General features: G+C 36.0%; 6 protein-coding genes across 10 annotated transcripts; 3 read left to right on the top strand and 3 right to left on the bottom strand.

The window, feature by feature from the left end:
• Positions 1–20,112: 20,112 nt before the first annotated feature.
• LOC140880752 (exocyst complex component EXO70B1) lies at positions 20,113–23,541 on the bottom strand. Of its 4 annotated transcripts, none has more exons than XM_073285471.1 (2): positions 21,409–23,541; positions 20,113–20,289 (listed from the first exon to the last, which is right to left on the bottom strand). In XM_073285471.1, the coding sequence occupies exon 1, from the start codon at positions 23,299–23,301 to the stop codon at positions 21,430–21,432; it is 1,872 nt and encodes a 623-aa protein (XP_073141572.1). In that variant the 5' UTR covers positions 23,302–23,541; the 3' UTR covers positions 20,113–20,289; positions 21,409–21,429. The 4 variants fall into 4 exon arrangements, with proteins under 4 accessions (XP_073141572.1, XP_073141571.1, XP_073141574.1 ...); XM_073285470.1 differs by lacking the exon at positions 20,113–20,289 and adding an exon at positions 20,303–20,808 and having other exon boundaries at positions 21,419–23,541; XM_073285473.1 differs by lacking the exon at positions 20,113–20,289 and adding an exon at positions 20,303–20,755 and having other exon boundaries at positions 21,419–23,541.
• Positions 23,542–24,864: 1,323 nt separating this feature from the next.
• Positions 24,865–31,094, bottom strand: LOC140881259 (sorting nexin 2B-like). Its single transcript, XM_073286426.1, has 5 exons — positions 30,007–31,094; positions 29,608–29,817; positions 28,899–29,159; positions 26,757–26,843; positions 24,865–25,243 (listed from the first exon to the last, which is right to left on the bottom strand). The coding sequence occupies exons 1-5, from the start codon at positions 30,982–30,984 to the stop codon at positions 25,163–25,165; spliced, it is 1,617 nt and encodes a 538-aa protein (XP_073142527.1). The 5' UTR covers positions 30,985–31,094; the 3' UTR covers positions 24,865–25,162.
• A 2,580-nt stretch (positions 31,095–33,674) lies between these two features.
• Positions 33,675–45,576, top strand: LOC140882274 (N-terminal acetyltransferase B complex auxiliary subunit NAA25). Of its 2 annotated transcripts, XM_073288183.1 has the most exons (19): positions 33,675–33,998; positions 34,081–34,240; positions 34,333–34,451; positions 34,557–34,631; positions 35,776–35,869; positions 35,973–36,091; positions 36,425–36,495; positions 37,019–37,151; positions 37,239–37,414; positions 37,899–38,101; positions 38,817–38,947; positions 40,080–40,156; positions 40,789–40,863; positions 41,031–41,223; positions 41,670–41,789; positions 42,006–42,144; positions 42,423–42,463; positions 43,860–44,123; positions 44,647–45,576. In XM_073288183.1, exons 1-19 carry the CDS (start codon positions 33,852–33,854, stop codon positions 45,337–45,339), a joined length of 3,030 nt encoding a protein of 1,009 aa, XP_073144284.1. In that variant the 5' UTR covers positions 33,675–33,851; the 3' UTR covers positions 45,340–45,576. The 2 variants fall into 2 exon arrangements, with proteins under 2 accessions (XP_073144284.1, XP_073144285.1); XM_073288184.1 differs by lacking the exon at positions 33,675–33,998 and having other exon boundaries at positions 34,226–34,240; positions 34,561–34,631.
• A 2,699-nt stretch (positions 45,577–48,275) lies between these two features.
• Positions 48,276–50,756, top strand: LOC140882187 (laccase-3). Its single transcript, XM_073288008.1, has 6 exons — positions 48,276–48,414; positions 48,613–48,764; positions 48,844–49,088; positions 49,208–49,336; positions 49,446–50,405; positions 50,494–50,756. The coding sequence occupies exons 1-6, from the start codon at positions 48,295–48,297 to the stop codon at positions 50,622–50,624; spliced, it is 1,737 nt and encodes a 578-aa protein (XP_073144109.1). The 5' UTR covers positions 48,276–48,294; the 3' UTR covers positions 50,625–50,756.
• A 3,978-nt stretch (positions 50,757–54,734) lies between these two features.
• LOC140883554 (uncharacterized) lies at positions 54,735–57,326 on the top strand. The gene is made up of 3 exons (XM_073290073.1): positions 54,735–55,463; positions 55,541–56,624; positions 56,856–57,326. Exons 1-3 carry the CDS (start codon positions 55,066–55,068, stop codon positions 57,156–57,158), a joined length of 1,785 nt encoding a protein of 594 aa, XP_073146174.1. The 5' UTR covers positions 54,735–55,065; the 3' UTR covers positions 57,159–57,326.
• Positions 57,327–57,718: 392 nt separating this feature from the next.
• Positions 57,719–61,293, bottom strand: LOC140884318 (uncharacterized protein At5g39865). The gene is made up of 2 exons (XM_073291038.1): positions 60,208–61,293; positions 57,719–57,864 (listed from the first exon to the last, which is right to left on the bottom strand). The coding sequence occupies exons 1-2, from the start codon at positions 60,909–60,911 to the stop codon at positions 57,861–57,863; spliced, it is 708 nt and encodes a 235-aa protein (XP_073147139.1). The 5' UTR covers positions 60,912–61,293; the 3' UTR covers positions 57,719–57,860.
• Between the last annotated feature and the right edge of the window lie 10,796 nt (positions 61,294–72,089).

Below are 72,089 nucleotides of genomic sequence, written 5' to 3'. Positions count from 1 at the left end.
TCCCGGATGATGTGGTATTTTCTCAGTACGTGTTTGGATCTTTGATGAGACCTTGGTTCCTTTGCCTGAGCAACGGCACCCGTGTTGTCACAGTACACCGGGACTGGACCAACAACTTCAGGAATAACGCCCAACTCTTGGACGAAATTCCTCATCCAAACGGCCTCTTTAGCAGCAGCTGATGCCGCAATGTATTCTGCCTCAGTGGTGGAATCCGCTGTGGTGTCCTGCTTGGAACTCTTCCAAGAGACAGCACCGCCATTGAGCATGAACACAAATCCAGAGGTTGACTTCGAGTCATCCACGTCACTTTGGAAGCTAGAGTCGGTATAGCCTTCCAATTTCAGTTCTCTTCCTCCATATACCATGAACATATTCTTAGTCCTTTGTAAGTACTTAAGAATGTCCTTCACGGCTTTCCAATGCATTTGACCGGGATTGGCTTGATATCTGCTCGTGACACTCAGAGCAAATGCTACATCCGGTCTGGTAGATATCATCCCATACATGATACTACCTATGGCTGACGCATATGGTACATGTGTCATTTTCTCTATCTCGTCATCAGTCTTGGGACACATGGACTTGGATAGAGAAACTCCATGACACATAGGTAGATGTCCTCTCTTGGACCCATCCATTGAAAACCTTTTCAATATGGTTTCGATGTAAGTTGATTGAGTGAGTCCTATCATTCTCTTAGATCTATCTCTATAGATCTGTATCCCTAGAATATAGGATGCCTCACCCAAATCCTTCATCGAGAATCTACCTAATAACCATATCTTTGTTGACTGCAACATCCCTACATCATTCCCAATGAGTAGGATGTCATCAACATAAAGTACTAAGAATGTCACAGCATCCTTAATTACTTTCTTGTACACGCATGGTTCCTCCGGGTTCTTGATGAAACCAAAATCCTTTATTGTTTCATCAAATTTCTGGTTCCAACTTCTTGATGCTTGTTTGAGACCATAGATTGATCTCTGAAGCTTGCATACCTTATGCTCGCTTCCCATGGATGTGTATCCCTCAGGCTGCGTCATATAGATCTTTTCCTTAATGTTTCCATTAAGAAATGCAGTCTTCACATCCATTTGCCATATCTCATAGTCATACCAAGCAGCTATGACAATAAGGATTCTTATGGACTTGAACATTGTGACTGGTGAAAAAGTTTCATCATAGTCAACTCCTTGTCTTTGAGTATAACCTTTCGCCACCAATCGTGCCTTGTAGGTCAGTACCTTACCATCAGGCCCAAGCTTTCTCTTGTAGATCCATTTACACCCTATTGGAACAATTCCATCGGGAGGATCTACTAAAGACCAAACTTGGTTTGTATGCATCGAATCTATTTCCGACTGCATAGCTTCAAGCCATAAATTTGAATCCGCATCAGAAATTGCTTCCTTGAAGTTTCTTGGATCACATCCAACGTCGGGTTCACCTTGATCCCCTTCAAGAAGAAGACCATATCGAATAGGAGGTCTAGAAGTCCTCTCAGATCTTTTAGGTATAGGATTGTCCATCAATGGTTCCTGAGGTGTAGGATCATTATTTTGTATCTTGGGTTCTTCTCGAATTTCTTCGAGTTCCATCATCTCGCCTTTCTTATCCAATAAGAACTCCTTCTCCAAGAAGGTGGCATTCCTTGAAACAAACACCTTTGTTTCAGCAGGATGATAGAAATAATATCCGATTGAATTCTTTGGATACCCCACAAAATAACATAAGGTGGATCGACTATCCAACTTATCTCCCACTGTCTGCTTCACGTAAGCAGGACATCCCTAAATCCTCAAGTACGAATACTTAGGAGCTTTGCCATTCCATAACTCGTATGGTGTTTTATCCACTGCTTTGGTGTGGACGTTGTTCAACAACAATACCGCCGTTTCAAGCGCATAGCCCCAAAATGAAGGTGGAAGCTCAGTGAAGCTCATCATGGATCGAACCATGTCCAACAAAGTTCGATTACGACGCTCCGATACACCATTCAGCTGAGGTGTCATAGGAGGAGTCCACTGAGAGAGAATCCCATTCTCTTTCAGATAGTCCAAAAACTCGGTACTTAAGTATTCTCCACCTCGATCCGATCGAAGTGCTTTAATACTTTTACCTAGCTTGTTTTCTACTTCAGCCTTAAATTCTTTGAATTTTTCAAATGCTTCAGACTTATATTTCATTAAATATAAATACTCATACCTAGAATAATCATCAGTAAAGGTAATGAAGTAGGTGTGGCCAAATTGAGTACCAATTCTAAATGGACCACAAACATCTGTATGGATCAAATCCAACAGATTTTGACTACGCTCAGGTTTTCCCTTGAATGGAGATTTAGTCATTTTTCCTTTCAGGCAGGATTCACAAGTAGGTAGAGAGTTAATATCAGACATATCAAACATGCCCTCTCCCACTAGCTTGTTCATCCTCCTTGAGGAAATATGACCTAGCCTAGCATGCCAAAGGTTTGTCGGATTTTGACTATCGATTTTCCTTTTGTTCGTTGTTACCGGTTTATCAACATAATTTATTGGAACGTCTTTTAATTTTAAGTTATACAGATCGTTTTCAAGTTGTTTATTTCCAATCAAACATTCATTCTTGTAAATATTGCAAATCACATTCACAAAATTGCAAGAAAAACCATCTCTATCAAGCATAGAAACAGAAATAATGTTTTTAATCAAATCTGAAACAAATAAAACATCTCTCAAAAGTAACTTAAAATCGTTCTGCAAAATTAAATAAACATCTCCCACAGATTTGGCTTCAACTCTAGAACCATTTCCGAGTCTCAGCTGGGTCTCACCCATTCTAAGCTTGCGACTTCTTGTCATCACCTGCAAATCATTGCAAATGTGAGATCCACATCCGGTATCCAATACCCAAGAAGTAGTATTAAGTAAAACATTTATTTCAATATAAAACATACCCTTCGCAGTTTGCAACTGCTTTAGATATTCCTTGCAGTTACGTTTCCAATGACCGGGTTTCTTGCAGTGATGACAAACATCCTTGGACTTTTCCATGTTTGAAGCCTTTGTCTTGTTCTTCTTCTCGGGTCCGGTTTTCTTGGATGGGGCAGAACGTTTCTTACCCTTTGTACTTGGCCCCTTCTTAGCAGAAGAAGAGGAGCCCACCAAGAGAGCCGGTTTATCCTTCTTTAAAGTGGCTTCATATGTTACAAGCATATTGACCATCTCTTCAAGGAAGGCCTCTATCTTGTTCATATTGAAATTCACCACAAAACCGTCAAACGATGAAGGAAGAGAGAGAAGTAATAAGTCCACGTTGAGTTCATGCTCTAATACCAAATCAAGCGTTACCAACTTCTGAATGAGCCAAATCACTCGTACCCCATGATCACGGACCGAAGTCCCTTCACGCATGCGACACGTCATTAACTCTTTTACAGTAGCGAACCTTTCAGCTCTCGATTGAGCCCCAAAAAGTTCCTTGAGTTGTACGTGAATGTCAGCAGCATTCACGGTATCCTCAAATCGCCTCTGGAGTTCATCAGACATCGAAGCTTGCATATAGCATTTGGCCTTGATATCATGGTCCCACCATATATCAAGTTTGGCCAACTCTTTCGGACTTATATCAGCTGGTGCTTTCTTCGGAGGAGATTTTTCTAACACGTAGAGCATCTTCTCCGAGGTCAAGACAATCTTCAACTTACGGAACCATTCCGTATATTTTGCGCCAGTCAGTTTATTTTGTTCGAGAATAGAGAATAGTGAATTGCGCGAATTCATCTTAATGAAATACTGAAAAGAAACAGACAATAATCAGTGACTGTTTAATTAATTTACTAAGATATAAAATAGGCGAAATTTATTTTATGAATCTCACTCCCACTATTTTAACGATTTCACTACCCTCTAGTGAAAACGGAAAACTGTTTTCCTTAGTGGGAACATGGAGTCCAATTGACAAACTATGGTCCCGAATAATATCAGCCAACCATAATTTTCAAAAGGTAGAGCCCAGTTGCTTCCAAAGCAACCTCCACGTTTTTACCTCATGTCCAATAAGGGCCCAATAATATGACGCCGTTTATTGTGACATGTCAAGATGACCCATCAATATTAAGTTGTGATGGACGGTCGCCATGTGGATCCCCCAATAATATGAGCCGATCCCATGGGAGTTCCACCCAACTTACAACATGTGTCGATCCAATGTACAGCTTTCCGACGATTGGGCCCCCCCAATAATATGAGCCGGACCGTATCCGCGGGTAGCATCTCATACATTGATCGTTGATGGAAGGTAGGAACATTTAAACAATATTTAAATTTCCTTTATTTATCTTGATATCAATTTTAAATCATATTTAAAATGAGGGATTTTAATTTTGAAAATTTGTCTCATCATTTAAAATTTGTATGCTTGCGGGATTCATACAATTTAGTCTAAAACATGCATACAACGATAATATCATATATTATATAGGATGATCGATTCCATTTCTAATCGACCCGTGGTTGCCAATCACGAGTCTAAGTCCAATCCTAGGTAATATGCAGGTATGCAATGCAATCCTATTATATTGAGCTTCCAATTTACATTTCTTCAGTCTTTATTGTCTGCTGGGCCCACCTCCGTCTTCAAATCTTCATCTCCCACTAAGTCTAATGTATTTACAATAAATAACTATGACAAGTAGGAGATACATTTTAAGAGGTGGGAACGGGCCATAAACCAGGCCCACTTTTATTACATATGACAATTCATATTTGGCCATAAACCAGGCCCATTAGTAAATCCAACAATAATAAAAACAAATGTAAATTCCCTAACATACACATACAAAATTGGTCATGGCAATCGATCATCCTTATCCAATAATATTTAATTCAAAATTAATTTATTGGATAACATGCAATGGCAATTAAATTTAAAAAGGATAAAATCATATTCCATATATAAAATCTTATTTTACATACAAAATCATATTTTATCTTTTTATCAAATAAAATCATATTTTACATATAAAATCCAATTTTATACATAAAATCATATTTTACTCAATATATCCATAAGATCATATCTTATCATCAATTGTACCAAAAATAATTAATTTCATAAAATCTGATTTAACGGATAAAATCTATAAATTTTCCAAAAATTCAAATTTATCCAAAAATCAATTTTAAAATTTTCGGACTCGAACAATTCGATCCGACGCCTCGTGGACCAATCAAAAAATAATTTTCGATCGAACCAAAAATAGAATTTTAACATATTAAAATTTTAATTAAAAAATTAAAAAATAAATTTTCCCGGGCCGCCCGGGACGATCCGCGCCCCAAAAGGGGCTCGGGCCGGGCAGCCCGTCGCTGCCCCTTGGGCAGCGACCATCGCTGCCCCGGGCAGTGTTCCAATCGCTGCCCGTGTTTTGCCCGTCAAAAATTTTAAATTTTTATTTTGTTTCAAAAACCGAGGCTTAAAAATTTTTGTACAATTGATTAATTTAATCGCTTGATCTGAGCAACCTGGCTCTGATACCACTGTTGGAGAACGGTGATCAGATCAATCAGAATTGATACCCGGTGCAGCGGAGGTTTAAAAAATATTTTTTTTTATATGGAACGATTCCATATCATGGGTATCAAAACTTTACGATTAAATTGTGCGTGTAAAAATTAAATAACAATTAAATTTTTACCTTGAATCTCGAAACGAGATTATGGACACCAACAGATTACTCTGCTCTTGTTGTATATCCCAGGAACTGATGGACGAACAATTCTTCAATCAGGTCCATGAACAGAAGTTTAATCCCTCTGATAGATTGCACTAGAAAATCTATCAGAAGTTTCTACAAAGAGAATTAACGAATTTGATCCGTTAAACCAGACTGCAAATTCAAAATTCACAGGCTGGAATTTTAGAACAGAGAGAGGGGGGCGGCGGCCACTATGATGAAAACAGCTAGGGTTTTCAAAATTATGTGACCTCTGTTATGTAATTTTTGTACTGCAATAACTTATTTATAATGTGGGCTGCTAACAGCTTAGGACCCATTAGTCATAAGTTCAAGCCTGACAAGCAAAGCCCGCATGTTCAGAAATTAATGTAAAATTCATCGTGACTCAGATTGATAAACCAATTTCACCAATGTGCACAGAAACCATTTCTGCATCTTTCAAAGTCAAGATAAATTTTCTGAATCCGAATTCAGTGGTTTCCAAAAATGTCCATCACTATGTCATTTTAGGAAATCTTACTCCCTCTACTCTTAAATAAGAAGTCCCACTTCTTTATTCACTAAATTTAACTCTTTAAATTTAATTATCTCAACGGGGATTAAAAAACCATTACTTGTGTGACCCTCAATGGTTCAGGGATACAGCTAGCCGTGGGCTCACAACTCCTTGTGACTCGGAACAACAATTTCCGACTTGCCCATCGAATCATGGTAAGAGCGCCTAGCAACATCGCCCCATGATTCCCTAGGTATCACTGATAGTGCCTGCAAGAACCAATAGATTTTGGTTAGCGTACAGTACGGTCCCTTCATCCATATATCCCGATCAAATCAACAACCATTGGTAAATCGAGAGTCGTTCGAGATTCGATAACTATACGATGCATCTTGAAGATCAAATAGTGACATCGCATGTGCTACTAAGAAACCATTTCTTAAAACACATCATGTACTCTGGCCAGAGATTCGTCACACTAATATCTCCTCAGATTGCATAGGATATCCACACTAGCAAGTATGTGGTGAATCCTTGACAACAAAGCATCGACTCCTATATGTGTCGTAACTGTACCCAATCCCGACACCTGATGACCCCAATAGAGTCGGTAAACGAGTCAAAGTACAGTACTAGCATATAGAGTCTCAATGATGTTTCAAGTAGTAAGGACTAATGGTGTACAACCAAAACCACGGACTTTATCCACTCGATAAGTGATAACCATTTGGAAAGTCCGAATAGGGTAGTTCGATCATTCATCATATGAATATCCATTTGCATGCTTCGAACATCTCTATGTTCCCTACCAATGAAACGTGGTACTCTGCATCGCAAATGCTAGTCTCAAACTCGAGCGATCCTTATCCTTATTAACGGACGGCTCAATCGACTAAGAACTGTTTAGAATATACAGTGACTATAAGATGTGTTTCATGATAGTCATCCCCATGTGCTACCACATCTTACATACACTATATTATATTCAAGGTCTTCATCTAAACATCTTATAGTATGTCACAATATAATAATATGATAAAAGATAAAGTAAACGCCTTTATAAAAGTGTAAATTATATTAAACAAAAGATTGTTTATACACAGAGTCATAAAAGCCCTTAGCCACAAGTTGGCTCAACGGGCACCCACTCTTTCATTTATTCACTCAGGCGGAGTTGAATATGCGACAGAGACGCTAGATGGATCTTCTGAAGGATTATGATTGTGAAATCAAATATCATCCAGGTTCTGTTAATCTTACTGCTGATGCCTTGAGTCGGCAGGTGAGACTTTCTGCACTTCAGACTAGTGAAGTATCTCATATGATTCAAGAGTGTTGTTCATTGAGTTTTACGCTCAAGCACAAGAAAAGGAGAAATGGGGTTCGATTGTATACTATTTTGTCTGAGCCAACATTGTATTCTTGGATCAGAGATGCTCAGATATCTGATGTTAAGACTCAGCGTTTGGCACGTTTAGCCAATGGAGTTAATACATCTGGATTTTATTTTCAGACAGATGATTTATTGTGCTTATCTAATCGAGTGGTTGTACCTAATGTTGCGGAGCTCAGGAACGATATTCTATCTCAAGCTCACAGGAGTCGATTATCAGTTCATCCTGGAAGCATGAAAATGTATAAGGATTTGCGAACTAGATTCTAGTGGAAAGGGATGAAGAGGAGTGTGTATCAATTTGTTTCGAGATGTTTGGTTTGTCAACATGTCAAGGCTGAACATCGACGACCAGGTGGATTATTGCAGAATCTTGAGATTCCCGAATGGAAGTAGGAACACGTGACTATGGATTTTGTCACCCACTTGCCTATGACTGCACGTCAGTGTGATGCTATCTGGGTCTTTGTTGACCGTTTGACGAAATCAGCACATTTCATTCCTTATAACCGGGAGTATTCTTATGATCGCATGACACGCTTATACATCCAGGAGATAGTGCGATTGCATGGGATTCCAGTGAGCATAGTTAGTGATAGAGACCCGCGATTTACCTCATATTTTTGGGGTAGTTTTCAGCAGGCGTTGGGTACCACTCTGAGTTTGAGCACTGCATATCATCCGAAGACCGATGGGCAGTCAGAGCGCACTATTCGTACGTTGGAGGATATGCTAAGTTCTTCTATTATGGGTTTTGGCTTATCTTGGCAGGATCAGTTACATTTGATCGAATTTGCCTACAATAACAGCTATCATCTTAGTATTGATATGACACCTTTCGAGGCATTGTACGGTCGACGGTGCCGTACTCCGTTATTCTGGGATGAAGTCGGGGAACGACAAGTCGAGGGTCCTGAATTAGTGCAACAGATTGTAGACAAGGTAGATTTGATCAAGCATAGGATCAAAGTTGCTCAAGATAGACAAGCCAGTTATGCTAATATTCATCGCAGGCCACTTCAGTTTGAGCCTGGTGAATATGTATTTCTATGAGTATCACCTTTCAGGAAGGTGATGAGATTTGGCGTGAAATTCAAGTTGTCTCCTCGTTTTATTGGACCTTTCCAAATGCTGGAAAAGATCGGAGATGTTGCATATCGTTTGGCTTTACCGCCAAATCTTTCCAGTATACATAATGTTTTTCATGTGTCGTTACTTCAACAGTATATAGCTGATGAATCTCATGTGATTCAGTCTACTGATATTCAGCTAGAACCAGATCTGTCTTTTGTTGAACGACCACTCCGTATCCTAGACAGGAAGGAGAAAGTTCTGCGTAACAAGACTATACCACTTGTGATGGTATAGTGGCAACGCCGAGGCGTTAAAGAAGCAACTTGGGAAACCGAGAGTTATATGCGGGCTGAATATCCTGAGTTGTTTGTTTTATACTTTTGATGACCGTGTAAGATGTAATTACAGTTGTTGTAATAAAACATGGTTTTCTGTTTCATATTGTTATCTTAATTTGTCTTTAGATTTTATTTCGCGGACGAAATATCTAAAGGTGGGGAGAATGTAGTAACCCGGACTTCATTTTAAGATAATGATATGTTAAACATGATTAAGGGTTGGTAATTAACCAATTCCATGGCTTAATCAGACTTCAAAATTACCAGATGGATCGCTACATATAAAGGTAGTAGCCAAGTTTCACTTTCCGTTCTATGATATGTCATATAATTTTAAAAGTGGCAAAACATGATTAAGGAGTCCTTATTTGGTAAAAATAAGTGGAAAATCAGCTCCGGAACGTCCGAAAATGTTAGGAAGGGTTCCGGGGGTCTCGGACAGTTCGGAGGCATCGAAATGAGTTCGGACCATCCGAACTCAAAGACCAAGTTCGGACCATCCGAACCTGGGTTCGGAGGATCCGAACCCAGCACTTAGGAGGCTCCGAACTCCCCCAGACAGCAATGCTAGATGACTAATCCGCGATTTTCGACAAGTATCGGGCATGCAGGTTCGGAGGGCCCGAACCCCAATTCGGAGGCTCCGAACTCCGACATATTTTGCCTATAAATAGGGCCATTAGGACGAGAAATTAGATATAAATCAAGTATTCCGAGTGTTCAGTTATATATTGTGAGTTATACACTTGAGGGCCCTATCGGTTATAATAGAGGTTCTGAAATAACCAAGAAATAGTTATAGTCATCCGGGACTAGCGACTCCAAAGGGCTATCTACGGACGAAGGTATGGTCCAGGAATCTATTTAAGTTTTGAAAGTACTTATTAGCTTAGTTAAGGCTTATAGAATTTATGTAGTGATAAGGTGAACTTTTGAATATAGGCTTGGAACCTAGGATCCTACTATACTTGAACTAGCCTAGAGGTACGTACACATTGACTGAGATTGCCAACGAGTATACATGTTTATATGTTGCATTTATTTGGCATTATTATATGGCATGATGTATGATTTATCATTTTTTATACTCATATGTCATGTGCATATACATGTTGAGCATATACCTTGTTATACCTGACTATAGAGCCGCTCAGCTCTATACTCGATAGTCTGTCACTGAGAGTACCGCGACGGCGGGGGCATTTATGTCTGTCTACTCTAGTGTACTAGACGAGTGTGGTTGCACCCAGAGGTTGATCCGTGCGGTGGCAGCACTCATGTGGCGCCGGTACTGAGCATGACTTTTCAGATGACCCTTTACCAATCGCCATGTTGCATGCATCATATTTATATGTGTACTCATGTTTATGTACTGGGCGTTAGCGCTCACGTCCTAGTTGTTATCTTGGACACCCTATTCCATGGGCAGGTCGCAGGATGGACGGAGCTGGTGGTTCAAGGCAGGATTAGGGAGCAGGCCTTGAGGAGTTAATTATACAGCAGGATTCAATATAGCTGTATAATGTTTACTTTTAAGTATTTCAATATGGTTGCATCACTACTGATGAATAAGCTTGACACTTTTATACTAAGCTGATATGTAATTTATGGTTATGTTTTCGCACGTTTTACTCTGTTAAGTTATTTTGTTGTATTAAGTTTAATGCATGCTATTAGTTGCCAGTTAGTAGGTGATACCATGCAGGGTCACTACATCTAACCTCAATACGAAAACACTGGGTAAAACATATAAATATGATGCATGCAAATGATAGGGTATCCATATCTGGGATAACTGTATATATAACTGCTCAGTAATGGCGCCTAGGACATGAGTGGTACAACCCGGGGAGCAAACTCTGTCGACACTGCTCATTCCTATAGGACGTGGACCATGTCCCCCAGATGCTAACTACCCATGACCCGTCAGTCACTGGGCACTAGACATCAGCCGTCCAGACATGGCTGAGCGGCCCTACATGGCTCATCTCAAAAGATGGACAGGCACAATATGATATGCACATGCTGCATAATAATATGACACACAAATGCAACATATAAGCATGCAAAACCCGCTGGCTATCTCAGTCTGTACTTACGTACCTTACTACAGGCAGTCCTAGCAGTCCCACTCTAGGTTTCAAGCCTATCATCAACTCTATAATGCAAATACCCATGCATCATTATTTAAGTTCTAAAAGCCTTAATTAATCTATTACATACTCCTAAATATTTTAAGAAGATCATAGCTATACCTGCGTCCATCGTCAGCCCGCTGATGACAATTGCCTCAAAACTTAGGCACATCTTCGCCTCGACGTCGGGATCTCTATGCTACTTCCGGATTCCCAATAGGATGCCTAGAACTCCCTAGATCTGAGTTAGAAGTCTAGGAATTAAGAGAGGAAAAGGAGAGGTGCGAGTTGAAAATGAAATTTCGGACCTCTATTTATAGGCGAAGTTCGGGCCGTCCGAACTCGACTTCGGATCCTCCGAACTGGTTCGGATCCCCTGTTCCTGACTTCGGAGCCTCCGTTCCTGTTCGAAGCCTCCGATCCTGACTTCAGATCCTCCGAAGTCCCATCAATGATGTCATCCATGACGCATTATCTTCGGAGCCTCCGATCCGAGCTCGGATCCTCCGAACCCGTTCGGATCCTCCGATCTTTGGTTCGGATCCTCCGATCCATCCGAACCCTCGGAACCTTCCCGACCATTTCGATTGTCCTGAATCCATTTCTGGACTCCGTTAACCCATTTGGAATTTCATTAATCATGTTTTACTTAATCTAAACATGATTACACGATTAATTATTCATTAATCGTTAATTCTGTATACGGGTCACTACAATGATTCTTCCCACAGTGATCAAACTTGTCCTTCTTTCCGAAACGGACAACACCAGCAGAGCCAGAGGAAGAAGAAGTAGATCCAGGCTTCTTGAAAGATTGGGCATGGGGACCCAAAGAACTAGCAGGTCTCGACTGAGAGAAAGACCTGTTCCGTCGAATGCTGCCCTTCGCTTGGTGACAACGGCTCACCAAACCCTCGTAGGACACATCGTCACCAACCGCCACACGGTCATGGATCTCAGGGTTAAGGCCCTGAAGGAACAGATTATACTTCATCTCGGAGCTGTCGGAAATCTCCGGGATATAGGCTAACAGATCAAAGAACTTCTGCTGGTACTCATCAATAGACAAAGCTCCCTGCCGCAAGCTCAGAAGCTCACCTGCCTTCGTCTGTCGGAGTGCAGGAGGAAAATATAGCTTGTGGAAAGCTGTGCGGAATTCGGCCCAGGTGGCCACTCCTCTCGCCGCAACAAAAGGTGCAGAAGTAAACCTCCACCACCTGCGCGCACGTCCATCTAGAAGATAACCCAGTGTCTCCATCTTCTGGTCCTCGGTGCAGTGAAACGTCCGAAAAGTCATCTCCATGCGGTTTAACCAGTTCTCCGCCTCTTCCGGAGACTCGCCTCCGCCCAAGGGCTTAGGCCACATCTGCAAGAATCGACGTACACTGAAACGGTCCTCATCTCGATGACGATGGCGGCGTTCCCAACGAGGCTCCCGGTCGGCATCACCCCAACACCCACCAATACTGCCATGAGAACTCTGGTCATCACGATCTGCCATCTAAAAAATTAACCTAACGGTTATCTTATGTAGAATCTAAATCCCAAGAATACTTTGCATGCTCTGATACCATAAATGTAGTGACCCTTACTCGGATCACCTACTAAACAGAACTTAGGCATGCAATTAACTTAATCAAAATAGTAATCAGAATTAAGCTGCGGAAACCATAGAAATTATACAATCTCAAGTTAAAGAATCTGTAAATACCCAAATATAATACAACCAAATCGAATAGTTGTATCAATCCAATAACAACAGAATAAAACCTAGGCGAAGCCCCAGCTGTCCAACCACTGCCTAGCCCCTCTTGGATCCACCCGCCTCGTCTAATCGCAAACCTGTCCCATGGAATAGCATGTCCAGAAACACAGAGTACGAGACGTGAGCATAAAACGCTCAGTACGAGAGTATGAGTATACATGCAAGCAAAGTGAACTCCCTATAACTCGAGGTCAAGGATCAAATACAAAGACAGACCGGGACCTGGTATGTAGCACGCTGTGCCATTGCTTCAGGAGGTGGCTCCCATACCATAATACCAGTGGATTTACCGAACCCAAAGCCATGGAAGTCCATCCACTAACAGGATAGGGTACAACCCTACTAATAGACATCTCGAAGGAGATAGCTCAGTATGAAAATGAATGCAGCATAAATCAATGACATATAAACCATGCAGTTTCATAATACATGCATAATCAGTCAGGATATCTCGAACAGTACTTTCGTACCTCAAATCAGTGCAAGCTCTACCAACTCTAGGTCCACGCCTATAGTCTGCTCTACACTGCCAAATAATACTACTATCATTAAAGTGCTCTAAAAACCTTAACTAAGCTATTGCATACTCCTAAATATTTTTAGGAAGCAAAAGCTATACCTTCGTCTGTCGTTAGCCATTTGATGTCGATACCTCCAGAACTTGGGCACAACTCCGCTGCGACTACCGAACGCCTCGCCGACCCCCGGATCAAGCCTAGGAAGACTAGAACTAAGCAAATAAAACTAGAATGGAGAGGAAAATCTCTGAATTGGCAAATCAGAATGAAGCCTCGGCCTTCTATTTATATACCACGATCGGAACCTCCGATCCTCGATCGGAACTTCCGTTCCTCGATCGGAACGTCCGATCCTGCCATCAGAGCTTCCGAAGATCCTCATCTGCCACGTGTCAAACTATCACTGATTGACTTCGGATAGGGGTGATCGGAGCTTTCGATCCTGCCACACGTCATGCCTGACATAATACCATCGGAGCTTCCGATCCTGCATCGAAGCTTCCGATCTCGATCGGAACGTCCGATCCTGCATCGGAGCTTCCGATCCGTCCGGTACCCAATCTATTTAATTAGCATTGATTAATCCCTTAATCATTGACTTTGGTTACGGGCTACTACAAAACATACGAGTGATTAATTAAATGGTATAGCTTTCATTTCATGGTAATTATTTAATTGAAAAATCTTTAAAATATTTGATTTGTTAATTAAATATTTCTGACCATATTTTCTTCTTTAAATATTATTTGTATCAAATACACAAAATATTAATTTCTTATTATGATACTCTTTAATTAAATTAAAAGATCATATATTTATGAATTAAAAAAAAAACCAATTTCTTTCCTTTTTTGATGTGGTCGAAAAACCATTTAGCATGTCTCAAATAAAAAAGCTATTTTTTAATGGAAATGAAAAAATAATAATTTAGCAAAAAAGAAAAAGAAATGACATTTGAATCCGGATTCAGCTGGACGTGTCAGAGCTCTGCCATGGTGGCAGCGCTTCCGCTGAATCCGGGACATTTTGTCCCGGATTGTCATATTTTTTAAAGGTTTTAAAAATTGGCATATTTTTATAATTTCTTTTTCTTTTTATATTACTTTAATAAAAAGCCCCTCCCGAGTGGCTATAATTTCAATTTAAACATCTTCTGTGGAGCTTATAAAATAGTGAAATGAACCTTTTCCTTTAAAAAATAAATAGATAAATAACTATATTATTTTTATATTTCAATTTTTCATCTTATCACACGAGTCAAGAAAACTAATTCTTTAGAGTTTTTTTTTGATTGATTGATCTTATAATAAAAAACATTTTGCATTCATATATGAATTCAAGATCTTCCCCTAAAGAAAAAAAAAAAACTAACTCGTAATTGTCGGATGCACTTCTATGCACATGAAATCATGATCATACTTTCTCAAAAAAAAAAAAAAAAAATCATGAACATACTTGTGAATTAAGTTTTTTTAGGAAAAATATAAATTTAGCTACCAACGGATGAATAGAAATTTGACGAAGAGAACCAGATAAAATTTACATATTTTCCATTGATTACGCATAATCAGTTATAACAAAGCAATCTTAATAATATACATATATTTTTTCGTTACGGGATATGAGATTATTGTAATTGGTCTCGAACTCAACGTCTCGACTGAGATTTTAGTGTCAGATGATTTATAAGTCGTCGGCTACTAATGTAATTTATTCGTATATATTGTACTTGTGTGCTGTTTTTGTTAATATATTAATTTTGAAATTTAAATGGATTGAACTTTTATTTACAAATCTTGAAGTAATTTTGAATCTTATGTAAAAATAGGGATGTAAATGAACCGAACTGTTCGCGAGCTATTCGGATCTCGGCTCGTGAAAAAGCTCGTTCGGGCTCGTTCGTTAAGCTTATTGAGCCGAGCCCGAGCTTAATTTTGAGCTCGAAAATTTTAACGAGCCGAGCCCGAGCTTAAGGATGTTCGGCTCGTTAGCTCGCGAACATGTTCGTTAATAGGTTCGGAAGCTCGAGCTCGAGCTCGAGCTCGGCTCGTTTAGGTGGCTCGTTAGCTCAGGCTTGGGCTCGGCTCGTTTAATGGCTCGTTAGCTCGGCTCTTTTAATGGTTTGTTAGCTCGGCTCGTTTAGTGGCTCATCAGATCGGGCTCGAGCTCGGCTCGTTTAGTGGCTTGCGAGCTCGGGCTTGGATTTGGGATTGGATCGTTTAGTGGCTCGTCAGCTTGAGCTCAGGTTCTGGATCGGGCTCGACTCATTTTCTTGTGAAAATATAGTAATTTATATAGTTTCTCGAACTCGGCTGGTTTAGTTATTTATATGCTCATTGAGTAAATTTAAATCTATAATATTTTAAAAATTAAATTAAATATTCCTAGAAAAAACTTGTTTTTTTTAAATAATAAAATTTTGATTTGTATTTGAAATTTATATCAAAGTATTGATATGATATAATAAATTTATTTGTTTTTAAAATATTATTGTAAAAATTATTAATATTGTTTTTACATATATATGCACACGAAACATTTGTTTGAAATTATAAAATTGTGATAACATCATATCAAAATTTCAATTTTAAAACAAAAATTAGTATATTGTAATAAATAGAAAATTACTGATAAGTGATAACATCTAATCAAATATAAAATAAAATTTTTATATTAGCGTATATTTCATTTATATAAATGTTCACGATATGGAGACACAAAATTAACTGAAATAAAAAATTAGTTATAATATTCGATCAAATTTCAAATTGTGAAACCAAATTCATAATTTCATTACAGATAGAATTTATGGATATTTTCACATATATATGGATACAAAAAGTTAAGTGTAATTAAAAAATAATGATAACATTTAATCAAATTTAAAATTTTTATAGAAAAAATAGATACATTATTATGCATCTATATCGTTTGTGAATATTTTTGCACACAAAAACTAGTTAAAATAAAAAATAGTGACAATATTATATCAAATTTTGAACTAAAAACCATATATTTGATTATGTTTATTTTTTATTGATAATTACGTTTTAGTAATAATTATATATATATATATATATATATATATATATTTATATATAAATTTGGTATCGTACGGACAACAATTTTAAGAACTTACATGGACAACAACTGATGTAACACTTTGTACATTCAATCAGTTATTGTTACATGAATTGTTAACCAACTAGGTGTCTATGATTGTCAAGTAAAAGTTTAAGGTAGAACACAAAATATCTTAAATTTTAATATTAAATAATATTTTTTTTATTTTAGATTATAATTTTATGACATACTTCGGGTTATATTAACAAAATAATACAACCCTAATCAAATGGAAGGTATATAGGTTTATAATTTATATTGTATTTAGTAATTTTGTTTACAAAAATACATGCATGTATATAGCCATGAAAATACAAGAACAATTTTTTTCATTCATTTTATACATTTTCTTTTAATGATATTATTATCTATGTGAAGAAAAAATTAGGTATATATAATTAAGATGAAAAGATTATGATATAAATCATATCACACATTGGTATAATTAAATCATTATATATAATTAAAAGAATTTATGGAATAATAATATCATTTCATTGGTATAGGTAATAAAAATAAGCTTATAAATTATCAAAAAAATTATAAAACCAAATTTTATTATGATTAAAACTTAAAAGTTAAAACTATGAATTCACTCTTGTTAAATAATATGATGTTTATATGTGATCATTAGAATTATTATGTAGAATGATGTTTTAAAACTATGTCACCATATAGGTATCCATAAATTTGTGATAGACTGAAGTTTTTGTTAAAATATTTTCAAAACTTAATTTAATATTTTCAAAAATTTAGTTGCAGACAACGACTTAATACATCATTTGCGAATGGAATAACTCTTCAAAAACAACAACTTATTTTTGAAATTGTTTTTCATAATTATAATAATTACCGATACGTTAGATACATACAAAATTATAAATGTGTCGTAATTTAAAATTATCGATAATTATAACAACTAATTAAAATTACCGATATTTATAACAACTAATTAAAATTACAAACGTATTTTAAAAAATGGTCGTCGCATTAAATTTTTTGCTTGCTTATATTACTTTGTGATACTAACTTTATTTTTTATATTGCATGATGATTTTTAATTTTTATTAGAGATGATGTTGCGAAGAATGTTGGTTGCAGGATGTATTTAATTTTTATTGGAGATGCAGTTTGCACTTTTCTAATGATTTTTCTAATTTGGGTTTTTTTATGTACAATGTAATGATGTTATATTGTTATTGTGTATCGTTGTAGTGGACTGTTGCATATGACATACATTTGATAATTAATTTTATAGTTTTATTTATGTTTGTCATTTTTATTTTTTTAAGAAAAATTTAATTTTAGTTTATATAGAGATTTATATTTTGTATTTAAGATTCACGAGCTCGAAAACGAGCCCGAACCCGAGACCAATCCCACTTAACGAGCCAAAATACGAGCTTGCTTAACGAGCCAGTTAAACGAGCCAACGAGCTTGAAAACAAGCTCGTTTAACGAGCCAAACTCGAGCCATAATACGAGCTTGCTTAACGAGCCAGTTAAACGAGCTCGTTTAACGAGCTTGAAAACGAGCTCGTTTAACGAGCCAAACTCGAGCCAGACTCGTTTCATATGATAAATGAGCCGAGCCCGAGCCCGAGCTTACAAATTCAATAAACAAGTCGAGCCGAGCTTTATTACAAAAGCTCGGCTGGAGCTCGAGCCGAGCCCAAGCCTCCACATATACCAAACGAGCCGAGCCCGAGCCTGATACTGTTCGACTCGGCTCGTTTACATCCCTATGTAAAAATGGTTATTTTGCCGCTTTTACCATTTAATATAATAACTATTTGATACAGTACGTCATAATATTATTATTTGACATATTCGATCCTCTAACAAAATTAAAACAATTATGTTACAGCCTTTAATATTTTCAAATGAAAATTTGCTAAATGAAATTATAGCCTATAGGATCAATTTGTCAATAAAACAAATGATTTAAAATTATTTAATGAAATAGGTTTTCTCTGTCTAAACTCATATCTATTACTTTTAAAATTAAAGACAATGGAAACCATTTTATTAAATCATTATTTTACAGTTTTACTCATTTATTTTAATTGACAAAATTGTTCCTTAAATTTGATATTAGAGAAGGATTTAAATTGAAAATATGAAAGAGTGCAGAATGATTATTTCAATTTGAGTTGGGGATGAAATCTGAAAAAATAAAATAAAAAATTAATGGTGGAATATGTCAAAAATTGGAGCACCGGCCGTATGTAGACGCAAAATATTAAATTTAATGGCAATTATTCATTCACCATAGTCCATACATGATGAATTAAATCAATTTGGACCACACGCTTTATTTGATTTATGGTGCTTAGCTATGATCTCAAACGACATCGTTTTGCTAAATATTGTGATTACATTTTGTGGTTTTTGTTCATCTCTCAGTTTGTGATTACATTAAATATAAAAACTATATCATGGATATTGATGGGATGGAAGTTCAATTTGTTAATTAATAAAATAAGCCCAAGTTTATGAGCCCAAAACACAAGAGTCCAAACCCACGAAGCACTCCTAAACATCTATAAATAGATGTGCCTCACTTATATCCAAGGTAGATTCTCAATTTTCTCTATAACTTGAGCTTTCTTATTTTTGGAAATTATCATTGTGCTCTTTGTTGACTTGAGCGTCGGAGTGCTACGCAGGGAACCGCCCGGCGCCTCTGACAATTGTTTGTGACGCAGGTAACGATCGAAGTTTCAGCTTACGCTACGCGTTCACCTTACGTTGCAAGGTTCACCTTACGCTACGTGTTTACCTTACGCTATAGGGTTCACTCTACGCTACGTGTTTACCTTACGCTACAGGGTTCACTCTACGCTACGTGTTTACCTTACATTGTGAGGTTCACCTTGCGCTACGTGAGTGCTCTACGTTGCAAGATTTCGACTACAAACCTTACGTACCAGTACTTGTATTTTTTGGCTACATCATATATGTAACCATAAAATAGATTGATCCAACTTATAATTGCAACGAAAAATAATTATTTGATATAAAAATAATGTTTTCGTGAATCAAATCGAATAAGAAATATATCTAACGGAGTTGATCCTTTTCTGTGAACTTACACGTGTGTGTTCACTAAATTATTAAAAAAAAATAAAAAATTAAACGTTCTCTATCAATTTAGAAAGAAAAGTACCAGAGTCGAAAATGGTGACACGCATTGATTGAATGTATATATGTTAACCTACAAACATGCCTCTGCTGCTCTGCATTTAATGCATAGACTTGAAAATTGTACTTGAATTTTCACTGATTTCTATGTATGAATCTCATAAAATTAATGGCTATGCATAAAGTGGCATGTATCAAAGTTCAAACCATCTTTCTTTGGATTCTTGGAGATACACGAAAGTGCTATGTTAAGAGGCAATGCCATGCACACAAATTCTAATTCTATCTCAAATTTTGGTTTGTGCAAGTGTGTGATTGTACAAGAAGAATCTGCTGGTAACTATTTCGCATTCCTTCCTGTTTCACCGAAATAATTAACTCAAGTTGATACACGAGTTCATTGCATATACTTTACAAATCGATTCATATGTTTTTTACTCAACCAGATATGTGATGGGATATTATGGCATTCACCCAAATACTCTACAGCTTAAGCATATACTGATAATGTCCCAACAACTGGTCACCATTCTAGATTAAGATGGAAAAACAGATAGTTTTGCTCCATATATCAACTTCCATCCGGGAATTGAACTCTAGGAGATCTAATCTCCCGTTGTTCCTCAGTAGCTCAGTGGTAGAGCGGTCGGCTGTTAACCGATTGGTCGTAGGTTCGAATCCTACTCCCGAACATTTGGCGATCTCAGATGTGTCGATATCAATGGTGACTCATTATTTCGATGAATCATTTCTTCGGACAGAAGATACCATCGACTAAAAATCATCGAAATCAAGAACAAAAAGAATCCACAGGCGGAGGATACCCCAAAGTTTTCTTTTAGTTCAAAACGATCAATATGTAGAATCAGAACAAGTGATTGCTGAGATTCGCGCAGGAACCTCCACTTTGAATTTTAAAGAGAAGGTTCGAAAACATACTCTCCATCATCTTTCTTTGGCTGAGCGGCATGTATTTCCACGGTGCTCGTTTTTCCAATTATGAAGCCTGGCTAAGTGATCCAACTCACATTGGGCCAAGTGCTACAATAAAGTCAGTAGTGTCACCTATCCAATTCCAATGTGGACTCAGCATCCTAAGGATAAGGGCAAGAAAAACACTTAAGTTCAAAGGAAAAAACCACGATCCCAACGTCGTTCTTGGAAGGTACTGATAGGGAATCAGATGCACGTCGTTTCGCATAAATAGAAAAGCAGTGACAATAGGAAATCCTCAAGAATCCGAAGTAAAGAGGCATAAGTGATCAATCAACTGTCAAGAGCACATTCAGATCACAAAATTTTGGCTCATTTTCTTGTATTCAAGAGCCAATTATACCTATCATAGAAACAAGTGTAGAATATGTACTAAAACCATATTTCAATTTTAATAATCATTCTATTGCTAGATATGGTGAAATAATTTAAATCAAGGGAGCTTAATACAGATTTCAGTATCTGAATCATGCTATGGATATGTGTTTTTATGTTCCAACAGCATAATATCGTGCTGTCTAGCTTTCTGAATTCCACTATATCTCTACTACCACTCGAAAAAGCAGTAATCCAGGCAAATGGAACGACCATATCCTATAACAAAAATATACATTTCAATTCATGAATTCATATATAACAGACAAGCATATAAACCAGCACAATACACTCAAACACATGGTTTGGAAGCAACAGACTACAACACGAGCTTACTTGCTTTGGTCTCATCTTCTTCCACCGCCACTTCCTTGAAACAACACACCAATATGAGCCTCAAGATCCTCCGGGCTATACCTAATATGCCTATCTCCATTCTTCCCAAAATCAACTACGGCCTGCAATCTTCCTATAAAATTCCGATATGCGGGGATTAAACTCCCACGAATCGAAGCCCTCAACTCCTCCCCCAAATACTCATCCACGATGACCCACGTCGACTGAGCATTGCATATCTCCTCAAAGTATGTGTTGAATACCTTCAGCTTATCTCTTAAACTCTTGGGTGCTACAGGTGACAGAGAGTTGCTATCAATCTTAAGAACAGCCAAAACTTTGCTCCATGTACCTCTTTGATAATTCACATGATATTGCTTTATTTTTGCCTCATGTTTCCTTATCCAGTCATCTCCCAAGAGTGTCCCCAAGTCATTATCTTTCACCTTCAGCACGATATACCTGCTATTGTTCATCAAAAATACAGAACTCAATGTGTTGTCCCGGTAAATCTTGGACTTAGCCTCTAGGTTACTCTCCAAAAACTCCATAATCCATTCCATTCGAACAGCTAGACTCGAAGACGAGGGCAAAGCCCTATTGTCCCCTTTCCTGTAATCAAAATTGCCACCCTGAGGTCCAACACTTTCCTCGAAAATCTGTTCTAAAGTCCGCCGGGATCGGCATGCTGCACGGAGATAATTCATCACGTATCGAGTCATCGGATGTACTCCGCCACCAGGAACAGCAGCCTTTGCCGGGTCCCGACGGATCAAATTCTCCAACTCCATAAACACACCTCTGATAGCTTCCCCTAGCCTTTTCCAGATAGTGATGGCTTCATTTCTTAAAGGTATACCGTACTGATCGGAAAAAATTAACTCAAATTCAGGCATCAAGTCCCTTACAGCTTCATAAACATCCAGCACCTTGAACAACCTCTCAGGTGCCCGACTCCCTATAGCCACTGCATCCGCAAAATTCAGGAGCTGAATCGTAGAACCTCTGCACACCTCCATGAATGAAAGGTCTGCAGCGGAGGAAAGCCCCAAGAAAATGCGATCACACAGGCGCCGCTCGCTAGGAAAAAGAATCCGGAGAGCAACGTTAATGGCTTTGACCCATTTCTCAATTTCGTCTTCCAGCTGCGGCCACTGCATTTTCTGAACCTCGTCGATGCTCAGTTTGTGCAGACCCAGTCTAGAAAAGCTCTCCTCCAAGAACTCCCTCCGGGAGGTGCTGTACACGTGGGAGCATTCCTTCACGTACCCCGCCGCCACCATCCTCTTGGCGATGTCATGCAAGTCTCCTATAGTACCAGACGGCAGCGCGTCGATGATTATGTCGAAGTCCGTGACCGGATGCGCCACGGGAATGAAACCATCGTCGTCTTCCAAAGAAACATCATCTTCATCGTCGGAGTAATCTTGCTGATGAGCTGACTCCCCGCGAACCAAGTCGTACGAGACGGCGCCGCGTTCGGCGAGGGTTCTGAACTCATCCTCCAAGCGAAACATGGATTGCTGGAGTAGATCCTCGGCGCGATCGAGGTAAGAGGAGATGTTCTTGTCATCGGCCAAAGGAGTCCAATCACGGATGCAGGCAATTAACTGGTCGACAGAATCAAGAAAAGCGGAAGCATCAGCAGAGTTGGACCAAATGGGTCTGTCGGAGGAGATACAAGTGGAGATCTGCCGGTCGAGAGAGTTGAGGATTCGTTCCACATCGTCGTCGGAGAGCTTCTCCGTAAGCTTCTCACGCAATCTTCCATCGAAGTTGGAAAATATCTTGATTATATCGTCAGTCATGGTCTCCGTACGGCCAAGAGACTTGGCAATCTGGCGAGCTATAGCTATGAGCTTCTCCTCGCCGTTATCCGCCATGGATGAAGCTTCGTTACCACTTTTGCTTGGTCTCAGCAATTGCTTGCTTTTGTGCGATAAAGAAAAAGAAGGGGTGAAGTGGGGCCCATGAAGAAACGCGGTTTCTGGGACTGACTGATTTTATGGGTAAAAAAGGACGGCCATTAAAGCCAAAGTCGAAGGAGATGATGATGATGATTCATATGTATGGAAATAAAGCATCTTGGAAGTTGAGCGCTTTCACTTCAAATTTGCTTCTACTTTTTTTTTTTTTTTGAACTATAATTCAACCTTTTTCTTAGATAACAGGTTTTTGAGTGAAATTGAGGTTTATTTTATTTTATTTTATTGCAATTAAGATATTTTTGCTCTATATTTATTGGCATTATTTTGGAACTTTCGTTCAACAAATCGAAGACATTTGTCTGAGTTACTATGCAACACAAATTTAAATGATTAAAATATAAAATGTATATATATCGGTTTTTTTTTTTACCGTCAGTTTTTGCAGGTTTTGTCCAAGAAAAGAAATAACTAATTATTTCTCAAAAAAGAAATAACTACGTAATTTGTCAAAAAAGTGTTCGGTGATTATAAAATATGAGGTGAAGCTCTGAAGTAGTTGTTAGAGAAAAAAAGAAATTACAAAAGAAATAGTAAAAGAATAGGGTAGAAATATTTTTGGACATTCAAGAAGTAATACCAAAATCGATTGTTACTTTGAGGTGCAAATTCTTCATGGAATGGTATGGATACATACAACCCGCATATTACTTCACAAAAGCTCTTGTGAGATCAATAAGACAAATGGTTACTTCGATCCTATTTCATGGAGTAGGTAGAACTTTTTTATTGGTTCAAATCATGGGGTCCCACATCAATCATGTGGAGCTCACATAATTTGACCAATCATGTGCTTCAACTTATCACATGGGTAAAACCCATGGGATATGATCAAATCTATTATCTAACTCACGAAAAAATATACTTTTCAACGATAAAAGTATTAATTTACACTTTATACATCATTCATAACTTTATACATCATTCATAACATGGATATAGGAATGCTCCACTGTTGTTTTTTTTTCTTTTTTTATCTTCTATTATTTATCATTATTATCCCGAAACATAACAAGAAAATTTTCGAACCTATTCATGGGATATTACCCCATGCGTGGTGTTGAGTATTGTGATTGGCCTAAATTATGTGGACCCCACATATTTTATGTGGGTCCCACATGATTGGACCAATCATGTGCTTTTTACCTAACAAGATAAAGTAAAGCACCAAGTACATGCATCGGTTTTGTACATGCCGCCCGCTGGGTAGTGCCCGCATGGCGACGTGTAACCCATGATTGATCAAAATTAATGAGTTTCACGTGGGGCTCACTGATTTTGACCAATCATGATCCGTCACGCTACCCCCAGAACACTACCCTGGGGGTAGCATCGAACTAACCGTATGTATCATAGCAACAAAAACACCACATGACATTCCTTCACAGATGTTCGTTTCCTGCATAAGTAGCACAGAGTGTATCTGCCGATATGATATTGGTAAACAGAAGCTGAGGAATGGCTAAAAGTTAACTCAATATGGACGCCAAATTCATATATTCGTTACACACAACAGCTGTGATTCATCTTTTCTATAAGAAAAAAATGATCTTACTCTCCAAAAATAAAAAAAACGAGGAAAAATGATCTTACAGCAACACTAGAAGATCTGTAACAACCTGTAAACACGCTGTTGCAACTAAAGAAGAAAGATTTTGTGGTGTAGAGGCGAGAATTTATAAAGGACTACAATCTAAAACTTAAACCTGAGAAAAAAACCAAGGTAAAAGTTCAAACTCGCATAATATACATTTCTTCGTTACGTCCTCTCTTTAGAGTACATGCTCGTCTGATCTGCCACTTTAGCCCACTCGTTCGCAATTTTTTCTGTGTATGCTACCTGTTTGATCACAACGAAAGGCTGTGTGCATAAGGGATAGGTAAAGTTATATCAAAATGTGAAGCATACATGATACTTGTGCAAACTGCATTCCACAAGCTAGCACACACCAATAACAAATGAAACTGTTCCAACACATTCACAAGAAGCAATCTTACAACATGTGTTGTTCTCCATAAATATAAATGAAGCCCTGCTTTAAATTTTTAACTAATTCTATCGTCACTTATACCTTTTGCATATGCAGCATCCCATTTAAATAAGAAGACGATTTATCGGCTCCAAATTAGGATATGAGGAAGAAAAGTAGATGTGTTCTCTTCTTTTTCCCCCAATAAATCAAAATTATTGAAACTGGACTTTGGGAATCTTACTTTTGTCGCAGATACTTCCACAAATCATAGAATCCATCCAGATGTTGGATCACCTAGATTTAGAGCACTCAGGTACTCATTCATTGATCGTTTAAAATGAATAGATTTTAACCATTAGATTCAGTTCCACGAGGACGTGGCTTTGGCAGATGCGGTGATAGAATCTATTTGATTTGTGAAGTCTATGGAAATCAATGTGTTATTTTCACATCAAAGAATCACAGAGCACAGAGCACGAGAAAACCAAACACAATGGAGCGATGATCCATTTTTCTCGAGGTGAGATATTAACTGCTAATTGATGTGTGGACAACCAAGAAAGAGGGTAATCTGGTAGCATGATTGCCATGCCTGCTTAAGACCACTAAAGCAACAGAATTGTCTGAAATTAATTTTCAGACAGCATTTGGAAGATCATGGAGACAATATGGTCCATACCAGCAGCTATGAAGATTACGGGAGACCTCACCCAAATTATACTCCATTTTTCACGTTTACATAGTTTTAAGTTAAAAAAAGGTATATAAGCCCTTTAGTTTGTGGAGCAGAATCCTGCACCAATACAGCACGACACTATACTGTTAATTATTCCCTGGGGTATGCCTACAAAGGAGTTTCCTATTCTTTCAGAGTTGGGTTACAAAAAGTTTGGGTTGAAGTGTACATAATATCAATAATCTGTGTCTCTGGTGGATTCATTGTCTTTGCCAATTGGAGAAGGATCTATTTTTGACAAAACCAATTCAAGTATTGCATTTTTCCTTATGTGATAGCAACTTCTGTCACATTTCATTATTTTGTGAAGATTCATAATAAGTAGCGAAAAGAATATAAAGGGAAAGGAAATGCTCCACCAGGCATACAAGATGTAAAAGTGTTTTATATGCCCAGCATGCACCTAATTGACCCTCTCATTTGCCACATAGAATGTGACAATGCAAGATCAATCCTACCTAACTACATTGACATACGCCATTTAATTGTCACTAAGACAGATCTCATCACAACCTATTAGGTATGAATCAAATTTCAAATTCACAATACCAAGCTCCGGGTCAAATCTCAAGCCATTAGAATTCAAGCTTTCTTGCCAAGCATCTGCCCAGCATCAGTAATTACTTTCCAGGAAGTATAAGTACCTGGGTAGTGACAAATCCTGTTAGCATTTTAATGAAGTCAGCCTGTCTTTCTTCGTCAAGCCTTTGGATCTCGCTCCTATTATTTTCCTGTAACCACCCAATCTTTAAGCATAAAAGGAAAGACAAGCAAGAAGAGTGTGCTGATAAAACGCTCAGAAATAAGAGAGAGAAGTTTGTTTCATACATCAGATTCTTCCCAGTTACCAAATGTGGCAATCATTATAATAATAATCTCAGTATTTATATAAAGCGATTAAAGTTTTGAATCTCTAAGGCAACAAACAAGCACAGTCGTAACTCGTAAACAATATATTTTTCACTATAATTCCTATCATACCCATTTAGCGAGAAGCTATAATTAGGCACCACAAAAAAAAAAAACATAACTTAAGCAAAAAGAATTAGCTGGGAATGTAACAATAATTAAGAAAATAGCAAGGAAAATATAAATTTTATCTTCCTCTTTGATTGAATCCCATATATATCAAATAACATCAGATAACTTTCTACTTCTATGCACCGGGGGTGGGAGGAGCACCTTTGTATGTTTGGAAAGTTAGACAAATGGGGTAGAGAAAAGCCATCGAAGTTAAGAACCTCGTAATTTTTATGTTTTGGGAATGATGAAAAAAGACCCACAGTCTCACACAATCAAGTGAGCTAGGTAAGGAAATGTTCCTAACAGTTAGCAAAATATTTAGGGTCCATTTGGATAAAGTACTTATAAAACGTTTTTATAAAAATGTTTTTTTACAAAATTTCTATAAAAATATTTTAAAAATTGTTTTAAGAATAAAAATGTATTTGGACAACTATTCTATAAAACTTTTCATCGTTAATAAATATGTTTTGATTTTCATCATTGCCTTCGATTCTAAAAAATCAAAAAAGTATCAATGATTTTTTAAAAATTAAACTTGGAAAACAATTTTTTTTAAAAAAATAATTATAAACTTCTTATAAAATCTTGTCAAAACACGTGCTTTAAGTTTTTTCACTTGTAAAACGTTAAAAATATTTTTAAAATAATTGTCCAAACGAAACTTTAAAATTGGTGAAATTGCAAACTCCTACATGGATTCCTTTCTTAAAGGCAAAGGACTTGACAATTAATTTTTCAAAACAAACTCTGTGCACACTCTCCCCAAGTCTACATGAGTTAATTGACTTCGATTAGACCCGACCCACCCAAGGAGAAAATACCAAGTCCCTAGAAATATTAATCAGGTATTTGGCTTGGATATGATACAGGTCCAATTATGGGAATTCAACTCAATATATATTTGTCAATCTCCTGGCAAAAGGAAGAGAAAGCAAAACTGCAATTCATTAGGTAAGCAAGTGCATGGCTAGAAACTATTTGGTACCTCTTCAACTAAAATCAAATATAAAAACCACACAGGAAATTAAAGATCTGGATGCATATGAAAAGGACTGCCCAGTGCATATTTTTTCTATAGCTAGTTCATAATCATGCTTTTAGATCCACACAGGTGGACACATGGTTACAGGACAGATACTTGTGAAGCACCCTAATCTAACTTTACACACTTTTATGAACCAAATGGGATTACAGGAAATAAAAACTAGTATGGAATTTGTTTAAACAAACTTAAATCTCCAAGGAAAATCATTGGGGAAAAAACAACTTAAGGTTACAGCCATCCTCTAAGCTGTGGAAACTTTTACAAAAGTTCGAGTGGAAAGGATCCAAACTCGTTGCCTGCAAAGGAAAATGTTATACAGCAATAGCAACATGCTACATCATTTACTAATAAATGTTAGCCCCAACTCAAAATAATCAAACAAAGGAGACGTTGATACAAGTGATCAATATGTAGATCGACGACGTGTAACCACAAGAATCCCATAAGTTGATACAAAGGAGACGTTCCCGCGTGATCATTACAAAAAAATCGATTTCATGTAGTAAAAGCAAAAGGCTACTCAAAGTGCGCCATGAGTTGACTAAGACTCTAAATGATGGCAAAAAGCCCAATGCGTGTGGATATTTAAAATAATCCAAAGATGGACACCTCATTCTAATATTTCTGGATAAAAAAGCCTACCAAATTAGCAAGAAATTGTATCTACTCGTAATCTAGTTCACAGTTTTCCAAGCCACGCTTTAAGAATTTGTACCTTAATCCGTTCATATTCTCTGATAGCACAACTTTTAGCATCATCTGTGACTTTAATGGCATGATTTAGCTCTTGTAATTTACGGATCCTTGATTTGTCAGATCCAAATAATTTAGATGCCGCAGTTTCTAGTTTTTCTGTTCTAGAACGCAAGGAATGCAATTCAGACACAAGCGTTTGCAATGTCAATAGTGCGCTAGAACGGTCAGAGAATGCATTGCGCACAGCAAACATCAAGCCCATGTATTCTTGCAATGTTTCCTGCAATAATTACAGAGAAAGGGGTAAATGTCGTAAAATAGATACAAAAGGAAAATTATATGTCTCTCTGTGTTAACCCATGAAAAATTGGTTGCACATTTAATTCAACATTTAAAATTTTTGATCGACCAATTCATTTTTGTTTGTTTTACTCTCTTAAGTGGAAGTACACAAGTGTAAACACGTCCAACAATAAATTATGGTAAGAAGACAAGGATCCAGCCAAGGAATAAATAACCAAATAATTAATAAAGCAGCAACAAAAAGTGAGTGAGATAATTAGGATGTTATTTGGCAAAAAATTCCATTCAATCGGCCAGAACAAGATCTAGAACAATCACTCCCAGATCTCACATTCAAGATTAGTAGATTACACACTCAATAAATTAATCCCAACGAGGCAAAAGCTTTTGACAAAGCTTACCCAAAACAAGAATTCAGCACTCACCAAATGTTTCACGATCTGTGAATTAAGTTCGCGGTACAATCTGCTAGATTTGACGGCAGTAGTGGCAACATTTTTTACGTCAGCAGCCCTTGTTCTTTGAGTATTCAGTTCAGCATGTTCGCTCTCAAATTTAGTTAGTTTGATCAAAGATAGCCCTAATTCTCCCATTGTATCGCCTATATCTTGCTGGGCTTTGACCAGTGATTCAGCCTACCAAATCATAGAATAGAAACATTCATCACAGATACATATCGTGGACAAATGAATACAAACAGCAGTCCATGCAGACACATATAGTGAATTTAGCATAACATTATCAACTAAAAAATGCAGATATGTAATATTCACATTTTACATCCAAAAAAATAGTGATTGAAAAAAATTAAAATTCCAACTGACTTGTTTCGATGCGTTTGAAAGTTGCTGCTCAAGTTCCAGTAACTTCTCTTTCTTCTCCAAGAACTCCTCGTCATCCTCCTCCAAAGGAGACCTCGAATTACCCCAATCATTGGCAACAGATTGTTTCAACTCCTTGAAAAACCTTAGCAAATCCTTCCCGTTTTTAGCAGGCTGCACCACCTCCTCAGGTTCGATCACACTCGTAGACTCCCCAAGCAGCTGCTTGGGCAGCCTCACTGCCCCATCTAGCATTCTGGACGCCAAATCGATGCTTGTGGGCAGTGGCATTTTACCCTGTACTGTCAGAAAAACCCTCAACTCGTCGCTCTTTCTAACAACGGGATGTTTCGCCAGCCGCTTTAAGTATTTCTCCAATTCCACTCTCCTCTGCTCCACAAAATCCTGTTTTTGCATCACCTGACTTTCCACTACACTTTTATCAGGCCGAGGTGGAATAAAAAGCCCTCGGTGACCCTCGCTCAACCGATCCGACAGCGTCACCACGTCTTTAAACCTCCTCCGCACGCTAAAATCCGAACCTCGGTAATCTAAGATATCCGTCCTGGTGGTGATTAAATAGGTGACATAAGTATTGCCACCGGGAACAATCGAACTGGAAGATTCGACCTCCTTTTGCGGACTCGAAACCGTGATCTTCAGATACTCCGGGCTGGAAGATTGAGATCTAGGAGAAACCGTCGATTCCTCCTCGAGCGTGCCATTGCCATTGGATTCCGAGAAAACGTCGCGAAAGGGGCTGGATATGACGTCAGCGTATGAAGGAGATTCAAGTGGTGAACCCCGAGGGTTCAGGAGCAGGGGATCGGAAACGTAGGCGGTGGTGGCAGTGGAAGGCGGCGGAAGAAGGGGGTGTTCGACGGCGGGGGAGGAGGATGAGAGGGTGGACATTGCGCTGTGGTAGTTGGAGTAGGATTTGGAGCTGGAAACGTCGTCGTTGGAGGGATAGATGTCTTCCATGTTGTGTTTCAGTATTCCTTCTTCTCCATTCCCGCGACGGAGATGGCGGTTCAGGTTATTCCTGCCACTGCTCAAATCCCAGTCTGCGCGTATTAATACGTGTGTATATTGTATGTATAGGTTTTTTTTAAGGTATTTTATTTATACTTATTTTTTGAAACAATGTATAGGTTTAAAGTTCTTTAATTAAATTAAATAAAAAAACAACCGATGTATAACTATATATATTTATATTTATAAAAATAAAATGTATTTTTAGAATATATATACATCTATACAATCTATACAATATAATAATGTATGAATCTATTAGAATAACCACCTTGGTTATTAAAATAACCAACTTGATCAAATTAATGAATGGACAAAAATGTAATTATTACTTATAAATATCATCTTTCAATTATATATTTTTTAATTTTAAAATATAAAAAAAATGTTTATTATTTTTAAATATAATATAAACTATTTATGCATGCGAATTTTCGCGTGCGTAGATTACTAATAAATATATTACTCCATCCGTCTCAAATACATAGTCCTGCTCTTTTTTCACACAGATTAAGAAAATATTATTGAAAAGTAAATTTTATACAAAGTTCATATTTTATCCCTATTTAATGTATTAGAAATGATTGCAATAAATGATTGCACAATTTTCAATATGTAGTTAATAGGGGTATATTAGTAAATGAGTATAAAAAAATATTACTAAATATGGTATATGACTATGTATTTGAGACAAAAAAAAGCGTGGACTATATAATTGAGACGGATGGAGTATATGTTGTCAAGCAATAATCATGCATCTATACAATATAATAATACATGAATCTTTTATAATGGTTACCTTGCTCAAATTAATGGATAAACAAAAATGTCATTACTACTTATAAATACTATCTTTCAATTGTATTTTTAATTTTAAAATATAAAAATTGTTTATTATTTTTAGATATAATGTAAAATATAAACTATTTATGAACAACAAAATTGTTTGTTTTTCAGATTTTTTTATGTGGCTTTTTCAAAAACTCTTGTGGAAGTCAACGAGAGAAGCAACTTGTACTAGTCTACTATTTGTTTTGAGATATTAAGCTTGCCTTTATTTAATGAGATGAGATTATATGTGATAAATTATATTATGATTATTAAAATGATTTTGAAAGATGTGAAATAATGATGGATAAACAATAACATATTTACTTTGAGTTATTAATTTTGGGATTGAAACAATGATTGATGAACGAATTACAGTTTTATCATCCACTTATATAATCTTATGTTTAATTTTGTATTCATATATAATTTGAATTTGATCGTTTTTTTTAATATCGTAAATCATTATTGATTCATAATTGAGTTATTTTCACGTATCAAAATTATTGGGTATAAAAATATGTATTGTTTTAAATAGTTAAAACGAATAAATTGAGTTATAAAAAATAGAGAGAAAGAAAGAGAGAAATTGAGAAGAAAACAAAGGAACTAAAGAAGAGTATATTAGGATTTATGTAGATTTTTTTTCAAAAATATTCTTAAGGATATGTTATACCTCATGTAATTAAGAATGAGATATATCATGAAATAAGGATTAAATGACGGGGAAAGAATTGATTTTTTGAAAGTAAATAATGGATGAGATCGAATTAACAAGCTCATTCTATGATTATCAATCCACATATCCTAATTGTTAGGTTGAATCTGGTGAAATATTAATGAGAACAATAAATTTTATGTTTGGTTTATTTTTCAAAAAATTATTTATATAGACAATCAATATATATCTGTTTTTATTTGGTAAAATAAAATGATTTTATATTATAGGTGATAGGTGATAGACACTGCAATACTAAATGACTCTTAATATGTGTGTATATTATGTATGTATCGGTTTATTTACTTAAATAGTATAAATAATATTTTTTAAAAAAGAAAAACACCCGATGTGTATATTATATGTATAAAATAAAATAATTGTTTAAAAATATAAATATATTGTATTTGATGGGTACAACACGTCATAATTATTTTAGTATAATCTTAATTAAATACATAAATAAACAAAACTAAGTAATCCAATCGATAAAATGTAGCCCTCACAAGGGCTAAATAATACAATATATATTGGGATGTTCATGAATTTATTATAAAATATAATTGTTATGTCTTGTGTTTTTCAATTTTTGTACGAAACTCTTATAAAATTTTAATAATAATAATAACATAAATATTAATGGATATTAAGTTTTCATATGTAATACGAGATTTAATTTTTGTCTTCATTTTCTTTTTTGCGCTGCTTCGTTCTTTCTATGTTTTGATTCTTGCGTCGCGTTTCACTTTTTTAGTTTTTGATTTTTAATTTTTTTTTATAAAAAGATAGTAACAACCTAGGATGATTTATTGCCGTCTAGGCAGCTTGGAGATTAGGCGCGCGATACCTAGATGCATATTCTAGTAAAAAAGCGAGGCGATGAACAAGAATCTACAGCCTAAGTGGTGCTTAGAACATTATTTTTTAACTGAATCATGTATCAATTAAACATTTTCAATAGTTCGCATATAAATTCGACCTTTTATTAATAATGGGTAGACCAAAATAAATTTTAAGATACAACAATTAACGAAGATTGAAAAGAGCACGTGCTGCGTAGTATGTACGTTCGCAGTGAAGCTGAGCAGTTGCAAGTAAATTCCCCAGAAGTTATTTTCATGTCCAAAATTGCCCTTCTCTGCAAAACCCCTAACACTCAACTCCGTCCAAACTACTATCCGCCGCTGCAAACCCTCCGCCGCCATAGCCTGTTAGGATCACCGTCGCCTCCAATCCGTTGAAATCCTTAACCTCCCACCGTGATTCATAAATGGCGTCCAAATTCGGATTAGCTGGGGGTATTCCCGAGCGAAGGGTCCGACCCATTTGGGACGCCATTGATTCTCGCCAATTCAAGAATGCTCTCAAGCAGTCCGCTTCGCTGCTTTCAAAGTACCCCAACTCCCCATACGCACTCGTGAGTCTGCCTATGTTTGTTGTGTCCTTTCTGCTTTGTGTGAATTCAACAAAATCTCAGTTTTTCGTTGCATACCGTGCAGGCTTTGAAGGCTTTGATATTGGAAAGGATGGGAAAGAATGAGGAAGCACTATCTGTTTGTTTAAATGCCAAAGAGATTTTATTAAAAAGTGACTCCAGTAACGTAATTGACGATCTCACTCTTAGCACTCTGCAGATTGTTTTCCAGCGGCTTGATCACTGTTCGTAACATTCTAATTTACCTATTCCTTAAATGTTTACTGACTCTTCCAGCTTTGATGAATATGGTGTTTGATTTTGTGTGAAATGGCAGTGGATATGGCCACTAGTTGTTACGAGTTCGCTTGTAGCAAATATCCCAACAATTTGGAGTTGATGATGGGCTTATTTAACTGTTATGTGCGCGAATATTCATTCGTGAAGCAGCAACAGGTTGATAGATGTTTCTTTGCAGCCTCTATTCTTTATTTGAAACGTCAGAGTCATATGTGAATTCTTGTATGCTGTGTAAATTTAATCTTTTTATTGTTGTCGTAGATAGCTATCAAAATGTACAAGATTGCTGGTGAAGAAAGGTTTTTAATGTGGGCAGTTTGCAGCATTCAGTTGCAGGTTTGGCTCCTTCTGGTCTGTCTGTACGTTCCATGTCTTTTTTTAAATGATCTTTTAGTTCTTAGTACTCGAGGTAGGGTTTTAATTAAGGCTAACAAGCATTAAGGTTGTTTGGAATCTATTAATCCTTCAATTCATAAAAAATTTGAAGGACTTTATGTTACAAGCACAATTTGTACTGCACCTTGTTAAATGTTTTTTACTCACTACATTTTTCTTCTGGAAAAAAAATTGTTTTTTTTATCGAAAAGAATTACAGAAAAAGGTGAACTCGCTTGTCTCCTGCACACGTCATGGAATCGAATCTTCATTTGACGCTATTATTTTTGTAGATTGTCCATACTTAGCGTGGATGTCCGCACTTACTTCAATAGTTTTAACCACTGTTATTATTGCAAGAAAAATTGTAAATCTATCACATGATTATATTTGTCATCTCAAGTCGATATGACTCTATGTACGTCTAGAGTTATTCCTTTTTTATCAAATTTTTTTTGGATGAACTTGACCAAAAAAAAGTCGAGGGAACATCTGTTTATTATTCTCCGAGGAACCATTTTGTCCAAGGGTTTTAAAATATGGAATCTCTAAATGCTTAAAAAAATGAAATGAAATTTGAAAGACAAAAGGCTTAATATAGTTTATGTTTCTGAACATTGGCAATGTTTTGGTGATGCATTCTTCACAGCTTTCTATGCATGTTACAGTTAATGATACGATGCATACTCCCTGGAGTTATTTCTTTAGTGTTTTGATAAATTCCTGACGATGTATGGTAAATGGTTCTTGTTGTGCAGCCAGTCTAGTGGTTTTATGATATTGGTCCAATCGGAAAATATTCTATGGAATGCGATAACTGGTTATCAGTGAAGCGTTTCAGGACATTTAACTGTTTTATGCATAAAAACATAGTAAACATCGTATTGAGATAGTGAATAACAAACCTGTAGTTCGTGATAGATAAATAAAGATAGGCTGCCTGTTATTCTTGAGTGTCTGTTCGACCTGGTTAACCTGTTGATCATGTGAGCCAAATCAATTACCAGTTCTGTAATGTGAAGGATACATTCTGGGCCATTTGTGATTTCTATATCACATGAATGCTCATTCCTTGATATAACTTTGCTGTTTTCACTGGTTAAAGGTTTGCTGCAGCGATGGTGGGGAGAAGCTTTTTCTCTTGGCTGAAGGTTTACTCAAGAAACATATAGCTTCCCACAGCTTACACGAGCCAGAAGGTTCTTCTTCTTTTTGGCTGTTCATTGTAGTTTATTTTGAAGGAAATGCATACCTATGTGTTGGGGATTGTTTTGGTCTCTGAAACAGCTATTTATGCTGCAGCTCTTAGTGTTTATATAACCCTGTTAGAGCAACAATCCAAGTATGGAAATGCATTGGAGATTCTTTCTGGGCCATTAGGATCTCTTATGGTGATTGAAGTTGATAAACTTCGTTTACAGGTACTATCAAAACTTTTTCTCCTACAATGTATGTCAATGGCTGCTCTGTTTTGATTTCACAACTTTCAATAGAGTCAACAGAAACTGTTTATTTTCGTGCTGTTAAGAAGCTCGTGATCTGAAAGATATGTGATAACTTGTAAATGAATTTTGTTTGGCAAATAGATAAGAAGTCAGGATAAATCAAAGTTTTACTTAATTCACTCGTATTGAAATTTTGAGTTTTGACTTGAATTATTTGTGCTCAGACTAATTGACATTAGATTTTATTCGTTCATGCTTCGAAACAGTTTCTTTATTTTAATCTTGTTCGCTGTAACTCTAAGTTGACAGGGAAAGCTTCTCACCAAGGCAAGAGATTACGCTCCAGCAGCTGAGTGTTTCCAGAAAGTCTTAGAACTATGGTATGCCTCATAAGCTGTCAATTTCATGAGCCATATACCTAACTCGTTCCTGTTTACTTGTTAACATATTATCTAGTTTATCTTAAGCAGCCTATTCCCCAGCTATTTTATGCTTGATTGCCTCCTTTGTTTTGATATTTTATCGAGAATTAAAACATCAGACTTTGTATTACGAGGTGCTGCAAGTGTGGCATCTACAGTTTGCTGACGGTGCCACTACACAACCTGCAGTTTTTTTTATCACCCTCTCTTCTCTCTCAACTTAAACATCTAGATACCACCATAAGATAATAGAGTGGTACTATGTATATTTTTTAAATTAGAATGTTACTTAGGCTTAACTTCTTTTTTGCATAAAAAGGATAATAAACATCCTAGGATGAAGTTAAAGCACAATTTGATGATGACTACTTAGCTTTTTTCTTTCGTGCAATAAAGAAATGATTCTCCCTTATATTCACAAAAGCACTTGAGACTATTATATTCGACTTCTGAAAATATATATATATATTTTTGCTTGTAGCCCTGATGACTGGGAATGTTTCCGGCAATACCTTGGCTGTCTACTGGAGGATGAAAGTATGTTAACCAACACTACTGATCCTAATCTATTCATCCCTGACGAGTGCAACGATATTCAGTTGGAAGCAGAAGTTGTAAGCTCTTGTAGTTCCTGGTAGAAAAGTATTCACAAGACCACTTCATCCTGAATTTGACAATGTCTTTTTTTTTTTTGCATACAGTTTGATTTGCGTATGTCAAGTGCAGTGAACTCTGTTCAGAAATTAATGGTGGTAGGCAACAATAATTCTTTAAGATGTCCATACTTGGCAAATCTTGAAATTGAAAGACGAAAGCTTCTGTGTGGAAAAGGCAACACTGATAAAATGGTTGAGGATCTGATTCAATATTTTAACAGGTATTTTGTTACTTTGACTGGATCTATCATATACCTTTTGCACATAGGGCTTTATGTTGACACCTTCAATTCTTCTGCTTGCTGACCTTGTTTTCACATTCCTCTCAACTTCTTTCTTTGTTCATATGTTCTCATATCAATCACCACGTAAAGATCATGACTAGTATTGATCTGAGTTTTTTCTTCCTTACTGGCTCAACGTGGAGCTCTAATTTGCTATTATTGCCTGAATGCTCACTGCTGTGAAATCAGATTACAGTTGATTTGGTATTACTCCGGGCACTCAGTTAAATTTTATTCCTACCATTAGCTGAAGTATTAAACATTATATAATTAATTATGACATCCAGCATCAGTTTCTTCCATGTCAATGAATTGATAGTTCATCCTATCCGCCTCATGCATTAAAGCTCTTTCCCATTCTTTGGCTTAGTAATTGCTGCTTTATGATCATATTGTTGAGCATTGGAATCTTTGCGCACAGATTCGGCCACTTGGGTTGTTTCACTTCAGACATTGAGCTGTTTCTTCAAGTTCTTGATGATAAGAAGAAGAGTGTACTTTTGAAGACATTAGAGAAGGAATTGGAGTTCAGCGGCAGTGTTCCAACTAAAGCACTTGGCCAGTCCATAAGTGTCCTTAAAATTCAGAACTTCATTGGCAACATGTTCACTCTGCCAGTTAATGGTATGCCTTGAGACAGTTCAATCTTATGAATGAATATTGATTAGTGTGGAATTTTCTACTGAATAATTTTTATCATTATTTGGATTTAATCTCCACGAGTTTTGTTTGGTGTAGCAAAAGACGTAATGGGCTTGTTTGGTTTTGTATTGGGGAAATATTTGGGAAAAATATTTTGAGAAAATAAATTGTATGTTGGTTTTGTTTTAGCAAAATAGATTTATTCATGTAAATTGGAAATTATCGGATAAATTAATTTACAATTTTAGACTATTATATTTTGCGTTAGAATATAACATAATAATAAATATTTTTCGGAAAATATGAAACTGTAGTTAAAAGTTATGATTATATTTGGAGATTAAATGGGGGGAAATGAGTTTTGGGGAAAGAAAATAATAACAAATTATAATGTTTTGTTTTTATTCTGGGAGATGGAACCAGAAAACAAAAACAACAGCAAAGAGAATCTTTTTACTGTGTTTTTGTTGAGCCATTCTTGATAGTTCATTGATCTGAATATTATGTGGTTCTTTTTACTGTGTTTTTGTTGAGCCATTCTTGATAGTTCATTGATCTGAATATTATGTGGTTCTTGTTCTTCATTCTTTAGTCATCAAGTTTTTACGAATTTTCATGTAATGAAGTGTTAACCCTTCTTATGTCGTGTTTAACACTTTAATAAGCACTTCAGCTTCTTCTTTTGTTATAATTATAGAAGTTGAGGACCTAGCTGTACGCATGACACAGATGTTCTGTCAGAACCTTCCGCTATCAAAGGAGCTTGATGCGCAGGACAGTATGTACGGTGAAGAGCTTTTGTCAATGGCATGCGATGTTTTGGTTCAGGTATTAGTTTATGTTACTCCACAAATATACTTCTGTTCTTTTAATTTACGTGCTCCATGTTTATAGTTTATGAAAATAAGACTTGTTGAACTCTTGAACTATCAAATTTGGGTTTATTATGCATTTTTTATTATTACTTGAAAATTTGTATCTTTACTTTATCAAATCTTGATAAAGCACATTCACTTGCTTGACTCATGAGTCTACCAAATTTCGAGTGATGAAGTGACGAGTTTACGGTTCACGAGTCTACTGAAACACTTGGCACGTAGCTAATGAAGTCAATATCTTGACGTCCTTATTTTTATCCCTTCACCTTCTATTATTGCTGCACACTGATATAGAACAGCATGAAAGCCCTTAAATTGGACATGGCGTTGGAACTCTCAAACCTGGACATGACATGCAAGTTCTAGCGAATTAGTGAAGGTCATGCCTGAAACACAAATTTTCCGCAGAAAGTTAATGCATAGTGACTAGAGTGTATTCTTGGTTCTTAGTTTGGAAATATAGAAAAACACGTTGACAATTTTTGGTATGTATCACTTGTGATCCCTGACAGATACTGTGTGCTTTAACTCTATTCGATTTCCGTAATGATCTTTCGTTACAATTGTTTTGACTACCTGGTTTTGTCTTTCATTTTCTTTTCACCTAGAAGTTTTCATGGTTTTGTCTTGGAATTCAAGTATAGGGCAAGATGCTAGTAAAGTTACCTTCACTACAATCCATGTAATTCATTTTCTGAAATTATTCTTTTATTTAAGATTTATGTCTCCCCGATCCAGATTGATTATTTTGGGACTTCTGATTTTATTTCCACATTTCCCTGTAAAACTTTTTTTTTTTTGGGTTAACCCTGTCATATCTTGTAAGAATATCCATTAATGGGTTTGGAAACATGTGCCTATTATACTGGTCTTGTGCATTCTCTTACTTGAATACACTGTTAGTTTCTTTTAAAAAAAGAGAAAGTATCTCCATATCCTAGTTTTATTCATAATTTTTTTTTGGTTTCATTTTTTGTTTAAGGCTTCTTATTTCATTTCCATTTCACATTTTCTTAGACTGATTGAAAATTAAAATTTTATACAAACATTTTCCAGTAGTAATCTTTTAAGTTGTGGCTTAGCTTTTCTGGCGTACAAGGGATCTTGGCTATTTGCTGGAGTCTATCATGATTTCGGAGTTTGGTTTGACTATCCGGAGGTTAGAAATTGATTTTGGTGATGTTTAATTCTTTATTTATCATTCTTTCATGGCCAAATTACAGAAATGAAAATTATCTAGCTTCTTCGAAAAAGCTTGTGGGTGGTAAAGATGCTGAAAGGAATAATTATTTTAAAAAGAATTTGGCAACAATTTTTTTATTAGCTTTTGATTTGATGTGTTATGGTATTGGGATTTTATGTGCTGGATTTGTTGAATCAACCATATAAGTTGTCTGGCTACTTTAAGTGTAATCAGTCACCAGCAACATGACAAATTTTAGGGTGAGCAGTACGTATCAAAGTTGTTATGCTACTACTAATCAAATTTTACACAGTGGAAGTAGGACAGTTTAGATGAAGTAGTGGATCCTATTTCTCACACTTGGCTTTATTTATGGGCTGTTACCCGTAACTGGGTGCCTATTTTTTATCAGCTTATGATTCTGAAAGGATCCTTTTTTGTTCATTTTAATAGATTTCGAAACCATTTTACCTTAAATCAATTGTTTTGTTTTGTACTTTGTAGACTTGCCTAATTTTTTGCACCGACTACTGCTTTACTTAGCTCTTGCTGCAGACTTTGCAGGTTGACTTTTATCATTTAACTAACGTTTTTATCATGTTCCGCAGATATGTATGGCAGTACAAGCTTTTGTTGGTCCATTTATATTCTTATTGGAATTCACTTCCATTAGCTTATGAACGGTAGACTCATCACTTCATCACATTTCTTACCATTTAGGGATGTTTTTTAGTTTTGCATCTATTTTATTAGTTTGAATTTCTGGGGCAAGAATTCACCATCTGAAATCCGCAATTCAGCTTTCTTTTTCCTCTCTTGGCATACTTCTGAGTTTCATTTTTCTTTGTAGCTATAAATCCTTGGATGTGAAGAATATTTTGCTGGAGACAATATCGCACCACATTTTACCCCAGATGCTAGCATCTCCTATGTGGGCTGATTTAAATGATCTCTTAAGGGAGTATCTAAAGTTCATGGACGACCACTTTCGAGAATCTGCAGATCTCACTTTTCTTGCATATCGCCATAGAAACTACTCAAAAGTACGAGTCTCTTACTATTAATTTGCATAAAGTGCTAACATAAAATTCTCTCATGATTCAATAGATCGAGAATCTAATGTCACCTATTGACTGTTTGATATGTAAGAATAAATACATCAGGTTGTATTTCTTTTTGGTCTATTACAAAGACAGCTTCCTATTTTATTCAAACTTAAAAGTGGTTTGATTGGAGTTTGAGCATGTTTATTTAGATGTGCTGTGTGCAAACTTGATATAATTTTCTTTTTACTGTTTTAGGTAATTAAATTTGGAATACAAACCACAAAGTAGTCCTGAATGAAGCTTTGTAAATTAGTCTACGAAGTAACCATGTGAATATATTTTACTTGATTTCTGTATCATTTGAACTAAGTATGCTTTAAGCTGGAGTTCAAGCTTCTTCATCTAAATGTGCGTGAAAAGTCATTTCTTTCTCAATGTCTTAGGTGATCGAATTTGTCCAATTTAAAGAAAGATTGCAATGTTCAAATCAGTATTTAATGGCGAAGATTGAAGCACCCATTTTACAGCTAAAGCAGAACTCAAATAACATTGATGAAGCAGAGGTAACCATGTTATGCATTTGTGATTTTCTAGCAGTTGCTAGATTTAATTTTGCATGCTTGAACATGGATCTTTACACACTGTCGTTAAACAATATATGTAGTGGGAAATCAATCTTTGGTCTATGTAGACGGGTAATCTAGTTTTGCCCACATTGCATCTTTTCGAAAAATTATTATTTGCTAAGTTGTATTTTTTTGAATACTTATTATTTTCAGTCCATCTTGGAGAGCTCGAAATTTGGAACTCATTTTCTTGAGCTCTCAAATGAGATCAGAAGAAAAGCTTTGACTTTTAATGAAGATTTGAAGTTGCGACCTTGGTGGACACCTACATATGATAAAAATTACCTCTTGGGTCAGTATTATTTCCTCCTTGGCTCCTTGTGATTGCATCATCACTAGAACTTTATTAGCTTTTCTCCTCTCCTTGTGATTTCAATTTCATTAGAACTTGATTAGCAAACTTAATTGTAGAATATGATGTGACCATTGTCCAAGGGTAATCGTAATATCTGTTACTTCCCCAATCCGTTTTAGCATGGGGTGTCGCCATCTCATTAGAGAGCTCTGTTGGTACTTGATTGTTAATTTCAATGGTTACATTATATACTGACTGCTTCTCCATATCTCCAGGAGCCTTTGAAGGAGCGTCTTATTGTCCTAGAGCAAACATGGTAAGAAATTCTACCGTCAAATTAATATATTAAATATATATTGTACATGATGAATGTCTAGATACTAGAAGTAAAGAATCTATACTATTACGAGAAACATCGATAAATGAACATGGAATTATTTATGCTTGGGCAGGCATTCATAGTGGGTCAATATTTCTCTATTTAGGGGTTGACCAAGGCTTATCTTATTTTTGTTGCTAGTAATATGCTTTCTGTTAAGAACTTGAATCCTCCTCGTTTTCTGATGTGATGAAATCCATATTTGCCCTTTCTAGTTCATACCAATGCCCACACACCTATCATCTTATTTTTATGAGTTAAAGTGCGAAAGATAGTAGTATTTCTATTTCCTTTTTTTAGTAGACTAAAATAACTCGGTAAAACTTTAGGGAAAAAGATTTAGGAGACATGAATTTAATAGGATAATTGATCATAGAGAGTCCCTTTTATTTCTAGTGAGTGAGAAATAACCATTAAAATTTCATTAAGGAATGTGATCAAGGGAAAGTCTTATGGTTTATTTTCATCAGAATTTAAAACCGTTTTCCTTCTTTTTTCACGAGAAAAGGAAATTCAATTAAACTTTAATTTGATATGGTAGTACAGTAAAATTGGAACTTTTTCCATTATAGACAACTTACGATGCTATTATAAGTCTAATAGCATTAGTTCTAAGATAACATGTAATTTAATAAATAATGTGTTGATAATGATTCAAAAAAAAAAAAGAATGTGTTGATAAACTGGAAACGATGCCAGTATTTGACGATTGTTCCTTTTTAGGAATAAAACTTGTTCTGTTAAATTGTAGAATAAAAAAGTAACATGTCAGTTTTGTAATCATGTTATGGTTATCTTTGTGACTTTGAACAACTGGAGAATGTTTCTGCTCTTTGTGATAGAAAATCTGGTTAAAGTTGTTAAAAAAGTGTTTGATGCTGTAACCTAATAAATTTGTGATTATTTTGATTCTGAAAAACTCAATAAACAATAATCTGGTCAATTCATATTTTTGAAATTAGAAAATATACGAACTAAATTTATTTCATAATTAAATTTTTATTGATATTTTGAACCAAAGGTTTACTATATTGGCTTAATTTAAACAGTTATCTGAAATTTTCATTAAACTAATGAATTTCCTAATTAAAATCAAATTAGCCATTTAGTTTGACTGATTTGAGATTATCATTTCTACCACTTTTATTTACTCTAATGCTTATGATACTTAAGTGCAGCTGTCAGTCATCGAACGGATTTTTCTTTTTCCTTGTGCCTTTCTTTCTTTTCCACGATATCTTTATGTGTCTGTTATTTTTCTTTCTTTCTTTTTCCCCCCTATCTGCTTCAATATCTATACAGGTTCACTGAAATTACTCCGCTCTATTCTCAGTATAATCAAATCAAACAGACAGAAGCAAACACGCTAAAGTTGATAGAAAAGAGGTCTATTCTTCCACGGATGGTCTATTTATCAATACACTCTGCTTCAGCTTCAGTCAGGAAAAATATTGGAGCAAATGGATCTGTTGTTGATCCCAAACTTTCGGTGGAACTAAAAATTTTACTTGAGCGCCATGCGAAGATATTAGAATTTCCCTTCATGAACGCAGTTGAACTTGTTTTGGGGGTTTCTGGTGGCCAGAAATTCTTCGAGGTATGTTCATTTCGATCTAGTAATTTTCATAAATTGTAGCCATTCTTGAACAACTTTGCGTCATATCTGTGTTTTACAATTTACAAGGCTTCATAGTCGAGTGTGTAGGAAGAGACCAGTTCCGTGGTTAGTTGGGGATTTGGCTCTTCATTATGATTTTTCCTTATATCTGGACTCGGGGAAATAAAAACCAACACAACGGACGGAATTAAAATGGATATCTTTAGAAGCCAACTAGGCTTATTGTTGTTGATGTGAAAACTGCTGGAGTACTATTTATGGCTGAGATCGAGCTGAGATTTCTGCTATTAGTTGGTATTAAGAAGGATTGTTGTGAGTTTTCACAAAGTCTTTGAGATGGCCTTTTACTTTTTTCTTAGCAAACAATATTTTATTTTTAAATCCCACTGGAAGTTAGCACAAATATTTTATGTATATATTTTTAGAAGTTAGAAGCGTTTTATTACTAGTCAAAAATATATTTGCTTAAAACGGGCAGGGTTACATGTGTGCTCTTGTGCAGGAACCAAGTTCTGACATCATTGAGTGGATGAATTTCTGCATTTTTTTGAATGCTTGGAATTTGGATTCTCATGAAATCATGCTTTCGGATGGAAGCGACCCTGGCTCTGGTACTTGGCATATTGTGAATTCTTTGCTGAGAAAGTCCATAATAGAGAAGATTACATCTGCAGGGCCAGTAGTCTCTTCTCCTGGAGCCACCCTTCCTTTTCTTGTCCAGCTTATAACAGAGCCCTTATCTTGGCATGGCTTAATTATCCAATCTTGTGTTCGGTCACTTGTTCCTTCAGGGAAAAAGAAAAAGAAAGGTGGATCTACAGAACAATCAAATTCACAGATTTCTTATGCACTACAGAATTCAATTCAGTCCCTCTGTGATACAGTACAAATAGTTGTGAAATGGTTAAAAGAACAACTTGACAAACCAGAAGATGAAAATTTCGAAGCCATATTTTCCACAATTCGGAACAAAAACAATAATGGACCTGGCAAAGTATTCCAAGTGCTGGAGTCTTCTCTCTCACTGATGAAGGATGCCGATCTAGGGGATAGAATCCTCGAGTCACTAAATTCTTGGAATTCGGTTGATATTCCAAGAAAGATCATTTCTGGGCAACATCGTTTTCTGACAGAGTTCCTCAGAATTTGTGAATTGAAAATAAAATCATTACAGGAACTTAGTATGAATTTGTAGCTCAAATTTCATCTTGATTATTGAGAGCTGACATATGTCGCCTGCAGCCACCATTTTAAAGAAGTTCTGCCTTTTTGTAGTTCATTTTCCTCTTAGGTTTTATTTAAATTCATCAATACATGGGAATGACATAAGAGATGTTTTGACATCCATCACGATTTGCCAACGTTGTAACATAAAAGAATAATGTAACTTTTCTTTGATTGTTATGTTGTAAATTGTTAGAAAATCGATCAATCGGCATTATTTGGTTTCATCCCAATGTTTTTTTGATATGTTGAGTTGCAGTTGTGTCTTCTTCAGAGGAATGTCTATTGTGTGTATCAGTGAAAATGCCAACTAAATGCTATGGAATCCACAAAATGCTCTGTAAATGGAATAGCAAGCTTGTTACTTGGCCTCGATCTGGGCCATTCCTCGAATGGAATGAGGCGCTGGTTGGTGTTATGATTCAATTTTTCTCTTTAACCCCAAAAAAAAATTAAAAATAAAGTTATTATTAATTTATCTTCAAAAAAAAAATGTTATTATTAATTTAATTAATATCTGCCCCATGATTCGCCACTACTAAACCTCAAAGTCGGAATCCCTTTAACTCTTTTTTAAAACGAGCATGGATAAATTGGTTACGGTAGATTACTTAATACACATTTCCTTCTAGGACACCTGTGTATGGTTCCATAATTCCATTATCGATTCTGACGATATTACCCACGTGTTGCGTACAACAGATTATCTTTCTTTAGGGGTCCGTCCATGTTAACATATGGATCCAAGTCTACATGCTATATCCAAGGAGTCATTTTTTATGAACATCTCGCATGCAGGAAAGATGGGCAATTGAATATCCTATTGAGCATTACTATCCCATGTTTTCAAAATCGGATCGGACTGATCGGTTCGACCGGGAATCGATCACTAGTCGGGTCCGAATCATCCCTAAAAACAGTTTTAGTGGTCATAATGGATCAAAATCGGTCAAACCGGTCCTGAACCGGTCGAACCGGTTCAAAACTGGCTGAAAACTGATCGACCGGTTCTTCGATTTTTTTTTATTGAAATTAGTTTTTTAAATTTTAAAAACTTAATTTAATGTTTTATTATATATATACAAAATTATTTGAAATTTGTACTTCATTAAAAATATTATTTTAGTAATATTAGAGGTTTTTTTTTAAAAAAATGTAATTAATTAATTTATTTTAAAACTTATGTTACTATAATTAATATTTTAAATATATTTATATAGTTATTTAGTTTTCAAACTATGATAAATACATGTTTTTTTTTCTATTTTTATACATTTTTTAAGTTTTTAAAAATTTAAAATATATTATTAATTATATTATATTATATAAACGGTTTTCCGGTCCGACTGTCCGGTTAAAACGATCCGATCGATTGGACCATTTTTTTAAGGTCAATCGGTTCGATCATCGGTCCGATTATAAAAACATTGCTACCATCGACAAGACCTTTTTTTAGATGAAGTTTAGATTTTAATATTATCTTATTTTTATTTTTATTATTCACTGTTTTATGGCAGTTCTCGGATTCTTTTATTTTAAAAAAAAAAGAATATTGCAAGTTGTTTGAGATAGTTCTTTAAAAAGATCAATTAGAAATATATATTTCCTAATTTTTTGAACAATTTTCGATTTTTTAAAATTAAATTACCACATAAATAGTTAGTAACTTCAATAAAAATTAAAGGTCGTTCTGCATTTTTAAACGACTATGCCAAGTTGGTTTTCTAATGCTCAAAAATTGCAAGTTGTTTGAGATAGTTCTTTAAAAAGATCAATTAGAAATATATTTCCTAATTTTGTGAACAATTTTTCGATTTTTTTAAAATAAATTATCACATTAATAGTTAGTAACTTCAATAAAATTAAAGGTAGTTTTGTATTTTTGAAGCGACCATACCAAATTGGTTTTCTAATGCTCCCTTTTATCTTATAATAGTAGAGATATTTTAATTAATTATTTTTTATTAATTGATGAAATTTGTGATAAAATTACAGTTATATTATAATATAATAATATAACTTCAAACATAATCAAAACTATTAGAAAATTAGTCAATTTATATGATCACTTCTTTGATCTTTCTTAACTATTACATGTGTTTGTTATTTATCAAAATTACATTAACTTTGTCATTTAATGTTTTTTTTAACGAAAATGTCACTCTTTTTTAAAATTGGCGTATCTATTGCACTTTGGTGACTATTTATTTACAAAATGACTAGATTGTTTGCAATTTTTTAATTTTATCATTTTTTTTTGTTTTCATTGAAAAATGGACTTTACAAGCAGATAATACATGCAACATAATATTAATAATCTAAGTATAATATAGACTAGCGTCTCGGAGCACGCGTTGCTTGCTCCTGCAATCATAATTTTATTTTTGTTTTTTAAATATTTGTAATTAAATTATAAAATAAAAAGATTTGTAAAAAAAAAGTAAATAAAAATTTAGAAAACAAAAAAAAAAACTAATTATGTGTATTATTGACATATTAAAAAAAAACCTTATCAAAAGTTAGTTACTATTCACCTCTATTTATTAACAGTATGGATATACAAACGTATATATTTGTGCATGTGTGCGTGCCTGTTAAAAAAATATTTTTCTCATGTTTGTGATGATACCTTCATCCAATATATAATTTGACTGTATCACCAAATTTGTTCAGAATCAGACCCACAAAAATTTTTTAACTCGACCTCGATTTTACCTTTACAAATGAAGCTAAAGCTAGTGGGTGCACCAAATCACCATTGTGAGTGTACTAGATTCACTTTATACAACTCTGGTGTCTTTGTTGACCAAACCAATGTCCCAAAAAACCAACCAATTTTGCACAACACAAACTGAAGTCCATTCACTATATAAAAGGCAAATCCATCAGTAATTAATGTCATCCAAGAAAATAAAGAACAAGAAACATGGAGCACTCCAATCCTAGTCCCATGCAATGCAACATCAGCATCTCTATTCTCATTCTTCTTGCTGTGTTCTCAGCCTTCTCGTCAGCAACCGCGGAGACTCACCACCATCAATTTGTTGTATGTCTCTAGGCAGACCCGTCGGGGCGAGTAGATAGTCGACCCTCATTTTATAGCAAAAACCTTTTCAAAATTTACATATACTTTCTGTCAAAAAACATTTTGATTTCGCCAACCCGAAACTGCTTGCTTTAGTTACCTAGTTCCACTATTTAGAATGAGTTGTGATGTTTTGGTATTTTACATATGTATTGACAGGTCCAGGCAACTCCAGTGAAGAGGCTGTGCAGAACTCACAGCATAATCACAGTAAATGGGCAGTTTCCAGGCCCGACTCTACTAGTTCGTGATGGCGACACGCTCGTCGTTAAAGTCATAAACAGTGCACCTTACAATGTCACTCTCCATTGGTACACAAGACAATTCTTTCTAAAGAAACTTGAATTTAACAATAATGATGCAACTGTACTAACGAAATCTGCCTGACAGGCACGGTATTCGACAGATGCGAACACCGTGGGCTGACGGCCCGGAGTATGTGACCCAGTGCCCGATTCAGCCTGGGGCAAGCTATACATACAGGTTCACTATCGAGAACCAGGATGGCACACTGTGGTGGCATGCTCATAGCAAATGGCTAAGAGCTACAGTTTATGGAGCACTCATTATTCTCCCCAAATTGGGAGTTCCTTATCCTTTTCCTGAACCAAAACAGGACATCCCTGTACTTCTTGGTATGTTGATATCAAATTAAAGTCAGAATTTTTTTCAAAATTTCAATCATATTTGTACATGTTCACTCTTAGGATATATATTTAAGTATCTGAACTTGGATTCTTTTGGCGTACGACAGGGGAATGGTGGAATAGAGACATCATTAGCATCCTTCGACAGGCACGGTTCACTGGTGCTGCGCCTAATGTGTCCGACGCCTATACCATCAACGGCCAACCGGGAGATCTATACAAATGTTCCAGCCAAGGTTAGATACTGATATTAGTAGACAACTGGCTCCATTTTCTGTTTTTTGCACGTTGGAACAGAACGACAAATGGCTGAATCTGATTGATTTCGTCTTTTCTTTGTCAAAGGAACGACAAAGTTCCATGTGAAGTCAGGGGAGACCGTTCTTTTAAGGATCATCAATGCTGCACTCAATCAAGAACTCTTCTTCACAGTAGCCAACCACATGCTAACTGTCGTTGGGAACGACGCAGCCTACAACAAGCAGTTCACGACCCGAGTCGTCATGCTCGGGCCAGGACAAACCACCAACGTCCTTCTAGCTGCAAACCAGCCATCAGGCCATTATTACATGACCGCAAGCCCATACCACTCCGCCCAAAACGCGCCATTCGACAACACTACCGCCACTGCAATCCTGGAGTACGAATCAGCTTCTTGCACTTCCAAGAATGTATCAGTCTCAAAGCCACTAATGCCTATAATTCCCGCGTACAACGACACAGCAACCGTGACAGCATACACGAGCCAGATAAGGAACCTAGGCTCGAAACAAGGGAAAACCGTCCCAACTCGAATGGACGAGAATCTCTTCTTCACCGTGGGACTGGGGCTTGTGAACTGCTTCCCAGGACCAAGATGCCAGGGCCCTAACAACACACGCTTCGCGGCTAGCATGAACAACGTGTCGTTCCTTCTTCCACGAAGAACCTCCTTATTACAAGCTTACTACCAAAACATACCTGGAATTTACACCACAGACTTCCCACCTGTCCCCCCTGTCACGTTTGATTACACCGGAAACGTGAGCCGTGCATTGTGGCAGCCTAGATTCGGGACCAAGTTATACAAGCTGAAGTTCGGATCGAACGTGCAGATCGTCTTACAAGACACGGCCATTGTATCGACAGAAGACCATCCCATTCATCTTCATGGATACCACTTCTATGTGATGGCACAAGGTTTCGGGAACTTCAACCCCAGAAGAGACACGGCTGGATTCAACCTCGTCGACCCGCCGTTGCGAAACACGATCAACGTGCCCGTTGGCGGCTGGGCCGTTATCCGTTTTGTGGCCGACAATCCAGGTAAGTGCAATTACTCATTCAATTAAGTGTCATCATATATATTATATTATTGAACTACTTTTGTTGGTCTTAATTAATATATATGCAGGAGTTTGGATGATGCATTGTCACATAGATTCACATCTAGCTTGGGGGTTGGCTATGGCTTTCTTGGTGGAGAATGGAGAGGGAGAGTTGCAGTCCATTGAGCCACCTCCACCTGATCTTCCTCCTTGTTAGAGATACATATCATGCAAAGCCAAGATTATTGTTTATTTCGTTTCCTGCATGGAATCTAAAATTTATTATAAGTTACTGTTTGACTTTCTTTTTTTTTTTTTGAAAGAGGCTATTATAATGTCTCCATTTATTTCATTTACAGCTATTTGTCATTTGTGAAGGAAATGCAATTAAATTTAATGTTTGATTTTTGTGGTTTTAATAATTTCGACTCACATTCATGTAATAAGTCGATGAAATCATGAAATAAGGAATTAATAGGCGACTTAAATTAAACATTCACTATATTTTATATACTTTATCATTTCAACAAAGTAATGAATCGACAAAATTTTGATATTTACGTGGCGTTTGAGAAAGTTTCTAAGAAGTATTTTTCAGCTTTTCCGTAACAAATATTTTGAAATTTTGTTAAAAAGAAACTGAGAAGTGTTTTTTAGAAGCTCTATGGATCATGCTACATGTACAATGAGACTTATACATTAGGTTACAAAGTAAATTTAAAATTATAACAAATATAGTATTTCCCTCCTAAATACTACCTTTTTTTTCCTTTCATGGTACCGCTGCATTTTTCATCCTTTTCATATAAAATACGATGATGAAATAGGATGAGAGATATTTATCTATATAATACAATATAACAATGCATGAACCCCTTAAAATAACTATTTTGGTCAAATTAATGGATGGACAAAAATATCCCTTAATATTTATAACTATCATCTTTTAAATTTATTTTTTAATTTAAAAATATAAAAAAATATACATTATTTTTAGATGTAGCGTGCGGATTAGCATTAATAGGCGACTTTAATTTGTGTTGGCATATTAAACTTTAAAGTACTAGATTTGCAAAAGACGAATTAAGTATGTTACCGCTAGATGGATAAAAACGTGAGACTTGACTTTTTTCACAAGAGAATAAATTAAAAATACTTATTATGTCGACTATTAATGCGATTTTTTTTGGGATGTGGGGAAGAGAGATTATTTTTTCAATTTTTTATACCCAAAAAAAAGGCGTGAAAAGGTTTAAAATATACCAATCAATTATCATGAAGCCTAGCAAAAGTTTCGGGTTATATATAAAAATCGGGCGACCGTAAAAATTTATACATTTTTTTAACGCAGTTTGCTTGGTGGCAGAATAATTGTAAATATCATAACTTCATTATAAACAAATTGATCTTAAAATAAAATAAATATAGGGATCACTGGAATTCCTCCTCACGAAAAAAATGATGTCGTAAATACGTGCTATATAAAGCAAAGAAGCCATGGAACTACAACACAGATTTAGATAACAAAAATAGGCTATCAATTACCATGAGTCGTGAGCGTAATGAATCGTCGCACACTTTGAAACAATATGATATCAAAGGGCAAAAAAAATATTTTTGCTTCACTTCAATTCATCACTTGAGTGGACTACTTTCTCTCTTTTAAGAATTTAGTGAGTGGTGGGGAACAAATGAGAAGGTACAAGATTTTATTTGGACATTAAAAAGGCATGGGATTCGGGTGTTGGATATAATTTGATCTGTCTCCACAGTGTTTGTTAATGAGTAGACACTTGTTGAACCATATTATGCCCAACATTTGTAATTTCCGGCTACCATATATCATCCTTGTTTAGTATTACTTTTCTTTTTTGGGGTGGTTTTAATTGTCTACCAATTCCAAGCTCTTTAATTAATTAGGGACTATTAATATGGGAAGCTTATAATTTTTGGGGTCATCTTAAGATTAATATATATTTTTTAATAAAATGCAAACATGAGTACCTTATAAAAGTTACATGACAAAGAACAATCATGACATGATGTTTAAGCTAGAGAATGATTTATTATTATAAGTTATATGTTTTAGTTATAAAAAGTAGCATATTTTTCAGTGGTATAATTCATTTATCTATGAGTTCAGTTACAAGAATAAGACTTTATCTAAATAAATCTCAACCATTAAATATTCTTCTGATGCCATTTAAATTTTCTCGAATGTTATTGTGATGAGAGACATTTAACTAGAAATTGTAATTGAAAATGACTGCAAGAGAAGAGAGTTAAAAGCTAGGCTTCTTTCTTTTTCTTCTTCTTTTTCATTTTTTTTTTTCCTTCAAACTTTCTTACATTAATACGACTTTGTGATCACCTTTTATCTATCTACTACCATCCTTAAATTTTGAGACTAAATAAATATTCAATTTGAGATGGAATATATATATATATATATATATATATATATATATATATATATATATATATATATATATATATATATATATCGAATGAATTTAGAAGCATGTGATATGAGTTGTCGGAAACTTCTGGAAAAATTGCAAGATGATAATTGATAGGGATAGCTAATTTTAGCAAAACATAATATTTATTCTTTGAAACCACAAAATTTTATCGTACCAAGTGGTCGGAATAAGAACAATTACCTTTCGACAAAAAGGACAATAATTCGAATGAAAATTTCATTGTACAATATTTATCAGTAAGGTATTAGTTTGTGTGACTGTCAATCTAAGTAGGAAGATATAACAGATATAAGATCCCCTAAAAATTCGAAAATGCGACTTACGAATTAGAATACCCAATGTTAGCCTTTTCGCATATTATTTAGCATATTTTTTTAAGATCGACTTGAGTTTTTATTTAAATTTTTTTTGTCAAATATTAGGAAAAAAAATGGGTTTTTTTTTAAAATAAATAGTTTTAAAATAAAATTTTAAAATAATATAACTAATGGAGTTTTATAGAGACTAATGAAAAATGCACACGCTTTGCGTGAGTAAAAGAAAAATTTTTTATATGTAGTTTTTTTTAAGCAAATCATGGAGTTTGTGGAAGGTTTTTAGTGGAATAGTGGATAGTAAAAAATAAATGTAAAGAAAAAAGGGTAAAACGAGAAGAAAAGATTGTGTCCGTTAATTTTTATAAGTCTCTCAAGTATTATAAAATAGTAGAAAAGTAGAGATAAAGTAAAACTCAATCATTGATAGCGAACGCTACAGAGTAATCTCAAATTTAGAAGATGTCATAAACTTATATTTTCTCAATAAAATCTCAAATTTTGGCTTGCTAAAAATTATGTAACATATTCTATAAACGCTCGATTGTGCTTAAGTTTTATAAGTAAAAAAATTAAATGTGTTTGAACAAAAAATAAATATTTTGACTATTAAAACATTTTACTTTCTAACCATTAAAACATTTTTATAGAATAATTTCCAAAACACATATTTATTTTTAAAACAAATTTTTAAGAAAAATTATAATTTTTTAATGAAAAAACAATTTTTATAAAAACTTTTTATACGTACTTATTCAAAACATATCCTTAATTACATATCTTGGATTCATATATAAATTTCGACTCATATTATCATATATCAATGTTTTCAAAACCGGTTCAGACCGGTCTGTTCGACAGGTTCAACCCAGAATTGATTACAGATTCGATTTGAAACACGATAGAAAAACGTTTTAACGGTAAAGCCGACAAGAACAAATCAAGAACCGATCGAGCCGATCAAAAACCAGAAAATCGATTCAACCGGTTGAATCGATTTTTTAATTTTTTATTTTTAAATTCTTAACTTTAATATTTACATTATTATTCGGAATTTATACTTTATTAAAAATATTATTTTAGTGTTACTAGAGTTTATTTATTTAATTTTTAAAAATATATAACTATAATTGATATTTAAATATATTTATATGATTATTTATTTTCCAAAATTGTGGTAAATTTTTTTCTATTTATATACATCTTTGTTTTTTAAATTTAAAATAGATTATTCATTATATTATATTATATAAACGATTTTTCGATCCAACCGTCTGGTTAAACCGATCCGACCAATTAAACCATTCTTTTAAAATTAATAGGTTCAATCACTGTTTCAAGTATGAATACATTACCATATACATCTCATTATTATAAAATTTTCGTGAATAATAAAAATTTAAATTGATGGTATAAGATGATAAAATGACATAATTAATGACGCTTAGTGGCTAATTATTACATGTCCTAAATAAGTTATCTATGCAATGATTATTTTCAGTAATTTTTGAAGGGGAAAAAATGGGTAATGTAGCTCAAGCAAAAGAAGCCCACGTCGGCCGCGCCGCCGCCATCAATGGCCAACAACGCCAAGATCAGCGGTCACAGTGCAGTAGTCCGTGGAACACCCTATTCCCCCTCCCTGGCTGCTCTTTTACCATGCTTCACTCATAATTACACTATTGGTTTCTACGGGCTACATTTTTTCTTGCGTGAGTTTGATTATATTAAATAATGGAAAGTGAAAAAGGCCACTCCTTCTCGTGTCTGATGGGAAAAAGTAACTATTTCAGATATTAGAATATATACATTAGTGCATCTCCGGAAGCTAATTCTTGTGCTGAGCCGATATTTCTTGGCTATGGCTGCGGCTTTGGAATGCTGGTCCAGCAGAACCAGTACCGACGAGGACATGGTGGAGCAGGTGCTTATGAGAACCCAGGACAGATCCGAGTGTCCGCCGGAGAACCCACCACCCGCAGCTGCCAACTCGTCCTCCGCCGCCGCCAATCTTAGAGAGTCAGCCTTGCAGAAGCGCTTCCAGCGGCTGAGCCGCAATGTGTCGGAGGCCATTACTTCGCTCAAGAACTCGTTAAATCTCGATTCGGCCCGTGAGGTGCAGGCCACCGGGACTTCGGGCTGCCGGAGACACGTTTGGGGGAGTGTTGTGCGGAGCTTGACGCAGCTGTACCCCGGCAGTCAACTTCCGGAGAAATTGGTCTCTAATCTGCGCAAACATTATGATTCTTTGCCCCTGAGGTGAAAGCATTCTTTCAAACATCTTCCGTTTATGTTTCTTGAGCACTCTATTAATCATTTCCGATTGATGTTGATAGCTATGCACAAGCGGGATTTGAAATGAAAGATGTGTTCTTGCACATTAAGTTGATGGAGCAAGCATCGGCGGAGGATCATCCGGCTATCATGATTCAAGAAATGTCTGATGATGAAATGAATGGCTCTGTATTTAAGCTTACATTTGCATGTAACTCTTCAATTTCATGGCCAACCATGTCAGGGGTCCTCGATAGTTCTTCGATTTGCTGTAAAAAGTTGCAAATCTTTGAGAAGAAGAGTTTTACTCTGGGAATAGTTTTGCTGTTGATTCAAACTGGGCAGGAAAAATTATTCAAATCCCGGATTGATAATGCACTTAAATTAGCCTTAAAGAGGCCAAAACACAATCCAATTAAGCTCCCCTTTGGACTTTGCGGATGCCAAGAGGAGAGTACTAAGGGAAGGGATCTTGGAGACGTTGAAGAAGATTGTAATGGTGATCAAAATCATAGAAATGGAGGAGAAATTTTGGGATCAAAAGTTCATTTGAAACTCCCTCTTCCAGATTATTCGATTGTAGTTTCTGTTGATGAATGGCAGACCGTGACTTCTGGTAAAGAAGGGGTGGGGAAATGGTTGTTGAGTTATGATTCTGTCGATATAATAGATCAGATTGGACCAAGTACTTTTAAGGGGATGTTTAGGGGTAAAAAAGTTGGGATCGAAAAGATCAAAGGGTGTGACAAAGGACATGCCTATGAGTTTGAGCTAAGGAGGGATTTATTGGAATTGATGTCATGTGGACATAAAAGCATCTTGCAGTTCAATGGCATTTTTATCGATGAGCATCACGGATTATGTGTCGTGACAAAGTTGATGGAAGGAGGATCCGTCCAAGACTTGATTATGAAGAACAAAAAACTTCATATGAAAGAAATCCTAAGGATTTTGGTAGATGTAGCAGAAGGAATTAAGTTCATGAATGATCATGGTATTGCTTATAAAGACTTGAATACTCAAAGGATCTTAGTAGATAAACATGGGAATGCTTGTGTTGGAGATATGGGAATAGTTGCTACTTGCAAGAGTGGTGGTGAGGCTATGGAGTATGAAACTGATGGCTATCGTTGGCTGGCTCCTGAGGTGTGTGTTGTCTTCTCTTTTAATTTGATTTCTCGCTTTTGGTTTGGTTTTGCTTTAACTATTTGTTCATACGTTTTCTTGGATGCTTTATCTCTTTGTTGAGGCTAAATTATTTCTACAATTTGCTGAATTTAGATTAGAAATTGATTCTTTGAAGTGCTTTAAGTGGAAAATACTTGGTTCATTTGGTCTAGTCATTACATTGATCTAAGTTACTCTTGGAAATAATAGGTCATTTCAGGCGATCCGGAGAATGTCGTAGAGACGAGGATGAGCAACGCTTATAGTTTTGGAATGGTGATATGGGAGATGGTGACTGGTGAGATTGCTTATTCTGCTTATTCTCCAGTGCAAGCTGCAGTTGGGATAGCTGCTTGTGGGCTTCGGCCTGAAATCCCCGAGGGCTGCCCGCAGATTCTAAGGTTGCTGATGATAAAATGCTGGAACAACTCCCCCTCCAAACGTCCGCAATTTTCAGAAATTGTATCCACTTTGATGAGCGTCAGCAACAATAACACAAGTGCTACTCGATAGTGAGTCTCTTACCTTGTGTTATCTAGTTTTAACGATAGTAAATGGTGTATTAAAGAAAGCTTACAACTGAGTATTCCCCAATATAAATGAAAATAGTGTCAACCATGAAAAAATTTTGTTGTCACAAAGTTGAAGTTCTCATAATGTTCAATATTTTGTTGTTCAATATGCAAGACGAGAAGAATCCAAATATCATCTCCTAGTATGACTATTAGTGCAATTAATTTTGCATGGCATAATATAATCAATAAACTTGGCAACTGAATAGAGAACTAAAATCAAAAGGGAAGATCGATCACACGCCTTTATTGGACCCAAATGTTTAATGATTTAAGATCTTATATAATTAGCTGTTCTACATGTCTCTATTATGGCTTCTTGATGGGGCCAAAAGCAAGAATCCTTCTTCTTTATTTCATTATTCATATTTCTTTTGTCTGCCGAACCAATGAACCACCACATGATCTTTTTGTCGCAAATAGAGTTAGCTTGGTGGTCTTTTTCCTTCCATACTCATTCCACAATGTGACTCAAACACGATCCTCGTCGAGGGACACCGTTTCGGGGTCTGTTTTTTGCCGGTTTTCCTCTATGCAACACCAAGCTCAAATGAGGCCTAGTCCCATGTTATCTTGTATTCTGATCTTTTGATGAGAAGGATTTCATATGCACATGTGAAGGCCAAGATCTGTTTCGTATTCATCAACTGTGCGTGGAAATTAATGATATGTGTCAGTACGTAGGATTAAAAGTCTTGCAGGAAAATTGTCCAAGATTCTTGTCTAAGCATATGGTAACAAAAAGTAGCAGTGCAGCAGTATTAATTGACTTTGCCCAAGGGGCGGGCTGAAGGGCATCAGCTATAGTCTTCGTTTTGTGGGGTGCACATGCCAATCATGTGTACCCCCAATTGGTAGTCAACAGCCATGGAATGGAAGCAAATTTTTATGGTTACATACAATAATTTGTTTTATAAATACTCGATTGTGCTAGCCAAATACAAATTAAAGTCACAGAGATCAACTAATTCCTTTAAATCTATCATCGTATCTAAATATGCGAAAATATGCGATTTTGAAGTTAATGTTATTTTGTCGTATTGACGTTGTTAGCACAAGTAGTACTCAGATTACCTCCATCGATCCAATTTTAATTTGATTATGTAAAATCCATTACATATTTCTATGGACTCTACCGTCTACATGTTTAGATAAGTAGAATGCTTCCCATTTGTGTTTTCTTACAGATAATAAATAGATAACTGATCCTAGTTGCAAACATTTACTACATAGCACTTTCACCTTACTATTTATTGTTAATAAATGACCACAGTTAAATAACTTTGGACCACAATGAACTTTTATGAAACAACAATACAGAGCATTCAAGTGAATTATTTTATCTCGAAATATGAACACCAATTTTGAATCCAAATACTAGTCATGCAACTACCCACAGAAGCTTGCAAGCTCGGTCGATACAGTGATACACCAGTAGACGCCTTGTCGGAACATCCATTGTTCCAGACTTTCCCAGTCCCTCCAACATCAACCAATGTTATGTGCCATCGTGGTAATAGACTATTTGAAGATCGACATTGTTGAAACTTCGTTTTACCTTCAACCATAGATTCATGTGATAACATGGTGATTGCTCAACCACCACTGTGCAAATTGGCATGGATTTCTGCTATGGTGGTCCACAGTCCTTCGTGTTCACACCAACACCAGTCTAAAACCCGAGTGACCGGTCGTCTAAACCTAGCACCGAGGTGATGGAAAAACTCCATCCCATTGGCAGATTTCACAACCACACAAAAGATCCCCTATAGGTCCATTACGATTTTATGAACCAGACAGACAATTTGTAGATTGCACAGATGTGCAGTATCAACTAAAAATGAAAATAAATTTGAGCTGTATGGATGTTCACATGGGCTCATGCATGTACCAGGTCATTACAGAGTGTATATTTCCTGGTATGGTTTACAGGGTTAGTTGATCCACCGTGTACAAAACTCAGTCACACCATAATCATTTCAATAATTTGTTCCACAAAGACACCAATTCATTATCAAATTATTATGCATAATTCACAAGTGCATAATCTGTTTGCGGAAATGAGATTGAGAGAAGCAAAGTAACAAATTTAGTCACCACAGACAAACACAGACCAGCTTTGTGGCAGAGGTTGTGGTTTTGGAGTATAACTTTGGCAGAGAGATTGAAGACAGGAATGGAGAAAACGGCATTTCAAAATATCCGAAGGCAAATAAACCGGCCTTTGTTTCCTCGCCTCCAAGTATACAAACTAAATTGATCACCTTTTGGTAAAGTAATACTTAAAGACATCTAAAGCATAACATAAGCATGTAAACATATACCGAAAAAGTAGAAACTTTGGTATCAGCAAGACTGCAACTTTGTTTTGGCAAGATATCCTGAATGAAATAAAATCTCATGTATTTAGAAAAGATTAGTCTATTATTCAAGTTGTTATTTGAATCACCATCGATAGTGAACTATACCCATTAAAATATTATATTGTGGTTCACTCGATTGTTCTATAGATATAAGCACATCAAACTACCTCGACTTAATTCTTGAACAGTTGTATGCTATATCTGAATATTCTTCTGTAAGCAAATCACGAGAAACGAAAATGGAAATAACAGGAGGATGACAGGGTCAAGAAAAGAAACAACAATAGATTCTGTATAGCAACACAATAACGGATCAATGTAGGATTTTTCCCTCTCTTCTTTCTCTTTTTTCTTTTTTCTTTCTGCCACTAAATTACAGACAAAAAAACACCAAAATCAACACGAAACTAGGTTAAAATCAGCTAAAGGCCGTGAGAAAGCAAACCCACAACTTGGATTACAAAACAAAATGGTAAAGAACTAAAGTTACCGGCTGCTTTTCCATGTCATAAAGACCACTTCTGGTCGTTTTTTTTGTAAATACAAATCTAATAATGGTGCTAACTAAATAAATTGAAACTTAACTCAGAAGAGGTTCAGAGGGGTGCTGAGGAACAAGATGGGCACCTAATGAGGCCATTCTCGTTGCACATGGTACAACTCCGGAAGCCAGATTTCTCGCTGTTGTAGCACTTGTGGCTACCGCTGCACACTCGGCAGAGGATGAATCTGTGTCCACCGCAAACCTCGCACGTGCCAGGATCCGCCGCCGGCAGCCCCTCGACGTGCTGTTTTAGCTGGCCGCTCTCGTGAAGATGTTTCACCTCCTCTACCCCACCAACGTACCTGCCGCCAATGAAGACCCTTGGGAGCGTCAGCTTGGACTTCTCCGACTGGCCCAAGATCCTCTGCAGCTCGTCCATGAACCCGGAGTCCATTGACAGATCCCGCTCGTCGATCGAGACGCGGAAGGAACGAAGGATGGATCGGACGGCCTTGCAGTCCTCGAACGTGCGACGGACCACGCGCAGGCTCGTGAAGTACACCACTATCTTCTTCTCCGCATCGGGGATTCGAATTTCTCCGTTTCGCGGCTGCCGGTCCGGAGCTTCAGGCGGTAACGACAGGCTCCGTAGGAGGGCATTAACACTGCGTGTCCGGTGGCAAATTGAAGGCTTTCTTGGCGAATCAGGGGCATCTCCACCACCTCCGACGCAGACACCGTCGACGTCGGAGACGAGGCTGTGGATATCCTTGAACGAGGAGCAAGCAAACTTGGGGGACGGCGCGTTGTGGATCCGAACCCTTGATTTCGTCCTCCTAAGCCACATGGGTTCCAAGATTGAATGATTATACGCAAGCCCAGAAGCATATATCTTAAAAAATCAACACAAATTCCGTTAGATAATGAAGGGATCCTCCGTCCGTTAGTAAAATTTTCAAATTCGAGGCGCAATGTGGATTCTTTGGGATTGGGAAATGGAGGAAGAAGCTGGAAAAGCGGTGGGTTTGGCGGGTGGAGTCGTCAGAGAATCAACCCTTTTTCAACGTGCTCTGTTTTCTTCTTCCTTGGCTTTCAATCTTCCCACTCATCTGGTTTCCATTTACTCTCAGTTTCATCGTTTCTTTTCTTAATTATTAATTATTTCAACTTGATTTCGTTTCTTTTCTGTGTTTTATAAATAGCATAAACTAATTAACATTTCACCCTTCTTTATAACATGTCAAATTTACTACATATTAAAATGTTTCATTACATGTCAAGCATATTGTGCATTGCACGTATATATTATACCTCGTCTTAAAATAAACAGATCCCCGGAGACATGTTTAATCGATTAAGAAATTTGACAACTCGGTAAAACAATAAATTATATATCTATCTCGATACATCAACAATTATAGTTCTGTAATTATGTTTTATATATAAAAAAGACAAAATGTAAATTTTAGTTTTATATGTATTAGTGTGTGAATTTTTAGTTATGTAAGTTTCTTTAAATCAATTATAGTTCTGTAATTATGTTTTTTAATATCAATTTTAGTTCTTATCGTTCAATCTTGTAGCTAAGTGGCTAACATCATTGTTAAGATTTACAATAACGTAGATATGTCGAGAAATTTTTCTAACCACGTACTTACAAAAATTAGAAAATAATATCGATCATTTAATTACGTTATTTTTTTAGAGAGAGACTAATATTGATCAGAATAACGTAAACGTAGATTACAACTTATTCGAGGAATGTATTGGACTAAAAAAACATCACACTGACACACAAATACGTAGAAGATTAAAATTGACATTTTATCCAAAGGAAAAAATATGATAACGTGTATTTAGTTATAAGTAGAACGATATATTTAATGTGTTATGCATTCAATGCTTTAAGCTAGACATTTATCTTTATTGATTGATGATTGATGATTGATAATTGATATTTAGTTATAACTATAACGATCTACTTAATATATTACGTATTTAATGAATTAACCTATAGATTTTATCTTTATTGAATTGATATTGATGGATATTGATATCATTATTATTATCATCGTCATTATAAGTTACATACTCATTTATAAGGCAAAATTGATGGTTTATAACCTAACTTTATGATAAAAAAAATTTTATGACAGAGGAACCCGCAGCCGCTATTTTTTTATGCGCATTGGGTAAACCTCGGACTAACACAATAACCTGCAAACTACGTTAGCCAGGTAAACCACACTAGATAAGCTGATACAAATGTGGAGTAAATGAGTCGAGCATAAGAGGATTCGAAGTTAAGCAAGTTAGTATAGTTTCATATGATTGTAAAAGAGATGATATAAGTATAATTAGTGTAATACCGAGGATATAAATAGGACAAAGTCTCTCATTTGTAATCATTCAAACTTATATGTCAATCTAAATTTCTTCCAATCTTGAGCTTTCTCTCTCAATTCTCAACCTCGTTTTTAGGAGTCTGGCTGACTCGAACTAGCCATCCTAACATTGGTGCTCTCGTTAAGAATCGGCGTAGCGGAAGAGGCGACCTAGGAAAGGGCTACCACAAAAAAAAAGTGAGTGGAAGCCGTCTAGAGTGAGCCGTCGCGAACGTTGGATTCTCAAGTGGTCGACAATGTTACAATTGTCTCACATTGAATAATAAAACTAATAAATAGTTGATTATAAACCATTGAGACAACCCCACCCAATTGACAAGCATTTTGGGATGAACACATCATGAGTTTATAACCTAACACATACTTTGTGTGACAGACTAGTCCAAGAAGGTGTTGATATGGAGAATTAAACTTCTAACATTTGGCCAAGAGTTCACTACTCCACCAACTTGAACACACCCTTGAGAGCACTTTATGATGAAATATTGAATTCGAAATTGATAAATATAATCTCTAGCTGAGGAAATAAGACATGTCATTTGGATATAAGAATGTTAATAGATATTAATGAAATATTTTGAAAAATATTTTGGACATTTCACATATTTAAATGTGTCGCTAAAAAAACATGATATTATTTTCACAATTAACCTTGTGCAAATTTATTTTTGGTCAAAATTGAAATCCGTGATTATTTTTTGCACTCAACTAACCGGATGGCAATTTTTTTTTTTTGAAATAAAAAATGTCTGCAGCCAGTTTGTCACTTCATCACCGCGTAAACTTATGTAATAGACAATAATAGACAATAATAATAATAATAATAATATAATAAATTAATTCGTAAGGCAGATGGGTAGTTGGAACGTTGTGTATTGGATAACGTATTTTGGAACTATTACCCTTCTAATTAATTTTTTGGCTCATATTTTTGCCGATTTGTATTTGTATCATTGTATGATATGATATGATATCGATCGTATGCATTCTGTTATTATTTTTTTTCCTGCCCATTAGCCTTTTCTTTTTTAAAAAAATGACGCAAATATAATATTATTATATTACTTTAGACCGGTTGGTTGATGAGATGTTAAATGATACTAGGTTATGAACACCTCAAATGTTGAGGTGTTTACCCAGGTTTATGGATTAATAAATGACTATCTATCTACTATTTTGTTATGAGAATGTATATGTGCATGCAATGTGTACAATCAAAAATGAGATTTTATCGAATTGAACACATACACACCATATTCTATTCTATATATATGTTTACCAAATCTTGTAATACTAAATTAAATATATACTTGCTTTTATAAACCATAAAAAATAGTGTGAAGGTAATGAACATTCTTTCACTACTTACTGAGTTATAATAGTTGAAAATAAATGTATCCATGAGATAGCCGTAGTTAAAAAAAATTCATAGAGAACATCATAGAGAACTGTAGAAAACATGAGAATATGAAGAGACCAAAGACATAACACTAAAAAGTACGCAAGGGTTCTAACGCATAGAATTTTGAAGTAAACAAGAGAGAAAACACGAGATAAATAAACTTGGTACATACATCAATTTTTTCAGTGTAAGCAAATCAAGCACAAATCTAAGAACATAGATTATAGACGAAACAAAATGTAGATCTAAGAACATCGGTGACATTGTACAGGATGTGGAAGCAAAAACAAAAAACGAAAGAAAAACCCAAAAGAAAATCTAATTACATCTCTTTTAGCCACCATCAAGTAATTCACACCAGTTTTTTTTTCTGCTAGACATAATCATTTACACCAGTTCTTTTCTCCTCAATATGCGCCAACTTCAGCAAATTGTGAATGCACAAGTATCTGCATAATTTTATTAAAATACGTAAATATAATATCTACAAGTTTGTTTCTTTATGTATAGTAAGAAAAAAGTGTTCGTGCAAGCAATTACATGTACTGTTGATAATGAGATGAAATTTTGTTTATGATGTAAACATGATATAAATAATGATTATTGTCATTTTCCCAATACTGTATAAAATGAAATTCATTGAAGTAAATTTGATTTGAAGAAGTCTCATGTAACTGCCAATATAGCGACCATGATTTGAAATTTTGAATAGAATTTGGTATTCTTGTATTTAATTTATACTGCTATTCTTAATTTAAAAATCTAGATCTGAGATGACGACAACGAACCTGTAAGAAGCTCTAAAATCCTAACCAGATTGAACCCGATGGATCGGAAGATGAAACAACAACAGAGAAAGAAGGCAAAAGAGGCAGAAAGTTAGAAAAGAAAAGGAGAAGACACATTTATTTGACCAAAAAGAAAAAGGAGCACAAAAAGGGTCACCACCGAATCCCTCACCACTCTGTTGTGAACACGTTTGATTTGGTTAGAAGGTGGAACACAAAAAAGGAACACTTGTATTTTTCGTAACTTGCAACCGGATAAAAACTGGCCATTTAAATAGGGCAATATGTCATACATAAATAAGTTTGAGTTTTCAAAAGTTGTTTAACTAAGGTAAAAAATGTAACAAGTAAAATAGAAAACCTAAATATTTATAAGTACTGTTGGAAGACACATGATAATAGACTTTTAGAAGAGTAAAATAAAAGTTTTTTTATATTTATAAATATATTATTACATGAAAACAGACTTACGCAGAAAAACGTGAATGTACGAATCAGTATGTATTAAGTGAAATTTAAAAGAGTAATAACATAGAACGAAACAAATATATAGCAGTTAAGAATAATAATATTTTAATGTAGATTCACCTATGTGATGATTGCGTTGAAGAGCGAAACATATTTGTCAATAGAACCTGCCAGTAAATGTAATGTATAATGATGGCATTAAAAATAATGATGGCATTAAAATAGGAGGCTGATGTATTTAGGATCTCAATTATATTAAAAACAGTAGCATACATTAGGTGCATTAAATTTTGCATAACAGTAAACACACAAATTCTTAACAATCAGATTGTGAAATTATTTGTAGTTTTAACACAATATTTGTATTTAGATTTTTTGACTGCCAGTAAATGCAGTGTATAATGAATGCATTGGAAGAGAAAGTTAATGTATTTAGAATCTCAATTATATTAAAAACAGTAGCACACATTAGGTGCATTTAATTCTGTAACAGTAAAAAAAAAAAATTTAACAATTAGCTTCTGAAATTATTTGTAGTTTTCACACAATATTTCTATTTATATGTTTTTTTAACTTATTATAAAAGCTGAGATTTAATATAAGTTATGTGAGATTCAAAAAATTGTTACAATTGTCGTTACCTGAAGAATGCTGAACAGTAAAACCTTTTAAATATATATAAATGATTATATCAATTTTGTAAACAATTTAAGAATGAGTAGTCAATTATTACAATGTTATATGTCAGTAATTATTTTACTTAAGCATGGATATTGCTTGTTTGATTTTTCATATCGTTGCGTTGCACGTGGCAAAAAATTACTTACTGACATGATGACTAAGGTTTTGTATTTATAATTTAAAAATTATGAAGCAACATTTGTCAATAGTCACTGTTGACTCTTGTAGCTATGATACATATCACAACATTTGTCGTAAATTAGTTATGACTCATTCTATGTTATGTATTAGATAAGAACTGTTTTCGTACAATAGAATTTATCTTATATATATCTACAGAGTTAGTTAATTTCAGATTAAAAATAAATCACTGTGTTATATTTCTGTTTTTCTCCTTTTAGTAAGAACAAGTCTATTGTACACATGAAATACAATGGATTACGAAATCTACTGTACTTGTGATGACTGTTGGCCAATGTCAGTACAACTATTTATTCCAGAAGAAAGTCGAGGAAATGATCAAAAGATTTTTCTCAAACACAGTGTGGCTTTCATCTTACGAATGGTGCTCAGTATGGAGTCTAAACTTTCACTTTTGCTAGAATATGCAGTTAGTATTGAGACAGAGGTAGGTGTTAATTATATGAGTAATGTGTGAAGTTTGTAAACAGCAAAGTAGTTGTTTTTGAGTGTAAGACATGGTTCCATGTAAAATATGTATAATTTAATAGTTAGACTGCATATATGGAGTTGGTTAGACTGTGATTTTTGAAATAAATAGTGCTTATGTAATTTATATATGAGTAATGTGTGAAGTTTGTAAACAGCAAAGTAGTTGTTTTTGAGTGTAAGACATAGTTCCATGTGAAATATGTATAATTTAATAGTTAGACTGTAATGTAGGAAAATATATGGAGTTGGTTACTGTGATTTTTGAAATAAATAGTGCTTATGTAATTTATTCTTTTTATGTAACGTACGTCCACCATTTTATCACTGTTTCGTAAAACTAAAATTATATATATGTCATTGGGATACGTTACCATACTGAAAACTTATCATTCAAAAATAATTAACATTTGTAATTAATGTAGTTAAAATATAGTTTTTTAAATAGATTTAATGTCTAAAGCACTAAAAATATTAATGCATATATGTTTAGAAATAACGTTAGGGTTCCTTGCATGATTCAAAAAAATAAATAGTTAATGTATAATATACTTCGTTGACTGCAAAAAGAAATTTCTACGTGCGACATATGTCGTTTATAATTTATGAGACATCAAGATTTATTTTATGCGTATTTAAAAAAAAAAAAAAGTAACAACAATTTTAAAAAACAAAAAAGAAGGAATCGAGAGACCATATTATTTTTTTAGATATAACATTGGCTCAGGGTGTATAAGTTAAACTTTAAAAATTCAAACGAAACTGTAAACAACTAAAAATTCAGATCTAAGAAAGCAGATGCATTTCACAGCGTGTGGTAAAAAACAAAAGAGCAAAAAAGTCAACTTATAAACAACACAAAATTCAGATCTAAGAAATAGATGTTTTTCACAACGTTTCGAGAAAAACAAAAAGAGCAGAGAAGTTATGAGAACAGCCAGATCTATGTACATCATATGAAAACAAAGTAGAACGAAGAAGACGGTGAAACGAAAACTCGGATCTAAAAACTGAGCACACTTTAATTACTTTTTCCCATACAAAAAAGCAAAACTAAGCCAAAACGGAATATATGCATCGACATCATGTGAAAAAATCAGATCTGATCAGCAATAAGGGAAATCTATGTCCACAGAACCACAATTTAAAAAACGAGAAGAATTCCGTACGGTTTTTTCTCCTCCAAACAGATCTATAAAGAAGATGATGATATACTCCTGGTACAGCACACAAAAGGTCTGCACGATCGTAACAATCTACAAGGAAAAAACGAACGCTTTCAAACAACAAGAATCAATATAAACGCATAACAAACTTGGGAAGCAAAACGACAATACCAGAATCAGAACAAAGGAAAATCGTTCCAAAGACGAGAGCACAAAAAGACGCACATCCAGAAGCCAAAGAGCATGTGAGGAAACAAATCGGTATAAGTGAAGAAATGAAGAGGCATAGCAGATAGCCGGTCATCACCAAAATTCCCTACCCAATCATTATTAGACACATTTTTGTTTACAGCTGTGAAGAGAAAATATGTGAGACGCGTGTGTTGTTTTTCACTGCCTATGAGACGCGTGTTTTTGTTCTTGACTGGATACGGGCAAAAAACAGGCTCATTTCAACTTATTCTGCTTTTAAGAATAGTATAGAGATATAGATATAACATAATTATTATAAATTAATATATTTGGATAAAATAATATTGTATGATATTAAATAGAAGTATATATAAATTAAAAAAATACATATTTTTAAATCTTGGTTGGATTTATCCAATTGTATGACACCATTATCCAATTCCACACATATATTAATATTATAATATATATATATATATATATATATATATATATATATGATATACCTCAATAAAGTGATCTCCTTGGACGAGCTGAAGAAACTCCTCCAAATAAGAGATGAACTGCTGCTGACCTGAAACCACTAACAAGAATGTTAAGAGGGGCCGGAAGGTGTTCCGGCGTATTCCCTCCGACGCTCAAGTCAGATGCTAGGATAGCGAAAATATAGAGAGTGGTGTGTGCCCATGAGTGAAGAATTAGGATCCAAATAATGAAAATGAACCTGGTATTTATAGGAGAGAGCTCCGGATTTAACGCCTACCTTCTTTATCAAGAATCCGCGAATCCCGGGATCACAATCCCGAATATTTAGGCTGAGATCTCGCCCGAATCTTGTCTGACAAAGGAAATAACAAACATTTAATCTGAGCTGAACTGTTATCATGAGGACGCTATACTACGTGGGGTCATATGGAAAAAGGATGAGTGATCTATTGCTGAACCCCTGAACTCAACCCGAGCACTGATCCTAACATCTTAGCTAGCTCATCAAGGTTGTCCAACCCCTCTACCGAGCTAACTCCCTACTGACATCGGGGCTGAGATGAATTCCAGAGCTCCAAACCTAAGATGGAGATGATGGTGGAAGAGTTTGAAGGAGGTCCTGAGCTCCCGAGCTCCCGAGCCGAACTGGATGATGGTGTGGAGGAGCTTGACTGAGCTCCCGAGCTGGGTGATGGTGGTGGAGGAGCTTGACGGATCTCCCGAGCCTACCTCGTGGACCATCCTGTCTATCTAAGGGTTGATCTTTATCTTAGGATCGTCTTTGAGCTGAGGTAATTTCCTCATCGGGGTATCACAAGTCCCTCCCATAAAAGTCGAATTGAGGTCAAAGACTCGAAATTCGTTTTTATGTTGAGATGACCCTAAGTGGATGCCGAGCTAAGGTGCCTCACCGAGCCCAGCTGTCATTCCGGCAAGTACTATGTAACGGTAATTTTTTGAATTCTACTCGATCTGAACCATCCACCTGTCCCAAGATCAACGACCTGGATTGATCCGAACTTTTTATAAATAGGCCTCATTGTAAAAATTTCATTTTTACTTTCTCCGTCTCTTGTTTTTGTGAATTCTCTCTTGAATTCCTTTCTTTTCTTCCGAGCTCCTTTGCTTTTCTTCCCTTCTCAAAGTTTCCGAGCTCCCTAAGTAAGTAAACACTCATCATGGCTACTTCTTCCCGAGCTTATTCTGGAAGCTCAGACGAAGTATTTGCTGAGGTGGATCGATTTGATTCCCTCACTCTTACTGCAGGAGACCCTACAGGCCAGGATCCTGCTTTCGCATCATCCCCTGCTCAGGATGATGACCTGGGCTACGACCCTGAAGCCCTTGTGGTGCCGTGGTATGAGCAATACCCCTCCGAACTGGATGCTTCGGATGAGGAGAAGATAAGAGCTCTATCCCACGCCCCTAAAAATTACAAGTTTGTCATTCCTGACCCCACAGACCGAGCTAACCACCCTCCTCCAGGATTTTATACTTTTTATTTAGATCAGCTGGAGGCAGGTCTTAGATTTCCCCTCCCCTTACTTTTCCAACAGCTCAGCCGATACTATGAGCTTCACCTAGGACAGTTCACCCCCAACTCTTTCCGAACTCTTTGTAGTTTTGTAGTTCTTTTTAGGACTCTAGGCTTTGAAGTTAACTGTTTTACCATTTGTAACTTCCTGCTGCCCAAACGTTCTGAGGAGGGTCCCTTTTATTTTTCCTACCGACCCAACTGTAAATTTTTTAAGGGTTCTCCCAGCTCCAATAAAAATTGGAAAAATGCCTTTTTTTTTGTATGTCCCTCCGACGATTGGGACATATGTTCTGCCTGGAGGGATGTTCTCCCCCTCCTACCTGTTCCCACCCTGGGCTTTCGTCAAGGGGAATTGTTTACTGGAGCCCAAAGGGCTATAGGGGGAAGGTGCTTTGATGTCTCTGCCCTTTTGGCAGAGGACCTGCTCTGCCACCATGGGCTCAGCTCGGCAGATGTTTCCGTTCGAGGAAACTTAGGTACGGCCCTTCCCCCGCCCGTGCTCCGCTTTACTAATATTATGCTATCTCATTTCTTGTTCTGACCTTCCCTATGTCTCGTGCAGAAAAAAGGGTTATGGACTCAGCAATGAGGAGAATGTTAGAGAAGAAGAAAACAACTGCCCCATCAGGGAGCCGAGCTGCAGGGAGCTCAGCCAAATCTAAAGCCCCTTCACCACGGGCCACCAACAAGCCGGAGCCTTCTGCCACCCCGTCCAAAGGCTCCAAAAGGCGGGCACCGTCAAGCCCTCACCCGGAGGTAGTGGAGCTGGACTCCGGGAAGTCATCTATTTCGGAGGTGGCGCCCCTTCGTCAGTTCAGGGCGGAGAAGCCTCAGACTCTCGTGGTCCGGTGCAGGACCAATTTCTTCGAAATGTACCACGATGCCCTGCGCATTGTGGGGGTCGGGCCTACTCCCACGGCTGGGTCAGTCCTCCGGGATATGATTTCCCAGGCTGATGCCGATTATGTGAAAAGCCTTGGATGGGCTGAGCTGATGCAACTTTCTAACACTGCCTCAGCTGAGGTAACCTTCCTTTGTTCAGTACTTTATGTTCTTCTTTTGCATTCTCTTTTAATTGTTCTTTTCCTTTCCTAGGCTGATGTCCTGAACGCCGAGATGTCCCTCCGAGCTTCCATGACTCGAAAGCAACTTTCTAAGGATGCCCGAGGTTATGAAGCTCATTTTGCTGAGCTTAGCTAGTTAGCGGAGGAGGCGAAGCTTGGTTATGAGAAGGAGGTAGCCAATCTCCGAGCCCAGATGGAGGAAATGAGGATGGGCTTCCAAACTGAGCGGCTGAAGCATCAAAATGACCTCCGGGTTTCCGAGGTGCAGAAAGAGAATCTTCGGGGCGAACTCAAGGGGTCCCATGATCAACTTGCTCAGGCCCTTCAAGAACTGGAAGATTCCCGAGCTGAGCTTTCCAAGGGAGCTGAAGGCTTCAAGGAGGCATTCTTGAAGTCTGATGAGTATATGGACGAGGTGGCTGCTCAAGACTATGGTTATCTGGCCAAAGGGTTCGACGGCTGCACTCAGCAGTTCAGGGCGGCAGGCTATCCTCCTGAAGGGACCCCTGTGGACTTCCTGGACCTAGACGGGTTTGCCCTCTCCTTACCTCAGCAGAGGCAGCAAAAGAGGATGGGGGCGCAGATGAACAGGGTGAGGATGAGGGCGAGGGAGAGAATGAGAGTTAATTTAGGGTTTTTGGAGATGTAAACATTTAAATTTTTGTCAGATTATGCAAACTCAGTTCTATTATTATTATTTTAGGTTATCACAATTTGAGTTGCGATTACTAACACCTTAAAATGAGCTGAGCCGAGCTCCCTGGAGGGATGCAAAATTAACACTTAAAAATAAACGAATGCCTAAAGGGCATTGAGCTGAGCTTACCTCTAGGTGGCTGAGCTGATCTCCTTAAGGGGAGGTAAAATAACCACTTAAAAATAAAACAACACCTGAAAGGCCTTGAGATGAGCTGATCTCTAGGTAGCCGAGCCAAATTCCCTAAGGTGGCCGAGCTCCTGAAAGGGAGGCAAGATAAATACTTAAAAATTAACCAACTCCCGAGGGTGAGCTGAGCTGAGCTCCTGAAGGGAGGCAAAATAGATACTTAAAAATTAACTAACTCCCGAAGGTGAGCTGAGCTGATCTCTTGAAGGGAGGCAAAATAGATACTTAAAAATTAACTAACTCCCGAAGGTGAGCTGAGCTGAGCTCTTGAAGGGAGGCAA

The sequence above is a fragment of the Henckelia pumila genome, chromosome 2 (genome assembly GCF_033568475.1).
Source record: "Henckelia pumila isolate YLH828 chromosome 2, ASM3356847v2, whole genome shotgun sequence".
Classification (NCBI taxonomy): domain Eukaryota; kingdom Viridiplantae; phylum Streptophyta; class Magnoliopsida; order Lamiales; family Gesneriaceae; genus Henckelia; species Henckelia pumila.
This window is presented reverse-complemented; position numbering and strand designations above follow the sequence as displayed.

Bases quoted from the DNA above. Each gene is read 5' to 3' on its own strand.
- LOC140880752 (XM_073285471.1), bottom strand. From the start codon at position 23,301: ATGGCGGATAACGGCGAGGAGAAGCTCATAGCTATAGCTCGCCAGATT.
- LOC140881259 (XM_073286426.1), bottom strand. From the start codon at position 30,984: ATGGAAGACATCTATCCCTCCAACGACGACGTTTCCAGCTCCAAATCC. The intron at 29,160-29,607 runs GTGAGTGCTGAA...TAATTATTGCAG, and splicing joins CACAGATCGTGAAACATTTG to GAAACATTGCAAGAATACAT. The intron at 25,244-26,756 runs GTACTTATACTT...GTGATCAAACAG, and splicing joins CAGGATTTGTCACTACCCAG to GTAGCATACACAGAAAAAAT.
- LOC140882274 (XM_073288183.1), top strand. From the start codon at position 33,852: ATGGCGTCCAAATTCGGATTAGCTGGGGGTATTCCCGAGCGAAGGGTC. The intron at 35,870-35,972 runs GTTCTTCTTCTT...TTTATGCTGCAG, and splicing joins CAGCTTACACGAGCCAGAAG to CTCTTAGTGTTTATATAACC. The intron at 36,092-36,424 runs GTACTATCAAAA...CTAAGTTGACAG, and splicing joins TTGATAAACTTCGTTTACAG to GGAAAGCTTCTCACCAAGGC.
- LOC140882187 (XM_073288008.1), top strand. From the start codon at position 48,295: ATGGAGCACTCCAATCCTAGTCCCATGCAATGCAACATCAGCATCTCT. The intron at 49,089-49,207 runs GTATGTTGATAT...GGCGTACGACAG, and splicing joins GGACATCCCTGTACTTCTTG to GGGAATGGTGGAATAGAGAC. The intron at 49,337-49,445 runs GTTAGATACTGA...TCTTTGTCAAAG, and splicing joins ATACAAATGTTCCAGCCAAG to GAACGACAAAGTTCCATGTG.
- LOC140883554 (XM_073290073.1), top strand. From the start codon at position 55,066: ATGGCTGCGGCTTTGGAATGCTGGTCCAGCAGAACCAGTACCGACGAG. The intron at 55,464-55,540 runs GTGAAAGCATTC...TGATGTTGATAG, and splicing joins TATGATTCTTTGCCCCTGAG to CTATGCACAAGCGGGATTTG. The intron at 56,625-56,855 runs GTGTGTGTTGTC...TGGAAATAATAG, and splicing joins ATCGTTGGCTGGCTCCTGAG to GTCATTTCAGGCGATCCGGA.
- LOC140884318 (XM_073291038.1), bottom strand. From the start codon at position 60,911: ATGTGGCTTAGGAGGACGAAATCAAGGGTTCGGATCCACAACGCGCCG.